The sequence below is a fragment of the Clinocottus analis genome, unplaced genomic scaffold (genome assembly GCF_023055335.1).
Source record: "Clinocottus analis isolate CAN_PGR_092001 unplaced genomic scaffold, fCliAna1.0.p SCAF_3, whole genome shotgun sequence".
Taxonomy (NCBI): domain Eukaryota; kingdom Metazoa; phylum Chordata; class Actinopteri; order Perciformes; family Cottidae; genus Clinocottus; species Clinocottus analis.
The window spans coordinates 12,239,961-12,300,908 of record NW_027176042.1 but is presented as its reverse complement, the minus strand read 5'-3'; the positions used below and the strand labels follow the sequence as shown (position 1 = coordinate 12,300,908).

General features: G+C 39.0%; 7 protein-coding genes across 16 annotated transcripts in view; 4 read left to right on the top strand and 3 right to left on the bottom strand.

Moving 5' to 3' along the window:
- Positions 1 to 524: 524 nt before the first annotated feature.
- Positions 525 to 12,552, bottom strand: b4galnt1b (beta-1,4-N-acetyl-galactosaminyl transferase 1b). 2 transcript variants are annotated; one of them, XM_068594694.1, is made up of 12 exons: positions 12,081 to 12,552; positions 10,503 to 10,604; positions 9,322 to 9,544; positions 9,052 to 9,228; positions 7,349 to 7,455; positions 6,882 to 6,919; positions 6,616 to 6,796; positions 5,488 to 5,580; positions 5,195 to 5,385; positions 4,968 to 5,108; positions 4,640 to 4,877; positions 530 to 2,641 (listed from the first exon to the last, which is right to left on the bottom strand). In XM_068594694.1, exons 3-12 carry the CDS (start codon positions 9,534 to 9,536, stop codon positions 2,424 to 2,426), a joined length of 1,599 nt encoding a protein of 532 aa, XP_068450795.1. In that variant the 5' UTR covers positions 9,537 to 9,544; positions 10,503 to 10,604; positions 12,081 to 12,552; the 3' UTR covers positions 530 to 2,423. The 2 variants fall into 2 exon arrangements, with proteins under 2 accessions (XP_068450794.1, XP_068450795.1); XM_068594693.1 differs by lacking the exons at positions 10,503 to 10,604; positions 12,081 to 12,552 and having other exon boundaries at positions 525 to 2,641; positions 5,195 to 5,382; positions 9,322 to 9,572.
- Positions 12,553 to 12,983: 431 nt separating this feature from the next.
- Positions 12,984 to 23,097, top strand: os9 (OS9 endoplasmic reticulum lectin). Of its 3 annotated transcripts, none has more exons than XM_068593638.1 (15): positions 12,984 to 13,238; positions 13,682 to 13,864; positions 15,377 to 15,440; positions 15,521 to 15,597; positions 16,199 to 16,297; positions 17,600 to 17,801; positions 18,089 to 18,244; positions 18,346 to 18,461; positions 18,810 to 18,870; positions 19,008 to 19,090; positions 19,203 to 19,406; positions 19,526 to 19,727; positions 20,146 to 20,313; positions 20,772 to 20,881; positions 22,846 to 23,097. In XM_068593638.1, the coding sequence occupies exons 1-15, from the start codon at positions 12,999 to 13,001 to the stop codon at positions 22,981 to 22,983; spliced, it is 2,103 nt and encodes a 700-aa protein (XP_068449739.1). In that variant the 5' UTR covers positions 12,984 to 12,998; the 3' UTR covers positions 22,984 to 23,097. The 3 variants fall into 3 exon arrangements, with proteins under 3 accessions (XP_068449739.1, XP_068449740.1, XP_068449738.1); XM_068593637.1 differs by having other exon boundaries at positions 13,050 to 13,238; positions 19,203 to 19,427; XM_068593639.1 differs by lacking the exon at positions 20,146 to 20,313 and having other exon boundaries at positions 13,049 to 13,238; positions 19,203 to 19,427.
- Positions 23,098 to 24,405: 1,308 nt separating this feature from the next.
- c1galt1lb (core 1 synthase, glycoprotein-N-acetylgalactosamine 3-beta-galactosyltransferase 1, like b) lies at positions 24,406 to 29,727 on the top strand. 4 transcript variants are annotated; one of them, XM_068593643.1, is made up of 5 exons: positions 24,406 to 24,989; positions 25,260 to 25,398; positions 27,114 to 27,778; positions 28,748 to 29,051; positions 29,282 to 29,727. In XM_068593643.1, the coding sequence occupies exons 1-5, from the start codon at positions 24,969 to 24,971 to the stop codon at positions 29,293 to 29,295; spliced, it is 1,143 nt and encodes a 380-aa protein (XP_068449744.1). In that variant the 5' UTR covers positions 24,406 to 24,968; the 3' UTR covers positions 29,296 to 29,727. The 4 variants fall into 4 exon arrangements, with proteins under 4 accessions (XP_068449744.1, XP_068449742.1, XP_068449743.1 ...); XM_068593641.1 differs by having other exon boundaries at positions 25,138 to 25,398; XM_068593642.1 differs by having other exon boundaries at positions 25,135 to 25,398; positions 28,748 to 29,024.
- Positions 29,728 to 36,708: 6,981 nt separating this feature from the next.
- apof (apolipoprotein F) lies at positions 36,709 to 39,438 on the top strand. Of its 2 annotated transcripts, none has more exons than XM_068594683.1 (2): positions 36,709 to 36,800; positions 37,403 to 39,438. In XM_068594683.1, exon 2 carries the CDS (start codon positions 37,437 to 37,439, stop codon positions 38,748 to 38,750), a length of 1,314 nt encoding a protein of 437 aa, XP_068450784.1. In that variant the 5' UTR covers positions 36,709 to 36,800; positions 37,403 to 37,436; the 3' UTR covers positions 38,751 to 39,438. The 2 variants fall into 2 exon arrangements, with proteins under 2 accessions (XP_068450784.1, XP_068450785.1); XM_068594684.1 differs by lacking the exon at positions 36,709 to 36,800 and adding an exon at positions 36,870 to 36,935.
- A 3,538-nt stretch (positions 39,439 to 42,976) lies between these two features.
- stat2 (signal transducer and activator of transcription 2) lies at positions 42,977 to 52,967 on the top strand. 2 transcript variants are annotated; one of them, XM_068593472.1, is made up of 24 exons: positions 42,979 to 43,247; positions 43,627 to 43,757; positions 43,887 to 44,031; positions 44,116 to 44,211; positions 44,583 to 44,675; positions 44,775 to 44,853; positions 45,006 to 45,085; positions 45,188 to 45,339; positions 45,841 to 45,999; positions 46,095 to 46,184; positions 46,822 to 46,881; positions 47,020 to 47,040; positions 47,153 to 47,246; positions 47,492 to 47,539; positions 47,659 to 47,742; positions 47,905 to 48,003; positions 48,697 to 48,832; positions 49,446 to 49,498; positions 49,989 to 50,074; positions 50,154 to 50,290; positions 50,373 to 50,561; positions 50,762 to 50,816; positions 51,027 to 51,118; positions 52,154 to 52,967. In XM_068593472.1, the coding sequence occupies exons 2-24, from the start codon at positions 43,627 to 43,629 to the stop codon at positions 52,369 to 52,371; spliced, it is 2,397 nt and encodes a 798-aa protein (XP_068449573.1). In that variant the 5' UTR covers positions 42,979 to 43,247; the 3' UTR covers positions 52,372 to 52,967. The 2 variants fall into 2 exon arrangements, with proteins under 2 accessions (XP_068449574.1, XP_068449573.1); XM_068593473.1 differs by lacking the exon at positions 51,027 to 51,118 and having other exon boundaries at positions 42,977 to 43,247; positions 52,154 to 52,336.
- Positions 52,968 to 55,167: 2,200 nt separating this feature from the next.
- gpr84 (G protein-coupled receptor 84) lies at positions 55,168 to 56,400 on the bottom strand. Its single transcript, XM_068595071.1, has one exon. The coding sequence runs from the start codon at positions 56,398 to 56,400 to the stop codon at positions 55,168 to 55,170; it is 1,233 nt and encodes a 410-aa protein (XP_068451172.1).
- Positions 56,401 to 59,490: 3,090 nt separating this feature from the next.
- LOC137796889 (zinc finger protein 385A-like) overlaps positions 59,491 to 60,948 on the bottom strand; it is a 29,541-nt gene continuing 28,083 nt past the window's right edge. For both annotated transcript variants that reach the window (XM_068595115.1, XM_068595114.1), the window contains one exon: positions 59,491 to 60,948. This exon is cut by the window's right edge and continues 481 nt beyond it. The gene's annotated coding sequence lies outside the window, so the exon portion shown is untranslated.

Sequence of the window (60,948 nt, the reverse complement as noted above, 5' to 3'; positions counted from 1 at the left end):
TTCAGCACTCCAGGTGAAAGATTTTGCTGCAACACACAATGCATGACAGGTTGATTGTGACTGTATGACACCTCATGTCCCAAAGGCTCACGTCTCATTTACACTATGCTGTAGTGCAGTTTGCAGTTGGAGTATCACACTATATATTTACTGCACATGCACACCTACCTGCCTTCTGTGCACTGCTCAACATGAATACTATGTAGTTCATGTAAATATGTTGTAAATTAACATTTTCTTAAAGTCTCACATCCTTTGAATACTTTTTATATTACACGTGCATCAAGGAGCTTCACGGTGACTCCGTGGTCACAGCTGTCACCTCACTGCAAATGTAACCTGCACTTGATTTAGTTGCCCTCATTCTTGGAGTCACACAATAATGACTGACATAGTGAACCAATATGAAAGATTATATGAAGCCAAGACTTAATGATGCAGCTGCCAACTATTGCATTTGACAATGAAAAAACAAAACAAAGTAACTTAATTAAATATATATCCCACAGTAGATGTGGAATATAAACTGAATCCTGTGAAAAAGTAACAGTCCAACATATGACCTTTGCTTAAATACATTTTTTTTAATAATAAATAATGATAATAAATAAATAAACTTTTAGAGCTTAAAAGTGATGCATTGAGACACACTTCACTCTAATGACTTAACATGTCCCTTCTCCCACCCTGGGCAATGAAAGAGAGGAGGTTCAACAGACATTTTAATGTCAAAATTTGAACTAAACAAAAGAAATGCTCATAATGCCGTGACCAGACGACTCACACCAGTGGTTTTTGGTTGAAACAGGCAAGTTAATTGCTGTTCTAACACAATGAAGATTACCGTTTCAATAGAAAAAAAGGGTGTTCAGCTCAGCTATCGATCTGTCAACCGTTACAAATCTTAATAATAGAGTTTGAAGTTTTTGAACACACAATTACACAAAACCTTTTATAATACTGTCACTGATGACGTTTCAAATTGACTCTTCTCCACAGAGCTCACATTTTGGTAAACATAAAGAACGCAGCATGACTGACAAGAACTTCACAGAAAGTGGTTAAAAAATATTCTTCTAGAGATAAAAAACAAAAATACATCAGCTGATAAATCTCTGGGATCTCTTTGCTAAGAAATAAACATGAACTAAATTTGACTTATTAGGAAACAAAAGACCCTAATGAGGATAAGCGGTTCAGATAATAGATGGATGGAAACGAAAGAGTGATACAAGGGCGCCATCTGAAGGCCATGGTGTAAAACAACAGCATCATCACATCCGGCATAAGTGTCTCAGTCATCGATGTACGACTCTCCACAGAGTCGTATAAAAGCAGGATCTTCCCTCCCCGGGGGTTCAGTATCTCATCTCGTCTCATTAATGACGTTATCTTAGTTTTCTTCTCGTGCTCTGACTACTCATTCTGTGTTTCAAGATGTTTATTCATCACCAAACTCTCTTTAATTCTGTCTCGGTGTACCTGTTTTTTTTCCTTTCTTATCTTATAATGGAGGAAAATTAAACATGCACTTTGGTTCATTCAACTTCTTGTTTTAGGCAGCATGTAAAGATTCAAATCACTTCCATTGTCATTCATCAGCCAGACAGCAGAAAACAAAAAAAAAAACAAGGCTGCTTTCAGATCAGATGACAACAGATTCTCCTCCACAGACGAGACAATTCACTCAATAGGGACATATGGGATTCTGGGTAAAGAGGATGGGAGGCAAACCATAACACAAAAAGATAAAACACGCAAAAGCCAGCAGCCAAACCTTTGGCACAACCAGCCAGGCACAGAACGCAGGTGGAGCAGTTCTGAATGCGTTCTTCGTGTGGCATTGGGGGATAGAGTACCTACGGCCTGCTCTGTGTCGACAGTCACTTTCTGGGAAGTATTTTCTTGTCCTTGTTCTCAGGCCCTCAGACGTCCCTAATGCTTCTCCAAGCTCAGTCTTTTGTTTGGGATAGTGCATGTTGTGGGAGGACACATGAACCTCTGCTCACATTAGCCTAGAATGACAACGAACTGACCCAGACTGGAAAGCTGCTACTTGTTGGGTTTCCCAAAGCTTGCTGTCTGTGCGAGAACAACTCGAGGATGTATAGCCAGATAAGGTTTAACAACAAAAGAAGTATTGAAGTAATCACGATGACGCTGTGATTTAACTGGGACTTTGTCTACAAGATGATATGTTTGTTACTACAGATAATTCGGGTTCTTTAATATCTGGCTATGAGGACTTTTTTGCACTGACAGTATAAACATGCTAAAACTCCGATGATAGCACGTTTTTTTCCCGCATCAATAAAAGGCAAACCAAAGTGTGTCTGAAGGCTTATCTGAAGGGACGCGGCGGAGGAGAACTTCTTTGGCAACTCAGAAGAGCAGAGGAACCCTCAAGAGAAAGAGGACAGGAGCTAATTATGAGTCAAACACTGAAATCGGTTCTTGAAGAACAGGAGGCCGTTTTTCGTGTGTGTGGCGTCAGAGGAGGCCGGCGGGTAACGGAACTTGGCGTAAGTCTTGTCGCTCTCTGATTGGCTGACCCAGGGAAGCCTGATTTTGGTCGCATGGTTGACAATGACATCGTCACAAGAGCCCACATGGAGAGATCCCAATCCATCGATGAAAAACTCTGCAAAGCAAACGTAAACTAAATGTTAATTGACTTGGTTGATTAACTTCTTCAAACTTACTCAGTGGGCCAGTCAATAAAGGTTTCTATGGAAGCCCATTTCCAAAACACACAAAAAAAGTCATAATTATAATTATGAGATAATAAATTCGAAATTATGAGATAGTAAGTGCACATGCGCTGCTTGCTCCGTCTTCTCACGTCTCTTCATCCCCTCCCTAGTCTAACCATGCAAACTATGCTAGTGTAACTTTGAATGTTTTAGCTCAACAAATAATAGCATTGCTTTTAATGTAGCTGTTGCTGTGTTTCTCAAAGTGGGCGACCGGTAAAACAGACTGCACATAGCGGAGTTTGAGGGACGTTAAGAGAACATTTAACGGTGTTGACTGTTGATGGCGGAGCCTGCGGCCCACAGTAGCATGTGTACTGTCCACGAATAAACCACACAATGAGCAAGATAACGTCTCGTAGCTTTCCTGACCAACGGTCGCTACAATATGCTACAATATGCTACAATATGCTAAATGACAAAGGACAACTCGGTGCACAGTTACAATATGTGTGTTACTTTACAACACACTGCATTAGCGTTAGTAGGACATCTCGGCTGTGATGACACCACACACACACACACACACACACACACACACGCACACACACACACAGACATATATATATATATATATATATATATATATATATATATATATATATATATATATATATATATATATATATATATATATATATACATATATCTTTGTAGCTGCACTGTTGCATTAAATGGAAATATTCATATTATCTTTTTGCAATTATATATATATATATATATATATATATATATATATATATATATATATATATATATAATTAGGATATAATTATATAAAATTACAAAAAGATAATATGAATATTTCTACTTGCTGCAACAGCGTAGCTATAAAGACATGAAGACAGGGGGAAATAGGAAGATCTTAACTAAAAGCAAAGAGGGGAGAAATTGGAATCTGGATGTTAGGGATTATAGATTATATTGAAATTGAATTACATTTAAGTTAAAAGCATGCATTTCATTTAACTATCGCAAAGCTGATTTTGCTACATGGCATATGCTGACAAGAACATTTTAGAGTCTAATTTCTTATGCAACAATTATGATATGATACTATCTTTATAATTAAAATGAGATATGAATCTTTGAAATAATTTACTTTTACAGTTTTTACAGTGATTATGCTGCTGAGTCTAATGGTTTTGCATCAGTGCCTTCTTCAGATACAAAGGGAAGCAAATACTGCAGACCATCCTTTTGAATGTGCCAAGTAAACATTAAGTAAATAATTAACTCTGAGTAAAAATGCAGTAGGTACCAACTGGACAGGCAACACATTGCATATAGTGGCATGTGTCAGTTTGCCTTTCTTTTGGTTTATTTGTTCATTTTTAATATTAATTTTCACATCCTATGAGATTAATACAATTATTATTTGTGACTTTGTGTAATTGTAAAAGCAACAAAACAGTTTTACAATCTCCTTTTTACTATTTCATTTAATCTGTAAAAGCTTTCAAACCTGAGAAGACAGTTTAAATACAAACCACAATTTCACAGCCTGTATAATTTTATTGTAGTATAAAGTACTGAAATATATATATATATATATATATATTTATATAAATATATATATATAAATATATATATATATATATATATATATATATATTTATATATATATATATATATATATATATATTTATTAAATACATGCTGTATAGGATTACATTGTGCAGTAGTGAGACACAGCTATTGCTTATTTTAACATCCCGCTTTGATGAATGTGTATTTACCACCAGGTTCTAAGAAAATGTTTTATATTTATTGTCATAAGATGCTTAAACATGCTATAAGTAGCTTTATACATTGTATGTATTAATTTAACTGTTCCCGTCTGAACCGTATGTTTCATAATAAAATAATAGTTCCAGTGCACTCACCCAGGTGAGCGACCCTGGCGAGGCGCGGGTCAAAGCCGACCTGCTGGACTTTGTCTGTGCGAGCCAGGAAGAAGTTAATGACTCCATCAGTCACGACGCAGTTGGGGAAGCCTTGGATGATGTGATGAAATCCTCTCCTCATATGTAAACAGTCGCCATCCTCCTCCCCTGACTCAATGGAGATGGTCTGTCTGTATGTGGCAGTGTAACCTGTGACTTCCCGCACTGCACCCCCCACCTAGACACACACACACAAACACACTGACGTCACAGACAGCAAGAACACCAGACTGTCACAATCGTTTAAAACAAACAGTTTGTCCCGCACCAGATCCAGGGTGGTTCTCTCTAAAACGTCCACCAGTTTCTCCAGCTTGGTGTTGGCTGTGAAGATAAAGTCGTCGTCCACCCACAGCACGTACTTCGTGGTCACCTGAGAGACGGCCAGGTTTCGTCCAGCAAACCAACCCTACCACACATCAAGCAGAGCTTTAACGCCGAAGAGCATCAACGTGAAATCAAAAGTCTTTGGTCGGAGCCGGGCACTTATCCTACCTTTCCAAAAGGCATGATGTAATGTTCGATGTAAGGCCCAGAAATGGTTTGGGGGTTTTCGCTGTCATCAGCTATCACGATGGTGACGGTAGGATAGTATCTCCTCACACTGTTGATAAGATCTTGAAGCTTATCATACCGCAGGAAAGTCTTCGTAGCTATGGTAACGAGGGCACTGACATTGTACTCTGCTGAGAAGGAAAAGATCAAACAACAGAGAAGAGTGAACTTTGGCATTAAATGACACTGAAACAAAGACATGCCATGATTGATTTGATGGTGTTGTGTTTTACCTCCTTTGGATCCTGTATTGTACAGTTTGGGTGTAATGCCGTGACGGATCTTGATACTGAAGCTGGCTTGATGCCCCTCTGTCTCAAACTGCACTAAAAGACACAACACAAGCTTCTTTTAATGCATTCAAGTAGTGTAATTAGATCCAACGAATCTTATTACGAGCTTATGATGGCTGCACAGGTGTTGATATGCCGTTTGGAATAAGCTATCTACTTTACATGAAGTACTACTACATGTACTGAATGTCAAATTCTTGTAAAATCCACACAAGATTAGTACTGAAGTTACCACCTGCCATATAAGGGTAACAGCTAGACAGATCATTCAGAGAGGTAAATATGCCCCTGGGTCATGGTTTGTACTCAGACTTTGTCAATCTTTACTCCTGCCTGTTTTGTCATTTCTATGTGCGGACCGAGAGCAGAGCTGAAGCCATTAAAAGGAAAGAAGACAAACAGATAACAGGCAATAAAGCACCACATATCACACTTGACAATCCAACAATGCAAAAAGGGAAGTAGACCTGTACATGGTTAATATTAAGCTGCAGTCAGCAGCTGGTTAGCTTTTCTTTATAAAAACACTAGGAACAGCTAGCCTAGATTTATCTAATACCTCCAAAAATAAAGTATTAAAACTTGTTTATCCCACATGAAAACTTAAATACAAAAGTGACAATTTCTTGGCAGGCGTCACGTCCTGGACTCTCTCCTGGTCGGCAAGACACTGCTCAGAGCCACAAAATACTCAGACACATAACTCCCTATAAAGGCACAAATTACAGTTTTTACACTGTTTCTTTAAGTATTATACAAACAAGATAGAATGTGTTTTTGTTCCTTTTAGCTTTAGATGTTTTGGTAGATGGCTTTTGTTAGCAGACCTAGCTGTTATAATGCTAAGCTGCAACTATATATTTACAATACAGACACGAAGGTGGTGTCACCTTCTCATCGCAGTCTTTGCTAGAAAGCATGTGTGCTTCCCAAAATGTCAAACTATTGCTTTAACTCTGTGCATGGAAGAAACTATGAAAATAGGTTTGTTACTAACTATATTTTTTTCCAGTTTAAAGATAAAAAAGGAATGTCGAGAGAGAAGTTGTTTTTAGTTTGAGGTCTCACCCGTGTCTGCTGTGCTAGGGTGGAACTGTGTGTTTGTGTAGGTGACAAACTGCAGCTGTCGGTTCAGATTTGGCAGCAGGCTGCTCGACATCGTCATGCGCATCTCGCTGTCGCCTTTGATTTTGACTCCGTCCACCTCTGCTGCCACGTTTAGCGTTCCCAGTGTTGCAGTGATGTGTATCTGCAGCGAGATGGAAGAAAATCGTGGTTTGTCAAAACACAGCAGACATCTCTAAACGTAAAGACAGACATAGTGAAATACTTACCAAGTAGTGGTCTCTGGGAACGTTGCGTAATGCCAACCCTGAAAGCATATGACGGCGAAATTTGTTTGTACAGCAGAAATAGAAATAAAGATTTGCTTTCTAAGGAGTGAGCATGCTAATAACTTTTCCTTCCGACAATCTGCAATTTATTTTAACATTTGTATTTGCATTTGCTATCAGTGTTTTCTGATTATTTGTGCTGAACACATATTTAAAAAGCTCATTGTGTCATGCAGATAAATACTAGATGATATCTAGAGTGCTTTTTGTACCCCAGACTGATACAGTTGAAGTCATAGCCAGCTTTAGGTTGGTTCAAGAAGAAGCTTGATCATTTATTAGCTGTACGTCTCAATTAAACTCTCTAGTCTAATACAGCAACACAAACCAGCTTTAACTGTTGAAAACCAATCTAATTTAAAAAGTAACTCTTATTGAAAGGTTTTCTGCTCTATCTGAAGTCTTACCTGGGATGATGATTGTTCTCAAAGGTCGTACCTCTACCCCTTGCGTTGGATACTGTAAGGGATTGTTAGCCTCGGCAATGATGAGAAGATCTGCAGTCGTCTGTGTCCTGAGAGGCGAAAACCCACATCAGGAAGATGCATTCACACTATATGAATACACACACATAGACAGGAATAGACTATATGGACACGTCAAGTTTTGCTCTTTGAAAACACAAACAGCAGATCAAGATTGATGTAAGACATTATAACCTTGTGATTTTGTTATCGGCCAAAAGAAATATTAAGGAGGGCAATAAACTATGAAGGAAATAAAAATGGAAAACTCTTTTGACATGGTTTTTTCTTCAAGATTTTCTTTTTCAGCCGAGAACTAAATCTTGAAGTCATAACAGTTTTCCATTTATATCTCCTTAATATTTTATTGTTGTTATGGATCAGTTAAAGATGGAATAATGAATCCTGAGTGACACCAAACTGAAAGGTGAAGAGGTTGATACGAGGTCATCGATAGCTTTCCCCATGGAAGAGAGAGAAACAGAAAGGATGTGATCTAAAGATGGATTTAATCAAATAAAGCCACAAATATGTGCTCATGAACTGGAAAACCAAAAATACCATTCCTTTCATTGGTTGGGAGGAATTACTGAAATAGCCAATTATGAACATTACATTTTTAAAGTGAACAACATAGATGAGGCATTTCTGAAAATGTGTGGTCCCCATGACTACAATATTGAACGAATAACTAGGCTGAAGCCGACAATGTTATAATGTAAGATGCTGTTATTGTGTTTGTATGGCTAGCAGAGTAGGTCATGGCATTATTATTATTATTATTATGATAATTGTCTGATTGCAATGTGATGAATGGTGTTGTGATGGTGGCACAAGCTTTGCTACTGTATGTAACTGATAGCAATGTGTTGGGTGACGTTACATTGTGACATGTGAATAATCATAACCATATAACTATAAGAGATGATATGATATTTACACAATAAGGTATATATTTAACGGGATCATCACATTTAAATGTTAAGTATAACAATGTAACGCACCTTATCTGTCATTTCTGTTGGATGTGTGAATAGCAGCTATATGTACACTTGCTCTTACTGTTATCATCATTTTCTCATCTGAAACCGTGTGTTTGCCTGTGTGTTCCTGTTTTCCGTTCCACCGGAACCCTGCTTTGTTCTTTACGAGTCCCGCTTTGTGTATTTTGAAAATCCTGCTTTTTTTTGGAGAATAAATTTACTTTTTGACAACGCATCTGCATTTGGGTCCTCACTCTCCGAGCCTCTGGTGACACTAAGCATGTAATGTATAGAAATATAGGTGAATAAATTTACTTTTTGACAACGCATCTGCATTTGGGTCCTCACTCTCCGAGCCTCTGGTGACACTAAGCATGTAATGTATAGAAATATAGGTTGCGCCAATTATTATTTGGATTAAAAAATATATATATATCTTCCTGTTTTATTAGTTGCATTAGTTTTCTTTTCTGTTTATGATTTATTGTATCTGTTTGACCTATATTGAAAAACAACAAAAAGTGAATTACTTGAAAATAAATTATGCTCCATGAAAATTGTATTCAATAAGTATGCTTCAAGTATTTTTTTTAAGCTGAAATACAGCTCATGCTTCATTAATTGTTTCAGCATAAATATGACAATGAATCATCATCTGCTTACCTCTCCTGGAAACTCTTGTACTCTTTGGCCCGTCTCCTCTTCATTTCCTCCAGATCAGAGGCTTCGAAGGCGGTGTGCAGCGGGTGAGCCGACACCCGCGGGAACAAGAATTGGGCGAAGGGCATGTTTACTCCTCCAGTCTCACCCTCACAAAGGCATCCGTTTCGTGCCAACAAGCTGGGCGAATCATTGGAGACACAAGCATGTGAGGAAACCAGGCTTTAGCTGAGCTTTGTGCTGAGGAGTTTAGAGATGGAAGAAATGAATTACCTTGCCACATTGTCCCTTAAGTGAAAGGGTATGTTTTCTAATCCGTGGTCTGGTTCTGGGAGCCTCTCCTCTAAATGCCTGTCTTCAATTGGCCCGGGTCGCTGCCAAACGTCCACGGTGGTGTATGCCCGAGTGGGCCACGAGTGGAGGAGAGCAAGTACCAGCACCACAGACACCAGGATGGCGAGCAACACCGTCTTCCTCAAGGACCGCATCCTGAAACCTGATGTAGACATATGTATGTTTATAGACTTACTGGTCGTTGTGATTATTCCCCGTCCACACTTTAAAGTTTAGATCAAGCTAATATATGAAGCTTCGGCAGTCTGAGTTAGCCAGAACAAGGGGATATCTTCCAAAGTTACTCAATTTAGTTTTTGATGAGTTTAAAGTACTCCCACTGTTTTTTGTTTTTTTTTAATTTTGTATGTCTATCTTCCTTTCTTGAAAAGCTTATTGTGCTGCATTTACTTGTATGAACGGTTCTATACAATTTAAGTTTATTATTATCACTATTTTCTGTGTTACTATCTCTCTACAGTGGCTCAGCACATAAGCACCGCCTGTCTGGCGAAACAGAAAGAGAAAAGACTGTGGCTTTTGTCCCTCCTCATGAATATGAAAGACAGACTTCAAAAAATCTGTTCAGGCTCCAGAGCTGCTGGGCATTCTTAAGATGCCTATGGTCATATCTGTGGCAGAGCCACTTAGTAGTGCAAAGGACATGGGTGTGGAAGCATTTATTAAGCAAAAACGGTACTCTAGATAATTGATTTTTCTATCTTCTTGAGTGTAGCCAAAAGGTGTCCAACATTTCAGCAAACTCACACAGCCATTATAACTTGAATTTTGTCAAAACATAAAGATGTTAAAGATTTGTATTTCACAAATGATATACAAATTAAAATGTTTATCACTTATTTTTGTTGTTTGTAGTAACTCAAACAGAAACGTCGTATAGACAGAGTGCACAGAGCAATTTTGATCGTGAATGGAAGAGGTATTATGCTGAATCCTTCTGAATGTCCATTGTCATCCTCTCCATGTCACAGCAAAACAAAGAAGTATTCATTGAGCGGTCGTAATAAAGGCGTCCCTTATGCATAGAGCATTCCTTAACTTTTATTCTGTCCAGCCCTGTACGTTTTTAATTTTTAATTTTTAAAGTAAGAAGAGTTTACCCAACGTCCTCTATCCGGTCAGTGAAAGGACGTCCTTTGTGGGCACCTGCATCTCCAGAAACCATGTAGTCAGTCACAGAAATGAGTTAAGACCTTCCCCATCTGGAAATGAAAAGAAGTAAGTTACTTCTTTTCATGATTATGAAATAAAGGATAAAAAAGCATTACAACATCACATACTACCTCCCAAATAAGTAAAAATCATATGCAAAACTGCTCAAAGTACTTGCATCATTACATCAAAACACTGCCTTGTGTCCACATGGTGCTTCATGAGCCGCTTGTTGGTCTTACGGCACCCAGGAGAAATCCTGCAGGGCTTGGGGGGTACCGAATTTAGCTTTTTTGTAGTAAGAGAAAATAATCAATGTGTGCCTGGGCACAGCTCTCAGAGGAAATACTTCTTCATAGTTGTCCAAGCCCTTCCTGTATACACCATTTGACAAAAACTCACAAATTGCACTTCCTCCAAGTGTAGATTCAAAAAAGAATGACATTTGGTACTTTAGGCGGCACATGGAATATGGTCCTGTCTGTATACGATAAAATGAGATATGATTTATCTTCAAATCAGATGAGAACAGATATTGAGGACACAACAAAATAGGTCTCACAACTGTACAGTGAATACAGGATAGTATTCACTTCACAACTAGGCATTCAAGTTCAGAATTATGTTGCTTGTCTAATTAAACTCTCTGCCACTTGACTAATATATTTCAGCACAAATTGTTGTCAAATGAGGACATAATACGATCATATGCCTAGGTACAGACTAAGCTCAGCTAAAGATATATCCTGATGTAAAACAAAACAAAGAATATGAAGACTAGGAAGCATATAAAGGAATCATTAAAATAATATCAACAATCTTTCTTTACATTAATTGTATTACCCAGTGCTATATAGCCATGGTGAAACCATCCTTAGACATAATCGAGAGAGAGAACAGATGATCTGAAGTAATGTGGAAATGTCCACGGGCCTTTCGGAATGAAACTGTTTTAGTTGCTTGTGTTTTTAATAAACTAAAATCAAGCCTATGAGAAGGTGAACATGCTAGTTACATGGACAGAGCTCTGTGGGTCCCTCCGAAATTGCGCGTGACAGATGGCTAATTCAGATTCTGAATATTAAATCACAGCAATTTTATTCAGCATCAACAACTTGTCCGTGCTGCTTGAATCCCTGAAACATACGACATGTCACAGTAACGTAATCGCCTGTCCAGCGAGCATAACTTGCTACAGATGAAACAGCCGACCTCCCAGAGAGGCCTATATTAGCCTCTTTTTCGTGAAGAAGGGAGGAAAAAATTCATACACTCACTCACATCTTGATTCGATTAGGCCTACGTGACTTACATGCTGAATCACATATCCTAAACGAGGTTAAAATGCATTCAAGCATTTTATCGACACTAGTGTGGCTCCGATGGTTCTCGCCTGCCTTTTCTTCACGTTTTGCCTGGTCGAGAAACCGTCAAAGGCGGAGATACAGAGAAATAAATATCGTGCAAGAAACAGATCGATAGGCCTTAATAATATTGCAGCCAAATCAGAAGAAAAGGGACCTCACCTCAGTTCAAAGACGCGCTGTGTAGGCAGTTTCACCTAAATGGTATTAAATGTGGAGAAAAAAATGGAGAGGCAATGAAACAAACAGGCGACCGCACATAACGGCACTGCAGGCTGTGGACGGACGCTCCCCTTGCAGCAGCAGCCACAGCAGCACGCCGCACCTCAACACACACTCAGCGGTCAATCAGCGGCAACCGAGAGCTCCGACATGCGACGGCCAAATATAACATACGGAATACATGAACAATACCACGGTTACGGAGAAATGCCTGCATGCTATTTTTGCAAATATGTTTGCAAATATGTTCCAGCAACTGGATCTGCTTATGAATATGAATCTCCAATAATGTGTGTAGGTGGTGGTGGGCGGAGGGTGCGGTGGTATGTATTTGTGTGTGCGTGTGTGTGCGCGTGTGTGTGCGTGCGTGTGGAGATGGGTGGGTGCGGGGTCTTTGCATATGTTTTTTGTAGGCCTATTACGTGATTTCAATCGCCTGCCTGCTGCCTCCATACTGGCTATGATATGCAAATTCACAATTGGAGATTACATTTCAGTGCACCAATGTGTGGTTAAAAAAATAGTTATAGTTATAAAATATGGACTTGTATGAATATCAGAAAACACGTGGTGTTATCAAATATGAAAATATTTTCCGCATGACTGTAATTAGGCCAAATTGGCTTGAGTCATAGACTGGACGATAAATGGCTTAAGCCCATTTGATACTCATGCCGACACTAACGTCAGTTTATGATATGGAACGAGAAACGTTGACAGCCAACATGTGCGTTGTTTAATAAATGTGTTGTTTTTTTACCCCACAAAGCCATAGGCACCGCCCATTCAATTGTGACAGTGTTGTAAACTATTTTACCCCAGAACTGTAAAACCGTTGACAGGCACAAAAATAAGCCAATGACAGAGCCGCGCTTCTCCGTCGACCAATCCGCAGCCACCATGTCAGGAGTTCTATGTTTTGTTGCTGTCATGAGCAGAGAGTCAATCATGGATGCTTCTGTGGTGCGGTGGATAAAGATATGTTACGTTTTCATGTTGACATGTCCTCTCTGTGTCCCGGCCTTCTTGAATTTAGAAGAGCTGAATGAGATGAAGTATGGGATTCAGATTCTTCCCGACCCCGTAATGTTGGGCCAGGTGAGTGCGGGCGGTTGGGGAAGCTAACAGTTAGCTAGCTAGCTAGAAAGTAATGTTAGGCTAACGCCGCCTTTAGCTGACGTGACAAACCTGCATTCAGTGTTACTCACGCGGGTAACGAACAACTTCTTTGTTATCTAGTTGAGAATCCTAAATTAAAATGTGCAATTTTCTTGCAAGTTTGACGAGGAAGAGTTAATAATGAAGTTATTTCTATGTCAGCTACGCAGCAACCATCGTTGACAGCTGTCACAACACAATCTCAGCTTCCTCACTTCCACTTAGTTAGTTAAGTTAGTTGCAACTTCATTAGATTATAATTCCCTAACCACGAAGACTGCCACAAAACCAGATAACCTTATCTAATAAGCTCAAGTGACGTTACTGCGCTAATATATAGTATTCAAGGTTCTGCAGCTGGCATAACAGTGTTTCTCTTTTAGACCAAGACAGAGGAGGTGATGATCGTGTCCAGTAAGTACAAGCAGGTTTACGAGTGTCGACTTCCAGCCCAGGCCGTCAAGTTTCATCAGGACCCTGCCTCTGAGCCCGACTCACAAGGCTACACTGGGCCTGACATCCCTGACCTACTCACTCCAATGCACAATGCCCAGTGTCTAGTAAAGGTTAGTTCTCAACTGTATTTGTGGGATTGAAACAGTAAAATGCTTATGCCGTTCATTAAAGCAAATGGCTTCAAATGCATGTATGACTACAAAAAGAAACACCAGAAAGCATTCAATCTGATCACTCAACCCTTATTTGAGGACGTGAATGTTTTATGTGACTGTAACTGTAAATAGAAAGCTAGTTTATGGGTTTTAGTTAACTTTTCAGCGTGATAAACAGGGCTATTGAGGAAATTCATCACATGGTACAGGCGCAGAAAAAAACATCCAGAAATAAAAGGTCACATTTCTTTTAATTAAGTCTACCCACTTTTACAAAAAACTACTGAGGCAATGTCAATCAATAAATCACTTATTAACAAGCACATGGCCGTGTCGGTAGAATTAAATTTTAGTACAAAATAGTGGATAAGCCCAGTGTCAGAACACATCCACATACAACCACAATATGCCCACCTGGAAATGGGTCACATTTTATGAAAAAACAAACCTTGTACCATGTACAAAAAATATATCTAATTGTAAATAGGCTGACATCAGATAAACTGTGCCTGATTACAACCTTTGGTCAACTTTGCAGTGTGCATAAAAACACACAAAATACAGAGACAGATAAAGCACATGTAATGTGAGCCAACACAGTCGTATTATTCAAGTGTATGGCAAAACATTAATGTTTCATTAGTTCTTGTAGTTTCAGATTTAATATTAACAAACATGAGTTTGGGTGGTCTCTTTGTGTTTTGATGTGTGTACACTACAGCAATTTCTTGCAAATCGATCTACAAATGACACAATCTGGAGAGAAAAAATCTAAACAAGTTTTTTCCAGAAAAGCCCCAATCCTGTTACTCAAGTAACTCAGTCACCTGAGTCCTCAGTCACTGAGCTGCACCTTAAGAAGATGTTAAAACAGGAAGTGGTTGCTTACCATATTTTTCACAAATAATGATATATTCAAAATATACAACATAAATGTCCAGCTACATAAGTAGGTACAGTACCAACGTAAACTGAATCCACGTCCTGTCAGCATAAATTATGAAAGTGACACACTATTTGTGCCATTATACAACAAACACCCCAATAACTTAGGAAGAAAAGGGAGATTTTGTAACCATATTTAACTCTGTGTGTGTGTGTTTTATTTTAATTGACTGCAAGTGTGTCTTTTTTTTCCAATAGTTTTGCAAATTGATATTTCCTTTTTGACACATCCATGGTAATCTCTTCCTGGCTCATGCAAACATTTTCAGTCAATGGCCATCAACCAAAATGGACTTAACTCGCAATACAACGAGTTGAAAAGTCTGATTGAAGCCATCCTCCTGGGGTGAAATTAACCAGTTAAAAAACATAACACTATGTATACAAGTTATTTGAGTGTGTGGGGTTCTAATGGGGATGATCAATGATATTGTTGATAAGCAAGTAGCCTAAATTACAGGAAAATGTGTATAAACAGAATTCAAATGTTTATTCAAATGTTGCTGTCTGTGTTTCCGACAGACTAAGGACTGGTGGACTTATGAGTTCTGCCATGGTCAACATATCAGACAGTACCATCTTGAAGGTAAAGGCTTGCCTCTGTGTTTTTAATTTATGTTTTTACTGACAATCTCTTGATGGCATATCTTGTTCTTCTCTCCTTAGACACAGAAATCAAAGGGGACATTCTCTTCCTAGGCTATTATGAATCTGAATTTGACTGGGGAAATGAAACCGCCAAGGTAAAGTTGCCTCCTTGTTGTGGTTGCAGTTTTCTTTTCTATCATTCTTGATGATTACTGGTATACATTAAAGAAAGTAAAGTATACATGATTGAATGATTGAACTGAACCCTTGTACTTGTATGGGTAATTTGCAGTTAAATGCATTATGTGTTCATTTTACATTTTCACATTATTGGAGGGATAACCTCTTGTCTAATTTTGGCTGTAGAGCCAAAATTATGGGAATTGTGTCTCTTCATTTTCCAACAAAATACATTAGCATTATTTATAGTGTGCACACATTGCTAAGCTCTACTTTCTTGCACATTATCGCCATCTTTATATAAATAAAAGTTGGCATACCTACATTTACAAAGTATTATCCTGTAAACTTAACTTAAATTTTTTTGGCAATGATGTTACAGCTTCTGATGCCACAATTTCTGATTGGACATTACTTAGATCTTTAGACATGGTGAAAGCCCAATTTGGTCGATCACTAGTTTGAGCCAGTAATTAATAAGAACTTGGATTTGAAAACTTTTGGATGATGCACAAAGTTTTCAAGAATATTCCAAATCAGTTTATTAAAAAATATTTTTTCCTGTTTACTTCTCAGGCCTCCAAACAGCACCGGCTGAAGCGCTATCACAGTCAGACCTATGTAAATGGATCAAAGTGTGACCTAAATGGAAATTTCAGAGAAACTGAAGTCCGGGTGAGACATTTGAATACAGTTTTAATCTCTGTTTTACTACCAAACGGTTATAAACTCACGAAAGAAGTCATCTCTAGAGGGCGATATACACTCTTGCAACTACAACTGCAGCTGGCCACGCAGTTGCATCGACGGACTCGTTTTGATTTATAGTTCCCGTGCCTTTTTCATACGCCAGAACAGTAGGTGGCCCAACGACCGTTTAGAGTCGAACCTGCACACCGACATTCACCGATATCTCCCTCCAAGAATTTACCGCCATCTGTGTGTCTCTATACTCCGTCAAAGACGGGTTATACAAATGCTCATATTTGCGGACCTCTTCAGCCAAACGTTATTCAACGGAAAAGTTGTGGAGCCTGAAAATGTAAAGATTTCTAGTCAACTGTCGCATAGGCTCTCATGTTAACTGACTCCAAATTCAGCAAGCCGTACCAATTTTCTAACCCGCTCACATGTTCCACAAATTTCACACAATGTGTTCATCAAAGGGTCCTAAATCCTGTGTAAAATATTTAAGATTTGGAGTTATGTTTTCTGCCTGGGAAGCGGGGTGTGAGATGTGCGGCCAGTCAAACTGTCTGCACTTGTGTAACCGAGGAGTTACTTAGCAAATACCATCACCACGGCAACCTTTGATTCCTGACATAATAGTAGCCAAAATGTCCGCTTAATGATCTTCAACATGCTCCCAGCCCACGTCAGAATGTAGTTCAATATTTGTTTGTTCAAATAATTTAGCCGTGGAAGCAAACAGACTTCACACATTTTGACAGAGGAGCCTTCAAGTGAGAGGATCATGAATCATCTCCCACGTAAGCACTGTTGTCAACTGCCCCAAAACCTTTTTGAGGACAGCAAGCTTTATCAGAGTTCTGGCCTACTAGACAAACACAGCTGACTGTGCTGAGGTAGTGAGTGCAGTTGAACACGCAGACAGGAACAAACACTCAGAACTATTTCCCTTTCATCCAACGTACTTGTGGAATGACATTCCCACGGACATCAAACCGTCTGAATCAGTCTCTCGGTTTTCAACAATTCTTACGACTTTACTTTCCTCTTACACATTTAAGCCAGCTATGCAGTATAGTGTCACATTTTAAGCTAAAATATTCCACATCATTTTTACTTATTAAACCCATTTCCACTTTTTTTTTTTTTTACAATTCCTGCTACTTTACCTTCTTCTTACACATTTAGCCAGCAATACAGGGGAGCATTAGCATTACAGTATCCAGCATCTACACCTCAATTTCTTCAGGAACTGTTTTTCTAATTTTAATTGCTTATTATTTACAGTTTCTGTGTGAAGAAGGCTCAAGTGACTACATTGCCCGAGTGGATGAGCCCCAGTCGTGCCGCTACGTGCTGACAGTTCACACCAGTCGTACCTGTCAGCATCCGTTCCTGCAACCGCCATCCACTGCCAAGCCACAAAGTATTGTGTGCCAGCCAGCACTAAGTGCACAACAGTACATGGATTACGTCAAGGCTCAAGTCTGTAAGTTAACTACAATGAACATCATTTGAAGAGAGTCCTGTTTCATAATTGAATGTTATGTGCTGTAGAAGCAGGAGACTGGAGGATGACACAATGTGGGAAAGGATTATTTGAAAGTGGGATGGTGATATCTGATAAGAAGATAAAGCTCTAAAATGTACAATTTATTTGACATTTGTTGTTGAATAGGTGTTTTATATATGAAATCTTCAGGATTAATTTGAAATGCGTCATATGATTGTTGTTTCTTACCGCCTTCCTCTTCTTCCTCCTTGGCCTATTCCCAGCGGACACAAAGCGTAAAGTAGAGCAGATCTCAGAAGAGCTGAGGAGTCTTGATGAGATGTTAGCTGGTAACAAAGGGGCAGATGGGGCAGTGGAAGTAACAGCAGAAGAGACATCACCTGCACCCAGTGATGACCTGAGCCACTTAGATGCAAAAGGTGCGTGTTAAAAAAAATTGTCAATCCATGAAATAGAAAGATCCACTTTTTATGTCCATCAAACTGGATGTAAACTTATGTGTGCCTTTATTTTAAAACAGATACTGCTGAGGTCTCTGAGGATGTTGGGTCTGAGGAGGTAGAAGATTCTGACTTCTGGGAGGGAGTTACAAAGCCAGGCAATTCAAAAACAACTGCTTCCCAACAGGAGAATGAGGTATAGATATACGTCTTGGTATCTGTTTTTACTTTTAATGAATGATGCTTTTAATATGTAAATACGCCATGTCAAATTGCTGATTATCTTCTGTGGAGAAGCTTTGTTTTTCACAGATTCTCTTAATCTTTGTGCTGTTAATAACAACCAGACAAAATTGACACATTGTTATTAATCTTTTTCCAAACTTCATTGTTGTGCATATTCACCAAACATGTGTTCAAGTGGCAATATATTTATATTTATAGTTTTAACTGTTGAGGTGGTTCTTCTCTAGCAAGATCCTAACTGCTAGAGGATGTATGTTGACCTTCACAACTCTAACGTGATTTTCTTTTCTACCCGCAGGCAGCAGATGATGACTATAACCCACTTACAGACAATGAAGTCATGGATGATGGTGATGAAGGTATCACAATTTGTTGCCCCTCAGCTTCTCTATCACACACACACACACACACACACACACACACGCACACACACACACTTTTTTGTGTGTGTTGTTCATTGTTAAGACGTTTCTTTCTTCACATTATTGTCTTTCAGTTGAAAAATTTAACTTTAAAATAATCACTGACCCAGCAGACCTGATGAAATTTGTCCAACATCTCAAAGAGAGTAACAGGAAGGTCAGTACTTGCCAAGATTACAAGGATACTTTTTCATACACCTGTTGGAATATATTTCTTATCTCTGCAGTATATAGGCATTCTAATTCAATGCTGCCTTGTTTTTTTTTAGAAAGCACAAAACCAGGTCAAAAGTCGAAGAGAGAAACCAACAGGCGACAGGGTAACGGAGACGCTTAACGAAGAAGAGAAAGATGAAGATGAACGCCTACTGCAGGAGTTCGAGGATGAGATGGTCGACCTCTCCGTGAACTCTGATAAGATTGAAGAGATAAAGGAGGAAATGCAGAAGGAGTTTGACAACATTATAAATGAGGTTTCAGACGAGAGACAATGTGTAATTTCAACATGAAGATTGATGTATTCAAATGTTATTCGACCAAAATGGAATAATCTGAGGATGTTTTGATGTGATTGTCTTCTCTTATATTCTAGGCTCAGCAGGAATTGGAGACAGAAGGCCTCAAAGGGGAGTTTGATCGCACTCAAGCAACACAGGCACTGGAGACGACGCTGGACAAGCTACTTGATCATTTGGAGGAGAAAGATGTCCAAGACCCAGAGCAGCAAACAGCAGGAGTTCAGAGAGCCAGTGACCCCACCAGGGGCAGTCCCAGCCTGGCCCCAAAGCAGCCAGGTAAACGGGCACCCTGCCCCTGTCACATTCATAACTGTTAACTCTGTGTCCATCTCCATCATTTTCACATTTCATTCATATGTGGAGTAGACCTCTGTTGTGACCTCTTTCATCCATGATAGACTCCAAGGAGTTATCTACAGAGAATTTATGTTTTCCGGTTTATATTTTTTATTCTATTGGTTAGTTAGTAGTCTTTTCTCTGCTGCCATTTCTGTATCTGTGGGTGATTTTTTTTTGGTAATCAAAATTGAAATCATTCACAGTATTATGAATCGATGACAGTGCAGAAATCTAATGCTTGTAAGTCTTTTGGAATACAGAATCTTGGTTCTCACCGCCTCCATCCTGTGGCCCTGCTGATAGGTATTTTGAGGTGAACTGTGTTGTTTGTCCCTCTTTTGTCTCGTCATCCCAGACCAAGCAGCTGATGACCATGTTAAGATCAAAATTACTAAGTATAAGACGGGCAGCAGCCCTGATGGGGAGGTCAAAGTTCAGGAGATGGGCGAAGGAGACCCCCAGTGGCAGCACATAAAGGACGTGGTTAAAGAACAGCTAGAGAGAGCAGGACTGAAGGCAGAAGGTATGATGGGAGAGGGCCTGAAACACTCATGGCCTTTTCTCTCTTCTATATATTATCTTGAACATAACTGTTCTTCTCTTCTCATCTTTGTCAAAAAAACATTCTACTCTAAGATTTAGGTTTTACCCAGGTTAAGCGGTTTAAAGGATGCTCAACATTCTATTAGTAAGGTGTCAATTAAACACATACTGTATGCTAAGATGGAGAAACAGATTAGATTTTAGACCATTGACCCATTACGTAATACGTTGAAGACGAATCAAAGAATATCTCTGACAGCAGCAAGCTGAAGCTTATCTTGAATGGAAGTAAAAGGTGTGTCCATGTGCGTCCTTTCTTTTTCACTCACAGTTGTGTTTATCATGCTTCATTATGATTATTTGTTCTGAGCCACTTGGAAGTACATGAGTTTAATTAGCCTAATTAACTGCCTTTTTCCCTGTTCTCTTTTTTTGTAGGTAAAATTGAGGTGAAGATCTTGACACGAAAAAATGCAGAGGATACAGGTGATCAGTGGCTGACTGAAGAAGATACAAAGTCCTTCAGAGAGCTCCTCATAAATCTCCTGGTAATTTGAGAAGTAACTTTTCATTGGGATCACTCTGGGTGTGACTTATGCACACAATACTGTGGTTACCAGCAGCTTGTATGCTGTAAAGTTAGCTTAATACTGAATTCAATCCAGCCCTTATTTACTTTACTTCATTTACTTTTGAATCCCTCTTAGTTATTACTGTCGTAACGATTCTTCCTCGGGTGCACACACACTGCCTGGCCAAAAAAAAAAGTCGCTGCAGCAAATAGGTACGAGCCCCCTATTGGATAATTACTGCATGGCGGATTATTGTCAGCTGGCAACAAGTTAACCCTAACTGGTGCAATGAGTTGCTTCTTATTTCTTAAACAACTATGTGGAAAGACACGTCCCGTGGTCGTGGAAAAGATATAAGTCTGTTTGTGGAGGATCAAATCATTGGCATGCATCAAGCAGAGAAAACATCTAAGGAGATTGCAGAAAATACTAAATTGGGTTAAGAACTGTGTAACGCATTATTAAAAACTGGAAGGATAGTGGGGACCCATCGTCCTCGAGGAAGAAATGTGGCCGGAAAAAACATGGTTAACATGGTTAGTCAGGGCTATGTTTAATAGTGAAAGTAAGAGCATTTCCACACGCATTTCCACATTTCGACCTCAAATTGTGAAAGAGTGGTTCATGGAGCATGAGACATCATTTTCGTACGTGGAGTCCAGACCTTAACCCCATTGAGAATCTTTGGGATGTGCTGGAGAAGGCTTTGTGCAGCAGTCAGACTCTACCATCATCAATACAAGATCTTGGTGAGAAACGAATGCAACACTTGATGGAAATAAATCTTGTGACATTGCAGAAGCTTATCGAAACAATGCCACAGCGAATGCGCGCCGTAACCAAAGCTAACGGCGGTCCAACGAAATCTTAGTGCGTGTGATCGTTTTTTTGGTGGCGACATTTTTTTGGGCCAGGCAGTGTATGTTAAGGCATCAAGTTAATACTCTTCCTTCGTGGTTTTTTTTGGCCAGGCAGTGTAAAAGATCATGTATACAAACATTACATTATTGACAATCCACAGTATCAACAAAAAAGAAGAACATCCAAATCTGTGTCTCGTACATTCTTCATGACATCTCCGACAATACAGAATAAAATCAAAGGATTGATAAAGATATAATGAAATATGTATAAAAATAATATATAACCTCACAATACTACTAGTGTACAGTGAACCATAACCTAAATTAGCATCACAAATATAATCAAGCGTAGAGATTATCATATGTCCGCAAAACTTTTTCCTTTCTTAATATTTGCTGTCATTGATTATTTTTTTAAACTGATGCGACTGATAATCTGAGCTAAATGTAGTGATAGTTTATTCCAGTTCATTGGTTTAAGTAAAGCTGAAGCGTTCCATGAAGATGTGTTTGGTGTCATAATGTTTACCATTGGTGGGTGTTAGTTGTGGTTATAAGGAAGTAGGTTTTATTCACGCACAAACAGTTCCTTTATGTATTCTCTCTTTCACTATCCACGACAGCCTACTCATTTTGACAACTACTTTAATAATGTGAGTTGAGCATGAAAGTATTACCTCAAGTTTTGTTAAAACATTTTTATGTTTTATTAAAATAACAAAAGAATGTTGCTTAAAGTTTATTTGCATATTGAACTAAATTTTGAGTGGCTATTTCACACAGACAATAATGCCATTCAATTAGTGTGATTATTTTTGTTTTTTCTTTCTCACTGAAACCCACTCTACCACCGACAAGTACACTTCATTTCAACCTTTGCCACACTGTTGAGAAATAATGTGTGTTTTGTCATTGACATTCAGCATATCAAAACAAGGACTTTTACACATATAATAAGCTTTTTATTTAGTGACAAACAAGTTTTTAATTTGACTTTAATTTTCCACAAGTTAGATAAAAATTCAATCATAACGGTAGTTGTTTTTAATCGCATCATTTTTTTCCTCCAACTTACAGACTGGAGGCACAGAAGAGGTTTACAAAGAACAAAAGAGGCAGCAGGAGTTGGAGAACAACTATAGGTTTGTGTGGGGAGAGTCTCAGGAGGAGTCCCAGTCATCCAGCACCTCTGACTCAGACGACATGGACACATGAGCTCATTCAGTGCACCTGTTGTGATGGTGAACTCCTGTGGAGGGAGCCTCAAATATTCAAATGCGATTAAACTTGGTGGATAACATGTACTCACCTCTTTGCACATCCAGAAAATGTCTGTGTGTCTTGAATAAGCAATATGTGTCTGGAGTAGGCACCAGTTATATGTTGCACGATGTCCCCGCAACATCTCAGCTGTACTGTGCAGTTGAAGGAAGTTATGCATTTTTCCCTTTTTGATGGGATTCAGTTTTGAAAAAGGGTACTTTTTCTTTTTTTTTTTTTTACTTCAACTGACTTTTTGCTTCTAGTTCTGAAGTTGTCAGCAGCACACTGTTGCATTTGTGTTATATGTTGTTATTGACAAAGACGTCCTTACATCTAAAAGACAACTGGGGGGATTGTGCATGCCTCATAAACTAAAGGAGTGTTTAAACAGGTTGTTCAATGTACTGTTTACTCAAAAGTATGATTGTGTTTGAATATGAAAAGCAAAGGACAAATACTGTTGAGAGGTCGAGGGTTGCCATTTTAGTTTCCACTTTGAAACTTTCTGTTGCTGCATTTGGTTATTAGATTAAACACTACTGTATGTTACAGAAGTGTTTGAACACATGCTGTGGCACTTTATATCTTTGGAAAAAGTTTGTGTAAACCCTGATAGTTAAAATTGTTTCACAGAAAATGTCTGTTTATTTTGGGTTGTCCTACTGTTAAATGAATCCAAAAGAAAAACACTTAAAGATGTTTAGCAAGATACATCTTTTAAGTTTGTACGTTAATTTCCGACAGTAATTTAACTTACCCTGATTTAGCAAAGGAAGAGAAAAAAATGCTACGATGTAAATCAGATTCAATTTACCCAAATAATGAATCCACACACGACTTTTCTAAGGATTCTTCAGAGGTGTATTTAAGGGCTGAATTTGTATAATTTGTGAATAATTGTGACTACTTGGAACTCAACGTGTACATAATTGTGTTTTTGAATTGATTTTCATGTATATTAGCACAAATTAAGTTAGACTCGAGTTACCTGAGGAAATGTGGTCGCTTTAGGCATTTGTTTCCAAAGAAGCCAGTGTCAAGAGGCTCAAGATCAGATAAGGAATCAGGAAGGAAAACAAGTGTGTCGGTGCGTTTCTTATTTGGTCAAACTAGACTTGTCTTCTCAAAGAATTGTGATTGTTCTTGCATTGTTATACACCCTTCATGGTCTTATCTGATCTCGGGCCTGTATCGCAATGCGATGAAAACCCCAAAGTTAACGGGACCTGGTTATGAGATACCTTTTATCTAGGAGAAATAAAAACAATGCAGTATGTGGAAGAAATAATAATAAAAAACGTTTGCTAAGTAATATTGCACCTGTATATTTTTTTGCGCCTGCGCTTTTCTTTTGAAATAACCCGATGTGACCGGAAAAAGCTGTTTCTTCTGAACGGGAAACGGCTCCCACATAAGTTAGAGAGTAGTTAAAGCAGCTTTTTTGAAACAATTTCGCATCGGTGTTTTTGTGAATGTTTTTGAGGCATTGTTTTCCATCAAACTACTGGGTTTCGTCCCGCCAACAGTGAAAACTCGTCCGGTTCGGTCGGTCAGCTGAGTAACTGTAAAGTGTCCGTTAGTTCACGTTATGTTGACACGACAGGAAGCACCGCGGACATAGCACCGAAGTTAACGGCGTCGAGCTCGTCAACGGACACCGACAAGGCCAGGAGACGACCCATAACCGCGATTATAAGTGTTTTTTTTGTGTCTTTCTCTGCCGAATATATTGTTTAGCTGGTGTTTATGTGAACATTAGCTCGCTCGCGCAGATTCGTCACGGTAACCGTTAGCCACATCTTGGTGTGGCTAGCTGAGCGACGGTATCGTCCACTGAAACCGCTACGTCGTGTTTGAAAACGGGCTCAGCTTTCTCTTTTACGGAGTGTAGGGTTACGTGTCCTGTTATCATGGAGTAGCGGGTCAACCCAGCTGCTATGGTGGACGCGACACTGCTGGTGAGTCTCATCAAACCCCACCTTAAACACGCAATGACACTGTCTGTGCCCATTCGCTCACAGCGAGGAGTCTTGGAAGTGTCCAGCTCGAGAACTGTCGTGGTGAAACGCGTGTCTATGTTGTCTCTTTCACGGTCTTATGCAGCAGCTGCCGAGTTGAACAACTGACGGAGAGACAGCGGGTCCAGTATGAAGGCCCTCGGAGCCAGGTTCTCCTTCTGCGCGGGTTTCGTGGTGGGGAACTTCACGCTGTACGTGTTTCTGCGGCAGGTGTGCTTTGAGAGGACGCTGTCGGCGCAGCAGGCCAGCAGCTTCGATCAACTTCATGACCACCAGCTTGAGGAAGAGAGGACAATATGGAAGAAGGACAGGTCTGCTCTTTTCAACCTGAAGCACCCTCATCACACAGGTACGCCATATATAAGTTTGTGTGTGTGTGTGTGTGTGTGTGTGTGTGTGTATGAAATGTGTCGAAAAATAATTATCATCACCTTCAAATTATCCTTCAAAACGTGTATTGAAGTTCAGTGTAGTTGTTCTTTAAACCCAACTCTTTATGCAACTATAACTTTAACTATATTGGAGCCATTATTTTTTTCCTAGAGTATTGTGTAAAGACATAAGTTGGCCCTAAAGCTGAAAAATAGAAGTCTGATATTTGGAATTCATCAAATCTCATGTTAAATCATACCTTTACTTATGTGGTTGAAAATTGTTTTGATGCTTGAAAGATTTTGCCTTAGAACCGTAGTGTACTTTTTATATGTTTATTCTCAGATAGTGCTGTTTGTTCTGTGTAAAAGGTGCATGTGTAAATACTGCCCTTTTTCATAGTTGACATCCGCATACGGTTCCAAATTGACCGACGCCTAAAAAAGGATATTAGTTTCGAGGCCTTTGTCTGTCTTCCAAGACATCGGAGCTGGCTGATGTGTGGGTGGGAGTGCAGGTGCATGGTTGCTGGCGTCTGTGGGAAGGTACTTGTGTTCCGAGGCAAAGAGACTTTTGGTCGCCGGGGGTGAAAGACGGCTGTGGTGGAAGCCCTTATTCTTAGGTTGGTCTCAACCTGATGGTAGGTAGAGAAGCTGCTGAAGCAGTGTGTGTTGTGCTTCACTCAACCCTGACAGCTGTGATTCCTCTCTGAATTTTTTACTGTTACTAATTACTTAGTTTCACTTGAGGTGGGACAGGAATGTCTCTCCCAAATCACACACACACACACACACACACACACACACACACACACACACACACACACACACACACACACACACACACAAATTAATACAATTCTATGAAAGTCTCATCTGCACAGGTAACTATGAAAAATAGTCAATGGCCAAAACATACCCATTCAACTATACTATTTGTAAGTGAAGCTAACTTTTACAGGAGGAAATCACTTTTACACAGAGTGAATGTATCTTTTCTCATGGTGGTGTACTTTCCACACTTGATTTAAAAGTACATTAGTCCTTTGAATTATGTACAATGTGCTACACAGCAAGTTATATTGTTGTGTAAACATATCCTTAAAACAACAGTTTATTAAAGTTTCTCGCCGACAAGAACATTTTACAATAATATATTGACGTAAATCATCATAATGTTGTAATTTACTTTTAGCAAGTTAGTAGTTATGTTTAATCGCTAACAACTAAAAGTTAACGTTAACTGGCGTTCCTCTTGCTGATTTCAACAGAGTTGTTGTTCACAATGTAGCCTTAGCAGAGACTGCTATCGGAGTAATTTGTTTGCAAAAGCCCAATCACTTGTTTTTTCTGGTTAACCTGATTATTGATTGGGTACAGACACTTGATCACTAAAAAATACCCTGTGTGTACTCTGGTTGGAAATGAAAGTGGACTGGATCCAGTTTGACCAAATTTTTATGTTTGATGATTGTTTCACGGATTTGGTTTGGATCTATAGTTGTACCTCTGATGTTAATTGTCTGATACCTATTAGTTAATCTTAACCCCCATTTTATGATTGGCTTATTTTCTATTGAATGTTGTCTTTTCCCCTCCAAGAGTAAATTATATTAGCTTGGATATTGTCACAGTTTATTAGGGCGTGATAACATTCTAAAATGTTACATTCATGTTTGTATCTCCTTACTAGATGAGGATAGCAGCCTGGCCGATGAACTATACAAAAAGGTGCGCATTCTTTGCTGGGTGATGACTGGACCCAACAACCTGGAGAAGAAGGCTCGGCATGTGAAGTCTACTTGGAGTCGCCACTGCAATATTGTGGTCTTCATGAGCTCCGTGGATGACCCAGACTTCCCCACAGTGGGCTTAGGTACAAAGGAGGGTAGAGACCAGCTCTACTGGAAAACGATCCGGGCCTTCCATTATGCCTACGAGCATCACAGCAACGAGGCAGATTGGTTCCTTAAAGCAGATGACGACACCTATGTAATTGTAGACAACCTGCGTTGGGTTCTTTCAAACCACACGCCGGATGAGCCGATTTACTTTGGCCGAAGATTCAAACCCTACACCAAGCAGGGCTACATGAGCGGTGGTGCAGGCTATGTATTGAGCAAAGAGGCTCTACGACGATTTGTTGAAGGATTCAAAAGCAAAGTTTGCACTCACACTACCTCTGTAGAGGACCTGGCAATGGGACAATGCATGGAGAAAGTTGGAGTGCTGGCTGGGGACTCCAGAGACACAATGCACAGGGAGACATTTCACCCATTTGTCCCTGAGCAACACCTCACTGCCAAGTTTCCCAAGAGCTTCTGGTATTGGAGCTACTGCTACTACCCAATCTCAGAGGTAATTGGAGCAAACATTCTGTTCTTTCTCTTTATTTTTGACATGGTATTACACTGGTATGACGTAAATTCAGCACTGCCGTTTGAAAAGGCACTGTGTTATTTTTGATAGCTTAAGATGGACAACTATATGGTTACTATATATAAATGGATGCACCGATATATATTTTTTTCTTCTGATCTAAAAGATTTAATATTGAGTATCAGCCGATACCTTGTTCTGAATAGATACGTCTATTTTCCGAGGTAATACAGCTGCATAGTGCGCACTTCAAGTAGGCTACATTAAAGTAGCTCTGCATTGCGTTAAGAAAGACAACCCTGGCTCACCCAATCTGTTTCTTAATGTTTGTGATTATCATTTTGAACAAAATAGTATTCTTATTGGCCGCTGTGAAAGCGTTCTCCAGTGTTTTTGTTACTTTAGTGCAGCTTTATCCCAAGTTCCTTGAATTAACTGTACATGTTTTTTGCAAATCACATTAACAACGTACTCTTATTGGCTTTATGCTTGCAGCGCTTTTGTTGCACTTGCAGGTGAGTGTGGTTGTCTGTCAGTCTGCGGCGAATGACTAGATGACCGCAAAATACTCACTGAGTTAAAAAGAAACAGGGTTACATGAACTAGGTAAATACCATGAATAAACAGTCTCATGCTACGTTTTGCTGTTATTTGTTGTGTGTGGTGTTTCGCCGCAGCCTGCAAGGCTACGCCCTTGCGCTTACACACAAAGCTCAGCAGAATAGAGGAGAGATGAACAGCAAAGAGTTGAAGCGGCTGCACACGTTACGTTGATGTGCATAAAAACTTCGCGAGTAAAAAAAACACCTGTTTGAAATTTGATGAAAACAAAGTATTTGATCAGATTTGTGGTTAAACCTGTAAAGCCACAGTAAGAATGAAAGCTTAACCATTCTTAATGTGGCCTTTTGTCTCTGTTGTGTAACCGCATACTCTCTTTTTCCTCAGGGACCAAACTGCTGCTCGGATGTGTCCGTGTCATTCCATTATGTAGACGCTTCACACATGTATTTATTAGAGTACTACACATATCACCTGCGTGCCTTTGGCTACAGATATCGTTACCAGCCCCCTACCCCGCTAGGGTACAATATTGAGCAGTCAAGTTCCCTGGATGCTGCAGATGAAAAAAAAGAGCTGACTTCTCAGAAGAAGGGGCAAGGAGAGGGGGATGATCCCTCCAGGACTGACAAGAGACAGGATGAAGATCTCCCTCCTGCTGCTGGTAAGGACCTTCCTGCTGCTCCAGCAGGTAAATAACAGTTTGACTGTGTGAGTGTGCAAAGGAAACTGCTTATTCATTCTGATAATCTTCAGTCCAAATTTTACAAAAGTAGAAGTCCACTTTGATTTGAAATGTCCCCCACACACAAGTGTGTTTCTGAAGGATTGCTGCTAATGTGAATTGCGACTGTACGACTGGTCTTAAGGCTAGAAGGTGATTTATGACTTGCCCTCATTCTTCTGTTTTCGGTTTTACAGCTGAACATCTCTAGAAGTTGGGAATGGCTTTCTTCTTCACTCAATTGTTGTTTAACAAGAGCACATTTTTAATCAGTCAATATAAACACAGTATGTTCCAGAGCCAGTTAAATTAGATACGTCAAATATTGTATCTTTCTTTTGACTATTATAAATCCACCAACACATCTTGAGCTTGTGGTTTGCTGGAGTGGTTTGACTTAATTTCTATGTCTTGTTAGCCAATATATGTTGGTCAGAAAGAGCAGCAGTCTGCTAAAAATTTTAAAATGAAATTTTAAATCAAAGTGCCTCACCTTGTACATTAATCAAACATCTATTTGTCCACAGGCATTTCTTTTGAGCATAGTGTAATTAACTAGTTTCCATGTCAAAATGTTCTGCATTCAAAACTTGTCAGGCTGCATTCAGAAGTATTTTCATGATAAAGGCAGGTACACACACAATCTGTTGAGGACTTGATCTTTTTTTAATTGATTGTACGCTGCAGTAGCTCAAAAGAAAAAAAAGTCTTATATTTAACTCAAATAGTTTTTATTACAAGTTGTACTTCCACTGCAACTAACTAATATGATTTTGTTCAGAACTGATTTATCTTCCAATTAATTCCGAATACATTTCTCGACTAACTTATTTTTTGGTCTATAAAAATGTCAGGAAAAATGTACGATTGCCCGTTAAGATTTCCTGAAGTCTTAGTGTTTTATGACCAACAATGAAAAACAGAAAACATTAGGAATTTATTACTTAGTATAAATTACTTATTCTGAAGCCATTTAAGAAACTGGACCTACCTAAAATGTGAATGATTGAAAAAAGATGTAAACAATTAATGATTACCAAAATAGTTGCCCGTAAATTGTACGTGGATTTCCCAAGCTATGAATCGACTAATCATTTTAGCTACATAAATGTTATTGTGAAAGTGAAGGTTTTTTCAGCTGTGATCTTGCAGCCTAATCAAGTGTTATTGGGCTCGAAGAAGTCAAACCCGTCATGCCAATACTTCTCCCAAAGCTAGTCTTAATACTTAAACTAATCTCAAGTCTTAAAGCCGCCACCCCAATAACATATAAAGTTAATTTTTAGCAAGAAACCCTTGTTTGGATGCATTTATATTTCTCTATGACTAATAGACATACATATATTGATGTGAACCTGATGCTTTTAATGAAAAATTAAAAGTCAAAATGACCAGCCAAAGATTTCCATGAGGACTGATAATGGACACACACTTGTTTTGGTGATATTGGCATCAATCCAGGTCATTTTTAATTGTTTAATTATGTTATTGTATGTTCAGTGCATACTTTCAGGATGTTTGTGCTCCACCCTTGAGTTATAGTGATTTGAAATACAATGGTTAGATGCACCTTCAGCAAGATGAGAAAGTAGTTAATCAAATATAATTATTTCATTAAAATGAACTGCAGACTTCTCTAACTTATATCTCCCTGTGCTTCCTGAACTCTCCAATGGACATGCACACTTTACATTTCCCTTCATCTCTTCCGAGTGGGCTCGTCAGCTTGTGCCTTGTCAATTTGAGATTGTATGATTCATCAGCTGCACACATGACTTTGCACTGTGACATTACCATGATGAGAGTAATGCTTTCAGATGGAGTATAATTTTATTAAATCCTTCCAATGTAATGAGTGTAACCTTTAGGAAAGCCAGCGGATGACTTGTTCATGTCAGCGTTTTTTTCAAAGAGCAAGAATTTTTCTCTCGTTTTTTGTTTCTACAGTGTTGTGTAATGCATACATTCTGGATGGATCAGACCTTTTGGGTTTTTAGTTTGTACATTGTGCATATTTAAAAGTATTCATAATCGTTCCTTTATTACTTTGTAATCAATCAAATAATTGGTTTTGTGGGTGATGTAATAATTACCAAATACAGAAACTGGCTTCAGGAATCGGACAGGATTTAGTGGTGATTCAGACAGAACAGATTTGTTGTTTGAGTAAAAACTGAGTGCACTTTTGAGCTGTTAATAATTACTGTTTTTCTTTTTAACCACTTAAACCTCTTGTTTCAAGGTTAAAAATGTGAGGTAATGCCTTTTCTTTTTACATGTTTACACTCTCTCTTTCCTTCTGTACACGAGCACAGAGCATGTTCAGTTTGTTTTCTTTTTATTAAAATGGAAAGAAATCTAGTTTAAACCAAATCAGCATGTTTTCCACAATTGCTTCTTTTAAAATTTGATTTGAATTTGTACAGCATTTCAGTAGCAAAGGACTTTGGTGCAGAATGTTCTGCTGGCCCAACACATCTGGTTTATGATGCCAGTAATACATCCAGTCCTTGACAATCTACTGCAACTTTCATATTGTACATAAGGGAAAGGTGTACAGTACTGTATTTATATTTGAACTGTATTCATGTTGGTATTGATGTCTAAATTGAGTCAATACACGCAAGTGTTTTAATGAGTTTTGTGTGACCACGTGATCAGTGTGCAGGATCGTTTAGTACTTTAATCACTATAAATAAATGCATATTTTACTGTACATTTGTTTTTGTTTTTGACCCTTGTTTACATGGTAACAGTCAGAACAGTTTCCATTGATGGTAGAAAAGCATTCATGCATTATTAATGTAGCTTTTTCACCTCCCTGTGGTTTAGTTACTTTGATACATCGTCCTCTTACATTAACCGTTAGGATTCATCAGCGTGTGAGAGACTGCAGGTTTCACAGTCTGTGGTGAGCTGGAGGAGGCGTGGCATCCCATTACGGGACGCGTTGAAACCTAAGACAAGTACACAAGGTTGGTAAAAGATTCAGTGATAATATTTTAGTTTTGTTACTTAATTTTAGGGAGGATGCAGGGTTCCTACCTCTGCCTGCCATAATTGATGAATTGGCCTCTCTTAGTTAAATACTCCTTGACACACGGACACGCCATTCCTGTTTATACAAAGAAAAAAAACATTCTAATAATTATACGTTCAAGTAAAGTTTAATAACCACATTAGTAGTTGCAACTGGATTAAGTTTCATTGACATTTTGTATATATATGGGTGGTTGAATTGATGGATTTAAAAAATAATCAAAATATTTGTGACATGTTGATTTAAAAAGAATTATGAGCCTATATTGTGATACTTTTTTATCTTGTACTATCTGCTTCAAATGTCCAAGTGTTGGGGCTATTGTCTACAATCTAAATCAAAAATATGCTAATTTTTGGTGGAAAAGTAGATTTATAATACTGGGAGTAATACTTGTATTTTTATTTTTGGTATTGATTAACAAACTATCCGTGAAATATCTGTATAGTTGTCCTACAAATACACTAAATATAAAAAAGTATAGTAAATCAATAGATATTTTATGACTTGTCATGTCACTCACCTGTTAGCCGCCCCCACATATCGGCAAAGATGTGATCAGTGTGCCCTACACAACAAAATGAACAGAACATGTAATATACAACACCATAATATGTTAAGGCATAAAGTTCATACTCTTCCTTGGTGTTTCTGTGACATGCAATACAAGTTAGCGTTTAGATGACAGAAGCTCCAGTGTCGGCGTAAGACTGAATTAATAAAACTCACGCCTTGGTTGAGCAACACTTCTCCTTCCCATTAGACCCACAAAACTGTCATAGTCGATGTCTCTAGATCTCTTCAACTCTGCATCTTCTCTAACGCAGCACTCTGGCTTAGCCTGAAAGACACAACCATCATTTATCCTGTAGGAAATGATTGGGTGTTTCATTGTCCCACTGTAGAAATGGATCAGCCCATAACTCACTCAATCAAAGAATACATGAAGCATTGGCTTTATACATAGAGCATATCAAAGAATATTTAAAGAACATTAACAACCATACATTTCAGAACATAATTAACTCAAAGCATGAGTATCATCAAAACTATAAAAAGTTTCATATGAGAAATCGATAAAGAAACCAAATAAAAACAGGTTTAGACCATGTGACCAAAGTTTGTTAAGCAGCTGAATGTTCTGATGTGTGGAACAAGGATGGGATGTCTCTTAGTCCGCATCCTGCGCACATACATGCATCCTCAAGATAATACAAGAAGAAGGGTCCCTTTATGGCACCTCTGGCAAACTTCTTTGATCCTAGAAATGCATTTTTGGACGTCCTTAAAGGAGTGCTCAGATCGATTTCCAGGTAACCCCAGGGAGACAAGGAGGCACAAAATCGAGGAATGATAAAGACCCTAAATGTAGGTAGTCTTACCGCTGTCAGTGATTGGTAATTGTTTTCCCTACATCCGGACCTCCCAGGCAATATGAAAAAGATGACTAAAGCGGCCAGTGAAGCACGAGTGCGGCAGCAGTTTGAAGTTCTCTGCATCATTCTGAAACCAATCAGATAAGCGTGAATAGTTTATCCAAATTCAGATTAAATGGACAACTATGATTGTAAAAATAACTGAATGACGAATACAAAACTAGTTGGGTTTAACAGTTTCTTAAACCAAACTTTAAGATGCAATATCAGAGATTAGGAGCATTTCACATGTCTGATTGTCTCAACATGTCGACGGCAAGCTGGCGGCTCATAGCTAACGGTGCTTAACAGCGCTGTCGGTCAGGACGAGCCATTGAGGAACGCTCAAATGCACTAACGTGCCATAGAAACCTGCGGTCTTCAGTTCTGATGAATACAGACATGAAGACTCTCTTCTTACTCTCTGCTTTAATTGACATTACCAAACCTGCAATCAATCAATTTACTCACTCACCCAATAAGTCATGCAAGTTATTTGACAAATCAGAAAAAAAGGCTACGACAGAATGTCTACTCTTGGTGAAGATTGACCTCATAACGTCATAAAGCTCCTTTATCACAATCTATTTCAAATGAATGAAAACAACATCTCTCACCTTCCGTGTGATCCGACCAACAGTTTGCTCGGTATCAAAGGAACTCTATGCCGCCTGAAGATGCTCTGCTCAGCAGCTTCTTATCTCAACTGTTATAGTCCTTGAGTTAATTTGTAATCCAATTGGAGCTCCACCCACCACCCAAACTCCCCTTTCACCCTTACACACACACACACACAAACCTTTTCTCATTAGTCTTGTCAAATAATTGAAAGGCTACGGGACAAACCTTGAACGTGTGTGTGTGTGCGTGTGTGTGTGTGTGTGTCCCAGGAGAAATTGAGCATATTATGTGCCTGTGTAAGTAGACTGGACTTGGAAACAGCGTACGCCCTGTCAGCGGATATTGTTGTTCCGTCTGCACCGTCAATAACTGTAAGCAGAGAGCCAAATAACTCCCACACTCTCTGAACCAATGAAAGGGCAAACGGAAGCCTTCTGGCTGACCCTTTCCTTCCACAGACAAACACGCAAAGTTTCATCACTTCCAACTGAAATTAGTACGGTTATATTTGAACAAAAATCATTCTGTCCAATAAAACAACTACTCATCCTAAAACATACTGTCTTTATGACAGCATTTAAATGTCCTTTTTTTAGATTTCTGAATTCTGATGCCCTTAAAGCTTTGACTTTTATTAGGAAACTTCGTGACTGAAGTGTTCAAAAAAGCAGCCTGAAAAAGTCAACTTAAACTAAACTCTTCATAGCACTGCCTTAATCCTGGTTTCTTGACTTTGTTGTTCTGTTAAACTCATCTTATTTGTTCCATTTAAAAAAAAATGCGTTGCAGTAAATATCTTATTGAAGTGCAAGATAAAACACAGTGGGCCTAAAAAACTTTACTCAAACTTGACATCCTGTCAAGAAGAAAGAAAAGGTCACATATGGGTTTGTATTTTACTACAGTACATTATGTGTATGGGTTGATACATTAACAAGTGTCAAACAATACTTATTCCTATTCTGACACAGTTTTTAAAGTAACTTTTGTTTCACATTTCAATTATTTCTAGATTCTCGAAACACTCTTTAGGTTGCATAATAAAAATGTGCCCAAATGGCTTACACATTAATACTCAACTAATGTGTAAACCATCATACTTTATCAATCACACCTGAAAATTAGTTGCTTTTTCAGATTGGTAACTTGGTGAAAACCCAGAGGGCTTTACATCCAGGCTCCCTGAATAAAAGCAGTAAGGACACAACTTCAACCAACAACTCCACCTTTAGGTTTGGCGCTTTGGCTTCAGTATAATGTTGTTCATAATGTAAACTTTTTTTCCTCTGAGTGGCTGAGGTCAGTTGAGGATTAGGCCTCCATTTCCCGAGAGATCACAACCTTTCTTCTCCAGCAGGGGACAATGGAGGAGCAGCATATCTCCCTCGACAAAACCAAAAGAGAAAGATAGATTTCCTTTCCTCCCTTTCTCATTTTGGAAGAACCAAATAAAGGAAAAGAGGAAAATGAATAAAAGGAGACAGAAGTGAACAAATAACTGAAAGTAACTTTCAAAGACTTTATTCCAATAGGTTTCTGATATTATCTCATATGAAATTATAATCATATTTTTAATGAGGCAATAAAAAGCAGACTTGATAGCAAGCAGTGGTCTTGTTACACATCTGGCAGTTATGGTTTAATTGTTTAAAAAAGCTGTGAAGTTTTATTGAGATTTTTTTATTTACTCTTTTAATTGATTTGGTCTCCACTAACTCCTTGGAGATATGTGTCTCTTAAGCTGGAAGATGTTCACCAGCTAGTTTATCACCTTGTCTGTTGTTTGGTTCTGATGCTGCAACCTGAAACAAGCAGGGTAACAAATGAAAGCTGTGACTTTGGCTCCAAATTTGCCTCTTTTGAGCTAATTTAAAAACCCATTGGATTATCTGAAAAATGTCTGGTCACAAATCTGAAAACAGGGTTGTTTTTCCGATCTCATGTGATTTTTTTTTTTCTTCTTTTTTTTACGTAAGATGCAAGGTTTTCATTGTACAGCGACAGCCTGCTCCAGGGCAAAGTCATGCTATTCTGGGTGCTCTGATTGCGAAAGAGATGGACTTTCACCAACAGCTTCTACGGTGTGAGTGAATGAGGCTTCAGAGAATAAAAGATATCCTTTTATTTCATTCAGGAAAGTCTGTGATGTGTTAAGATGTAGCAACAATACATTAAGTGGCGATGGAAATGAGTTTAGTCTTCACCTTAGATAGCCCCTCTTTTTCCTCACTTGCTCACGGCCTGAGAGGAAATTTCTTTCACATATTTGGGTCGAAAACAAAACTTAGCGCCTGAGAGAGAGAGAGCAGCGGGACGGGGGAGGATTGAGAGGATAGCGGGGCAGACAAACAAAACTGCTTAAGAACACATGGACTTTCCCCGTGTGAATCAATATTCAAGCCCTGATCTCCCCGTGGAGTAATGAGGCCAAAGAGAAGCAGCAGCTGAAAGACAGATGAGACAGAGGGAGGGCTGTGGGATGTCTCCTGTAAAGGAGAAGACTCTCATTGGAGGCAAAGAGAAAGAAGACTGCTATGCATGTTTTGATGGGAAAAAGGGGAACGAAAGCATCCTCCTACACACTGAAGCCATCTTGGTCGCACTGCTGCATTCTGGACTCCACGTCTGATTGTTATTAAGGTAGGTGCTGAACATGTAGCTGCCACAGGATTTTAAAAAAGCAATTCAATTATGAAGTTGCGAGTGGAACAACATTTCTATTTTTAGTTCTAAAAGGGAAAGAGGACAAGCTCAGTGTAAAGGTCCTACATTGAGGTGTGTAGCTCTTTCTTGCACATTTTAAATATATAGTTTTTTAGTTTGTAATGTAGACAAGTGTAATTCACTGCTGCTCTCCTTTATTGAGAGGGCTTTTTGTTTCTATTTTAAAATATAATATTTAACAATATAGACCAATAGTTAATTGTGCTACTAGAAACATTTGAGATGTTTAGTTTTTGTTGTCTAGTTTGAGGAGATGTGTTAACTTGTGTAAACTTAAAATAACATGATTAAAAGAAAAGAAACATTACAGAATAAGAGGCATGAGTCGTTTATTAGGTTCTTAATGTCTGCAGTGAAACAGGTGGAGACACAAAAATGGAAAGCCAAAATTAACCATGAATCATTGTAGGGGAGTAAAAGACCTACTCAATTGTAGGATCAACAGGATGTGATACAAGGACTTGTTTATGTTGTTGGGTTGTTTTTCTTATTCTTTTCTCATGCGTTTAATGTTCTAGCTTTGGGGGGAAAGAAAGCTCAAACCAGACAGGAATGATGTCCTCCAAATTGAAGTGGCTGATTGTGATCCAGCTCCTGCTGAATGAACAGGCTTTGTGCAGAATCCCACCTCCTCTGCCTCTGAGAAACACTCCGCTTCCAGGAGCTGACGTCTACGAAGCAGGAGAGGAAACATCCAAACAGGATCACCCATCTCTCCTGGGACCCAAACTTCAGCTCGGTATCCCATCCTCTGTAAACCCTGATTCTGCACAAATAGAGGAGAGAGTTCGCTCTGCCAAAAATATAATATCAGTCCTCAGGGTGAAGCTTCCTGATCAGATTCAAGATCACCTGCACATTCAGGGGAACGTCAGCTGTAAGGAGCTGCTAGCTGCCAGCACCGTGGACGACCCATCGTCCTCCATGTTCCCCCAGGAGCTCCTGGGTCTCTCTTTAGTGCCAGTGTTGGTGGTGGCAGGCTGCCAACAGGAAGCACATACCCTGGTGCTCAAGCTGTACGACCTGCTGGGAGTGGCAGACACGGAGGAGCTCCTGATGGAGGTGGAGGGTCTGATAGACAGCAGGGTGAGCAAGTCTGTATCCACTCCTACACCTGCATCATCACCTTCAGGGAGAAATCAAACAAGGCACCACATGGAGGCTGTGATGTTTAACATCCAGCAGCTGACCACAGTGGGAGACATTTCCACCAAGCATGAAGGATATTGTGAGGGTTGGACCAAGGTGAGTGGAACCACACTGGCAGGAACAGCTATGGACGGAGCCACAGGGGATCTAGAGGAGGCTGTGAGCGCCTGTGAGAGACTGGGAGTCCTGTGTGCTGGTGTGACCAGCGGTGGAACACTCAAACCTGGGATGTACCAGGGAGTGTTGAGGAAAGGCAGCCGCGTCTTACCCTCTGAATCCCCAGAGTCTGAATGTTGGATCCGTCAGTGCAGGGCAGAGGGGGATGTTCTGACCGTCGCTGCTTCGGGCCGCCGGCTGAGGCGAAGCCCCCAGAGGAGCTGCATCAACAAACGCGAGGAGCGCGTGTACAATGTGGTGGAGTGGATACCTGCTGTGAGTACCCTCTACAACCTCGGCACAGCTGTGTATTATGCCTCAGTCAACTGCTCCGAGACCGCCAAGGAGAGAGCCATCCTCAGCGCTGTGGACCTCGGCACAGACGCTCTCATGGTGGCCACAGGGGGGACTGCCGGGGTGGCAGGCTACGCCCTGGGTGCAGGGGTGAAGACCGGTGTGAAAGCAGGCGTCAGGTATCTGCTCAACTCCATGAAGCAGCAGGAGGACGACGTGCTGGTGAACCAGGTCAACTGGGAAGATGGCATCATCACTGTTCAGTAGACTGAAGGATCAAAACATCAGCCTGTGAAGCTTCAGCAATAAATATCTTCATATTTAGTTTATAGATTCAATAACAAAAGACAGTAACACGGGATCAATGTTTGTTAACTGACACAGTTGAGTAAAGTTACATGATCTAGATTATTTGAAAAACACATTTTTGTATTTCTCAGTGGATTATCCAAATCAAATTTTAAAATGGGGGAAAAGCTTTTTATTTGTGACTGCACAAACTTCATTTTACACAGTTTGACACAATAATTATTCTATCTTGAAGATTTTTGTCATGAAAAATGTACTTAGTAAAAAGGTATACACAACTACGCATTAATTGCAACTAAAAGTAACCTTTTTTTGCTTGTAGAAAAATAGCTAATTTTATGTATAATTGGTTAAATAGTTGAACAATGTATTTTAAGCATCAACTTCTGAAAAAACAGTCTCAGGAAATTAAACCTCTAATCCCTCAAGACTTTAATCCGGTGTCTTTTCTTCCGGTCATTGTCCTTCATCACTCGTTATTTTCTTTCCTTCCATGAAAACGTTTTGTCGGGTCAAAGTCATATTCTCACCTCTGGTGTAATTGCAGGGACAAGAGACTGAAAACTAAGTTTTGTAGTTTTATACGGTTTTTTTCTTTCCTTAAAAGTACATGAATTGTTTATTAAAGCTACGGTATATGTGTGCATACAGTTATTCAGTGTGGTTATTGTGCACTCATATCATTTGTATTGCAGAGCTACCAACCCTCACGGTTTCGTCGTGTGACATGCTTTTTCATGTTTTCACAAGCTCACACGTCACACAACAAATATCTCACCGCAAAAAAAACATTCTGAGGCGCGTTCGTTCCTTTTTTAAACTCCCCGACGATAGATGGCGCTAAGGAGCGCGTCTGTAAGCCTATTTGCTTCATAGACACCCTATTTACCCCAAACAGACAGTCACGGGAGAAACTCAGGAGGAGCAGAGGGACTGAAGTATCGTGGTTTTCAAGTGTCACGCATTGAACGTGACTGAACGTGAACTCTCGTGTTGGTTTAAGTCACGCCCTTCCGCCACACAGCTGTTCGGCGGCGCGTATTTCGTGTCCCCCTGACCTCCTTCCTCGACTGCAAGGTTTTTGGAGAAGTTGGCAGCTCTGGTATTGTAACAAGGCACAGTTCCAGTTTGGCTGCTTTGGTTTTGTGATCCTTGTTCCTTCTGCTCACTGTCACACTGAGAAGACATACTAGGAGACTTAAAAACAAACAGAGACATCGGTAATGGTATGACTATTTCGACAAATAGTCATAACAACTATTAGTCATAACTATTTAGACTATAGACAATATTCTGCAGTGAATATTGTCTGTGAATGTCTATTTGATGACAATTTGAACCCAGCTGGCTCATATCTATGTTGAATTTGCATGCTCTCTCTGTTTCTATGTGGTTCTTCTCTCACAGTCCAAAAAGAGGATAGTTAACTCAGGAGGAAAGTGAACTCAATGTGTTTGATTGCGTGCGCATGTTTTTGTGTGTTTGTTTTTGCGTTTGTGCAGCCTTCTTCTTTTTCCAATTCACATGAGGAACACCACCCTGAACCAAATAATTCCATATGGGTTCTTATGTTATTTAGTATCTAAGGAAAATTACATGTTTGTAAACAGTGAACTTTGCTCTTTGTACACATATTTACCGGACATATATTTCTACAGTCCTGAATCTAAGCTTGATGAATACGATGTCAGTAGCCTCCAATTGAATATTAAGTCGGCAGTGAACATGTAGTGGTTCTTGGAATGTAGTAGAACGAGATCAGGAACACACTTGCTGTGCTGTTTAATCAGAGTACAGAACAAACAACTTCCTGGTAGTTGTTAGGAATTTTATTAAAGGAGTTTCATATTTATTAAATAATGCTAAATATTATGTAATTTTATATAGAAGGAAGATAACCTCAATTTAACCTTTTAAAACTGTATCCTTATGTATCCACAGCAGATCCCAATGTTTGTTTTTGATAGAATCAAGATCGGACCTCCGGGATCTGGGTGAGGTGCACTGTACAACAAACTAAAGGAGATTTATAGCTGCTATAAGGACTCTGTTATCACAACCTCTGCATTACTTGTGAAAATGTGTATATTTTAACAACCTGACAAGAAGTTTACATTATACAAATTACACTTTGTTGAATAACAGTATGATAATGTGTAAGCTGAATATCCTTTAACTGCCTTGAACAGCATCCCGTCATGCACATATTCATGTATACGATATCAGACAGCAGGTCTAGGTAGGAAATGCCTGGGCTGTGGATTTGAAACCTACGCCTGCAATCTGAGTCCATCCACCCACCTGACCAATCACAATGCATATTAGTGGTCACGCTGGACGCTGGGTCACTGACCAATCCTACACGTTCACACCATATTGCTGGCTTGGTACGTAAAAGAACATGTCCAGCTTGTCAAACTAAAGATCTGATTTGTTGAAGTCCATGACAATCAACTAAGACATCCACTCCCTGTGTGGTTGACCCTGCAAAAGCCTTCTTAAACTGCTTTGCAGGCTCAAGGCTGCAGGCAGAGGAAGACAGGAGCTGTACAATGAGAAAATAAGCTAATAGGGAAACATAATTATAATACATGTAGTGTATTTGTGAAAGATAATTACATTATAAACAGCTATAACTTTTAATTATTAAAATACAAAATATATATATTTTTAAAAATTATAAAATAGCTTTAACATGGTGATTCTGTTTAGGCCTGCAGTGAAGGCTTTGCAGGCCCGTATGGCCTGCCACTGCAATATACACCCCAAAATAATAATCCTGGAAAGTAATTATTTGTAAGTGTTTATAAAAAAAAGAGAAGAAATTAGAAGTTACCTGATATCTATTGTAAAGACACAAATTAATACAAAATGTTAATATTCACACACATCTTGACAAATGGCTACAAGTGATAGATTATATTCATACCCAGGTAGCCAATATGACGTGGCCCAGACCCGACTTGAGTCTGGCACGACTCAAATTTAAACTTAAAAAATTCTAATTTTTGAAGTTGGAATTCATAATTAAATTTTTTGCTTTCTTCGTTTATTGTAATTTTACATACAAATACCAATGTTACCAATTTAAACACAAAACATGACTAGGTACAGTTTGTTCAGGAATGGAGCACAATAGGCACTAACAGGAACTGTACAGGCCCACAAGTTGTGGTGGGATCCAAATAAAGTAGGAGGTGAACATCTCTTCACCACGTTCTCTCAGAAGGAAAGTGAGCAATAGTTTTGCTATGGAGTTTGTTTTTGGAATTGGTCAGACAGCTGGAAAGCCAGCCTCGAAGGGAGGTTGAGGCCTCCCTCTTCCTGTGTGATAATGATGAACCTTCAATGACAAAGAAATGGTCTGTAGAAGTTTGATAAGTGCAGCTGGCATGCTAAGGATAACATAAGATATGAAATGACATTGGACAAAAGCATGGGAGCCCTTAAGCTACAGTTTGTGTGTGTTATATTTCCTTGTGTAACAGAGCTTCCAAGTGAGTTAAATTGTAACTTAATACTGTTTTTTATTCATAACTAATCAGAGACTCTAGAACTACCAAAGTAAAGGTTTTGAGTCGGCTATACTGCCAGGTGTTTATATTTCCACCTGTCCACAAGGTCTGTCACATAACATATATTCAGATGTACAGATTGTCAACAAATCTTCCAAAAGCTTGGCTTCCCTTGTTGATTCTGAGGTATATAAATAATGTATATAGGTAAAGAAACCTTTAAAGTGAAATTAAGAAGTGGAGGGTATTTATTTCTCAAACACATAAGGGCATATAACTGAGTACGAGTTTAAGTGGCTGCAATGGTTATATATTAGGCTACACACTAAATCATACAATTATATTCCAGTCATGTTCAATGATCTTTCAGATTTTTAAAGGAAGGGCACTTCGGGCACAGCATTCTGTACTCCGCCCGTGAGTGCGTCACACGCTCTGTGCATCACTTTCACAACATCATTTCTCGGGAAATCTTTTATCCATGACCGTAAGTTTCTATTTTGCTGCCCTCGTCCCTCGCAACAGATTGACGTGATAATGTACCAATAGCAAGCGCTGATCTGTGAGCGGCTTGACCAATGAGCTGTCAGCGCTGCGCTCACGAGGAAACTGTTTGACATATTCCGGGCATTTCGGCTCTAACGTGCATCAACGGCAGTTGTTTTAGAGCCAAAATGGTGCCCATGGTTCGTTTAAGGAGAACAATTTGGGAGGAATAAGCAGATATCCAATGAAACAGAGAGCTAAGTAAAAACATATCAAGGAAATGAAACACTGACTGCTCGGCAGTTGTTTTGTTTTATTGACGTCGAGCACCGACTGCAACTCACGTTAGCGAAAGAAACAAGTGATAGCGATGCACCTGTCTCAAATGACTAGTTAGCAGACGTTAGTTACAAAGACATTTCCAAGTGGACTCTGACTGACAACAAAAAGTGAGGTAAGCAAACGTGTCGTTACTAATGGGCCCTGTTTACGCCGCTAACTGACAGTTCGTCCACAACAAGCTAACGTAATATAATAAAAAACATCGACACTCAAGAAAACAATACAAAGTAAAATAAATCAATACATTAGCGTTATATTCGGTCTGAACCTCCAATGGCTTGTTTAAAAAGATAATAACTCCATTTATAGACAAGTAACATGTTTACAGTCATAAAACGTTAGTTATCAGTCACAGGATTTTCACATAACGCCTTCAACTTTTGATGACAGACTTGTTTGAACTTGCCACTTTTAAATGCAATGGCGCTATCTTTTAATGCACACGCATTTAACGCGGTCGCTGTTTGTGTGCATGTTATTGTTTCTTTAAGATGGCTCAGTGGGAGAGACTGACGGACCTGCCTGCTCCGTACGCACAGCAGCTGCATGAGCTCTATGACAAGGATTTTCTGCCTATGGATGTGAGGCACTACCTGTCAGCCTGGATAGAAAAGCAGGAGTGGTAAGGCAGCACTCTCATCTCTTTTGCCCCTCATATCATTCAACGCATATTTTGCTATTCAAAGATTACAGTAAATTACTCTGTTTGTAAATCTCATGCTATTTGCATCTTGTTCTTTTTGTTCTTTAGGCAACGAGCAGCACAGGACCATGCTTTGGCGATGGCGCTGTTCCAGGTCCTGCTGGAGAATCTGGATATACAACACAGCCGCTTTGTCCAGGAGCAGTCTTTCTTGATGCAGCACAACATTAAACGCTATAAACAGAACTTTCAGGTTTGTCTACAAGGTGGCATTACTGGAATCTTTTCCATAATGATGTCTTTGACCCAGATATCCACCTGACCTCTCCCTTTGCAGACATACCAAGAGGACCCGTGTGCCTTGGCAAACACAATCCTATGGTTTTTGGAAAAAGAGAAGCAAATCCTGCAAAATGCTGATTTGGTTAAGCAGGTTAGGGCAACATTTCATCAATGCATTGTGACAGAAAAGATGGGACACACCCTGATGCTTATACAACATTTAAATGAACTGTATATACACTTGTAAAAACTGCACAAGTTGTCATGTTTTGGCTGTTGTTTTCCAGCCACCAAATGTGGATTTGCTGTGTGTACTAGATATGTTCAAGGTGTCCAATGAAAATTTCCATTACAAATATTGTTTGTATTCAGTTCTAAAAAAAACTATTGCCAGTTAATTAAAAAGTGTCACATGTACGGAAAACCGACTTTAGGACTCTGTCTGGTTTTCCACCAAGCAGTGATATTTGTATTAACTGCCACTTTCACTCACATCTCATCCTGCTCCTTTACTTTTCTCAGGTTGAGTTCTTGCATGTAGCACAAGAAGCCATGGAGACAAGGAGCCAGCAGGACTTTGAATATAAAATGGCTGGCCTTCGGAATGAAGTGCAGGTACAAATTATGTTGCTTTAAACCATTGTGTTGTGCTTTGTAATTGAAAGATATCCCAGTTTATTCATTATTTTTGTTCTGTGGACTTTTGGGATATAGTGCATGGAACATACAATGTTTTGTCTGGAGGAGCAGCAAGACGAGTTTGATTTTAAATATCAAACTTATAAAATGGAAGGTAAGCAGATTTGAACATTTCTGTTAAAATTTCCATGCTGTGAAAATGTTCTCTTAGGATGAGTAATAAAGTGCCTGAATCACAGCTATATGTTCTCTTTTGTTTTTGTCTTGTATGGAAACTGTGATCCTGCTGTGGAAATGTTTATGCAGCTGTGGTAGATGAGGTGATGAAGAAGGAACAAAATAAAGTTTTTCAGTTACTTATCAACAGACTGGATGGATGTAGAAAGGTAAAATCTTCTTATTTAACATATAATCTCTTCTTAGTCCAATTCTTTTCCTAATTCAAAAATAACAATAATATTTTTTGTGTTACACAATTATCTTTTAAGAGCACACTGTCGGACCTCAATAAGCTCCTCGACAGGACTGATGACCTTGTCGATATATTGGTGAAAAAGGAGCTGGTGGAGTGGCAGAGGAGGCAGCAGAAGGCCTGCATTGGTGCTCCAGACAATGTTTTTCTGGATCAGCTAGAGAAGGGGTATGTTCATCTAAACCTGCTTCACATCAGTTTTAATCTTTAAGGTTTACTGTAACAACTTGATCAATTATCCTTTTGTAAATTAAGTGCAAGGCTGAAGACATAATGACTGGTGGATTTTGTGACTTTCCCAATCCCACCACTACTATCATCACATTCGTTGTAGGGCTCTTCTTACTTAAGAAATTCCTTGTCGATGAACACTCAGTAAGATTTTTTCGCCTAATCAATTACTTGATTTACCTAAGCGATCTGTAAAACTGAGTTCCTCTATAAAGAATCAAACAAAAACACCAGTTTAAAACCTCTGTTAACCAGAGATGTGCTCACAAGTTTCTTGGAAATATGTTAATTAGCATGACTAAGACCAAAAGGATCGACTAATCAACGAGGCGGGGGCAGCTGTAATTCATGGTCTGTGTCTATTTGTCTGTGTTTTGTTTTTTTCTTCTTCCTTTTCTGAAAACTCATCACTGTTGCTCTTTTCCTCTTGGATTGTAGGTTCACCTGTGTGGCAGTGTGTCTGTTCCAGGTGCGGGAGTTTCTTGGTAAGCTGGAGGAGCTGGTAGGAAAATTGACCTATGAAAACGACCCGGTGAAGGCCCAAAAACCCACAATGCAGAAGAGAGCAGATGCTCTTCTTAAAGACTTACTCAAGAGGTCTCTCTTTTAAGGCACACGTTCATACACTGTCTTGCTCCCGTGTGATTTACTTGTTACATTTCTTGACATTATTGTCGGACTGTTTCTTGAAGTTCCTTTGTGGTGGAGACTCAGCCCTCCATGCCTCAGGGGAAAGGACCGCTGGTGCTGCGCACAAACGTCCAGTTCTCCGTCAAGACCAGGTTAGTGTACCACTTCAGGCAATCACTACATTGCTATGTTTTCATTTAAATTGACTTTTAGTAAATGTTTGACTTATTTATACCAATGCCTGTATTGTGGTAATCTGTATCAGTTTTCATAACTACATATGCAGTTATTAGTATGCTAGTTGTGCATGTTGGACAACTGACATGAAGCAACTCTTTGCAAAAACGCGATCGACCTGTTCCAAAACAAAGGGTTGCAGTGGAGCTAAACGCACCTAAACTCAGTTAACTGGCTGTAGTGGGGTTTAATTCAACCCGATGACCATGAGACCAATTATTGTGTAATGCTTTTCCCCAAAGCCTTCTGTTATCCTTTTCCAAAATGTGACTTTGATCTCTTAAACTTATTTTGTTGACTCTTTTGTAAAGATGAAAGGGGTCTTATTTCTTTATATAATGAGGTGAAACGTCAAACAAAGAAAGCTCGTCCCAAAACAGGAGTGAATCTGGGTTCAGCTTCAACCCACTAGCGAACACCCTAACTTTGTCAGGGGGCATGTGCTTTTGGTGTTCTTGAGCCAAGAAAGAGAGTTAAAAAAAAACCTGTCAAATCCTACTCATTCAGCCTTTTAATATTTCTAAAATCTTACGTCTGATTTAATAATTCCAGGCTTCTTGTTAAGTTCCCTGAGCAGAACCACTCTATGAAAGTGAACGTGACCATGGACAGGTGAGGTTCCTCCTTTAGTTTGAGTTACTTTCACCACACACACAGAGCAAACCTGTAACTTTAACTTCTGAAATAAAATGTGGATGTTTTGTTTCCCTCTTGTGGTCACTGCTCTGTCTTTCTCACTTTTTAAATTAGGGAGGGTCCTCAGATCAAAGGGTGAGTATTTGTTTTGCATAACTTTAGCTTTCATACTAAGTGGCATTTCAAGGAGAACTGTTTTAAACTTTTGCATTTGATGTGAATTTGTTTTTACCTCTTATGTCTGCAGATATCGGCGTTTTAATGTCCTTGGAACCAAAAGCAAGGCTTTGAACATGGCAGAGAGCCAGAATGGAGGCATGGTAGCAGACTTCAGGCATCTTGTGAGTGATAATGATTTAAGAATAAATATTAAATGACAATGAATAAAACTCTTATCAACAACAGCCTTTTAATAGTTGCAACATCTGAAGGATAAATACTTAACTGTGACATTTCAAGTGCACACAAAAGCAGTCTCCAGAAGCTAAACTGTAGTGATTAAGACAAACAATTTAAATGTCAATGTCTTTAATTACGGGTGGAAATGTTTTTGTTTGATTTATTTTGTACTCTTATTTGTCTGTAGACTCTGAAGGAGCAGAAGTCTGGAGGTGGAGGCAAAGGCGTCAGTGATGTGAGTAGACATTAGCGACCTGAATATATCTTTGTTTACAGTTTAACTCAAGTCACAATTCAAGCAGATGAGAACAACCAAATAATGATGTGTTTGTGGGTGTTTTTTGGTGTGGACAGATTTCGCTCAGTGTTACAGAGGAGCTGCACGTCATCTATTTTGACACTGTCTTTGAGATGAAAGGCGTGTCAGTTGAGTTGCAGGTGGAGTTTCTCGTGCTTCCTTACTTGTCATACGGCCGGCTTTATGAAAATAATAACAATTACCTTCATGTGCCCTGTCTACAAATTAAGTATTATGTCCTTGTTTTTATTGTCTTGATTATCCAAATATCACCTAAATAAAAGTAATCGTTTCCAACTTAGGCCTTGTCACTCCCGGTGGTCATCATCTCTAACTCCAGCCAGCAGCAGAGTGCCTGGGCATCTATCCTCTGGTTCAACATGCTCAGTGTGGACACAAAGGTGAGAGATCCCTGAAAGACTAACATACACTTTGGAAGGAAAATGTTTTATATCTTATGCTTAATGTTATGTCTTGTGCTTAGCAAAACTGTGACGTCATGTGCAGCACAGATATTATGACAAGTAGTGGGTAAATATGAAACCGGAAAAGGACCAGGTGGGAGACAGTCTTCAAAGCAGCTACTTACTTTAAGAAAACCGGCGTTAATTGGTGTACGTGATGAAAGTCTGTAGGCACTAGTGACGAGAAATATAAGATATGGGGATAAACAAAGGGGTTGGACGTTGGGCCGCACCTAAACCAAATGTTGCGTTATAAATACATATCTGTTTGTTCGTTTAACAGTGGTAGCGAGTTGTGGTAGGTGTCGTCGTCGCTGATACTGGACCCAACTCGGTAGATTTGTGATCTGTGTGTTACAAATAAATCAACGTGAATTGAACTCTGATCCGACCTCTCTTGTGGTGTCTGGGTGTTCGATTACGGAGGTCCCGTTTGTGAGTTCCTGTGACGCCTCACCAGCAGTCAGATATTTACTAAGTTTATACAGCATCAGGTTTTAAGAAGATTAATCATCATGGAGTTAGAAGAATAAACAGCCACAACAGCACCATGTAGCATGTTGCAGTGTGATCAGAAGGCATCTGATATTTATTGTGTATGTATTTGTTAATGTACGTCTGTTTCTCTAGGATGTCATGTTCTTCGCCAACTCTCCTGCAGCCACTTGGCTGCAGTTTGGAGAAATGTTGAGCTGGCAGTTTCTCTCTGCCACTAAACGTGGTCTGAATGAGGATCAGCTCGAAATGATCGCACACAGACTCTTTGGTAAATGCCGCTTCGATATTCTGCTTCAGTTGCTTGCCTTTGCATGTTTTGATGTTGTTCTATCTAAAAATTAGAACTGACTTTGTTAGTCAAACATATTGCTGTCTTGACCTTTTTGGATCCCATGTGGAAGGATGGACATTATTTGACCAAAAGAATACCTGCATCAGTTTGTCTGTGTTATATATTGTATCTATCTAGTTTCTCATAAAAATAGAGCTGATCATATATATTGTGTCTCTGACCATGTGGGATAAATTGGTACTCTTTTCTCATTTACCCCAGATGAAACAAAAGGATGGCCAAAACTTAAAAAAAAAGGTTTTATTTCATCATTTAGCAAAAACTAAATGTGAAAGAAGACTTATTAGTGTCAATTTAAAAAGCTTGAACGTGGTATTGCAACTTCATCTTATATACAGCTGTTTATTTTATATACATTATTAGAATAATAATGACACCTAGCAGGACCTATTGATTTGTGTTTGATTATGATAAAAATGCTTGCCCACTATAATTCACTGTCTTTCATGGCTTGTATGCATGTGTTATTTTTTATGATGTAAGTGAGTGAGAGTTGTATAATGCTTTTATTCATTTTCCATCCCTCCAGGGAAGCAGCAGAAATATGACACCTGCAAAGTGGCTTGGTCAAAATTTAGCAAGGTAAGAATACTGCATTTTTCAGCAGGGTTTAAGGGATTAACATTAACCCTAATCACTCGACTCATAATATCTCAACTTTGGTGATCGACAGAGTTTTTCTCTGTTGCCACAATCAGGTCAAAATGTTATTTTTTTGGTTTATGACCATATACCTAAAAAACGAATGAGATACCCATCATGTATTTTTTGTTTCATGCTTATATGTATGTAACCTATTCAACAAGTAAACTAAGGTGGCGAACAGGATAAACATTACCTGCTAAACCTCAACATGTTAACAAGGGGACCATGTTAGCTGATAGTCTCTTCCATATCCACCACTATCATGTTTTACATTTCATTTAATGTGACTCATTAGTTGAGCACCTCAACTTTTATCCATTGTACAATTTTGTTCCTTTACAATGAGCATGCATGATGGTAGATGTTTATTGTTGATAAATATACTGTAAGCGTGAATTAGTGACCTTTTCCACACCCTTTGTTCCAGGAAAATACACCTGACACTTTCTGGGTGTGGTTTGACGGCATCTTGGTGATGGTGAAAACATTCCTTGAAGACCTGTGGAGGGATGGGTAGGTTTTAGTCCAATCAGGGTGTAACGAGACGGATAAGTTTATTGTTTTATGTAAGACTTTTGTTTTTGCACTGTAGCCTCATCATGGGGTTTGTGAGCAAAGGCAAAGAAAAGTCCCTCCTGAAGAAGAAACAGAGAGGAACGTTCTTGTTGCGCTTCAGTGAAAGTGTCATTGGGGGAATCACCTTTTCCTGGGTGGAAATCACCATAACTGGTGAGATATTTTGGATTTCCAAATGATCCTAAAATATTGTTTCAAATTGTTCTATAGTAGTTGTATGGTATGTCTTTTGTAGGTGAGCCTGAAGTGAAGACAGTCCAGCCCTTCACCAAGGTCGACCTCTGTCAGATTCCCTTCCATGAAATCATCCGGAATTACCAGATCTTAGAAGCGGAAAATATCCCAGAAAATCCTCTTCTCTACCTATATCCCAACATTCCTAAAGATGAGGCTTTCGGAAAATACTACTCTGACAAGACTGGAAGTAAGGGCAACACATTTTTTGCTTATACTTTTTACTTAAATATTTTTGGAAAGCAAATCTGTCCAAAACACACCTCATATTCCGCTTGTTTTGGTTAATGCTATGTGAATGGTGTTCTGCCTTGCAGTATTACAATTACAATTGTATTGATGGTGTTGGGGATGAATATAACACATTTATTTCTCAACTCTTTCTTTCAGGTGACAGTCCTTACATAAAGTACATCAAAACCAAGCTGATGTTTGTTTCAAAGGAGTAAGTGTATTATTATTTTCCAGACTGGTTTAAAGCATCTTGCTTTTTATAATAATACTTAACCGTCCTTTATATACTAAATGTGCTTTTTATACAGAGACAACAACTACAAACCAAAAATGCACTTGCTTCATCTGAGAAGTAGTGTCCCATCCCCTTTTTTTGTCATGAGCAACTGGTTGTAATGACTGTTTGTTATTGGTCATGTAGGAACACACTGGAGGCTAGGTCACCCAAGTCCTCTGACATGGCACATGGCGAAGGCTTGGAACCAATGAATGCCCTGTGTGGAGAGGCAGCTGGTGAGTCATGGCTCTCCTTGCTGCCCCATCCAGCTGAAAACCTCACGAAAACAAATCACTCTCCGTTCGTCACAGAGCTCAGGGTTTGCTCTCTTTATTTTGACCCTGCGCTTTGGGAAGATGCTGTCTGGCTAGATGTCAAGCGACAGCTATGAAACTGATCTAACTTACACGGTGTGGGGCTGTGGGCTGCTTCAACAGCATGCATATGTACAGTAGTCTGCTCTACTGAACATATTATCTAACAATGATTGATTTGAACGAAACTGATGATAACACTTTTATTTAGTTGTTCATAGCTTTTTGATTTTACCTTCTGATGCTTGAATTCTTTAACACTTTGCATGGTGTATGTGTTAACATGGATGGAAAAATATTGCGATAATAAAAACAGCACATAGCCATAGGTTGGACAATATCTGTTGAATAGTATTGCTTGATTATGAAATGAAAAATTATATGGTTGTACTATTTTGTTTGATTAAAATACATATTATCACTAGGAGTAATTGTGGCAGCAATAGCATTTAATATGACAGTCTTCAAGCTACAGATCTATGTACCATTTTGGTGAAAGCAACATTTTGGGAAGTTTGAGAGCTACACTTTTTTAAATGGTAAAATCCACCGAATTGCTGATTGCCAGTCTTCCAGCTAAGCTTTCCAGCTGTTTGCTGTTGGCTTATATTTAATGGATGGATATGCGATCGGTATCCATATTCTCATTTAACTCTATGACAGAAAGTGAGTAAGTATAAATGCGTAACTATTCTTTTATGAATTACAAAAGGCAATAAGTACTTTTAATTGAGATATTTAAACAGTTAAACAGACTGAGTGTATCGGATATTGTGAGAGAACCTGAATCATTTGATGAGCATTTCATAAGAATTTAGTGCGGAATTAAATCCTACAGCATAAATCTGTACTTTTCTCCTGTTGGTGGGTTGCATAGCACATCACGTTTTTGTGAAAGCAGTACCATAAACGGCAGTAGAAACATGATCTTTCTCTTGTCCCTTTCTCTGCTCTCAGAACAAAACGGGAGTCCTCCCTCACCTCTGGAGATATACCACCCTGACCCCATGCTGTCTGGCTCCTTTGGAGCCACAGACGATGAGTTACTGAGGCTTATCAACAACCCCAACATCTTTGATGATGACATCTTGCAAGATGAGCCAGGGCTGCCTGATTTAAATCTTACAGGATTTAACTGCCTGCCCCCACAATCCTGTGGAAGCATTTTCCAATAAGCCTCCGTTGTCTTTATTTAACCAAACCACTGTATCGTTCATCGTCCGCTTTACTTTTAGCTTCTGACATTCCAAATCTACTGTGAACATAATAGTTTGCAACTTTGATCTGAAATATTTTATGGCCCTTCTGTTAATTACAGTTTTTACTTTTTCAATCAGCATTTGATTGCCTTTGTGCACTTTAAAATTATTATAACGTTATAATTCCCATTTATCATGTTTTATTATTATTATTAATCATGAGACTATTTAAAGAGACACAAAAGAGAGATAATTGAATTAGCTGGACTAATATCCACTCCTTTAGTGTCCTAGGCACCTGAATTAGACACTGCAACTATCATGCAGCTGTTACTTTAAGATAAAACATCTAAGAAATTATAGAAAAAAAAGAGCATGTAAGCAGAGTACAATGTGCAGACTGCACATCATTTATTGTTTCAATGTTGGTTGTAAGTTCCTTTGTCGTTGCTTTATTGTTTCCACCTGCAGCTTGTGATACATTGTTCTGACACATAGCACTTCCTCCCTTGTTAAGTTATATGCTTTTATATTACCTGCTCATTCAAATCCAAATTAAACTGTCTCACCAATAAAAGGGAAATTATTGATTTCATGTGTTATTGATAACTAAAATGTTGTAAATCAACTTAGTGGTAGTAATAGCTTTTATATCATGATCACATTGTTTTGTTGTTAATTCAACCGTAATACCAAACTTGTATACAGAAAAGGTATTCATTGTTTAATTAAAACCAAAATATGCAGCTCTACTGAGATCGTAGGTTGTCTCATAACTCTTAATGATCAGGCAGCCGAAGGGTTTCAAGGCGCCAAACATGAGCCACAACAAACTGGTTCCAGTCAACCAGGGTCCACAGAGGCTTTACTGACACTGTAGCATCAGTCATGCATGATCCGAGCGATATAAGATGTAACATATAAAGGCATGTTAACGTGCTAATTACTAATAAGCATGTTAACATGCTTATTAGTCATAATTATTTTGTCATGAACTCAACTGGGTGGTAAGTGTAAATTAAATATTGACTTATCTGGCATTTTCAAGTCAATGGGTCACAAAAGTAATTTATCCTATAGTTATACCATTCCATATTCCATTTAGAAATGAATCCTAAATACATTGTGATATTTCACTCGGGACTCAAGTTTTGGACTGCCAGCACAGCTAGCATAAAGTTAAAAATACAACCTAGTTGCTAACGTGACACACACTCAGTACCTCAAAGCCATGTAAAATAAATGACTTGGGGTTCTGCTCGCTTGCAACAAGAGGTAACTTAATAGCATTACTGAGTACAGATTAAGCTTAACCAACCAGCCAATAACTGATAGTTTACCACAAGTTCCAGCTGACACATTAGTTAGGTAGCAAAAACTGACAACTTAACATTATAGACAAATTGTACCGTTTAAAGTTGTTTCTGGCCACCTGGCAATGGAAGTTTAGCAAACATTGTTTAGTCTTCACAAACTCCTGAGAAATGTATCCAAGATTCTTTATCGTGCTGGTTGTCCGCGTTTCATCGTCAGCTGATGTCTCTACTGACGTTACACAGTGCTGTTATTAAGGTTAACATGATGGTTTGCTGGGACTTGGTTGGTTTAAGAGATAAAAGTAGCGTCATACAGGGTTTGCTGCTGGATTGTGTTGTGTCATTGTTGTGTTTCTATTTTTCAAGCCACCAACAATTTATTTTTCTATGTGTGAAGCAAGCGTTACGACCTTGAGGTTCTCCAGTGTTAGTCTGTAAAGATAAATCACAGCTTGTGAGGGTGTAGTGTGGACAGGCTTTGATTGCTATTTGTCTTTGTTGGTCTCGTCACTTATGTCTTGACATAACTTAAACATGTACAAGCACACACTCCACCCACATGTCATACGAGAGAGGTGATCACATAAGCAAACATCTTGTACTAACTTTATGCTTGTATTATCAGCATGTGTCGGTCGGCCCCTGCCTATCTCGTCATACAAGTGTGGTTTTGCCAGCTATTTGTCTCTGAACATGTAACAGGAATGTGGGTGTGGCAGATTACAGGATGCAGAGTGCCTGGTCCTGGAGCACCTCGGCCCCATTGGAAAAAAGCCCTCCTCCAGTGTTTGGTCTCTCTCCGGCTCGCATAGACTGCCGGCTTCTGCCCGGTTATGTCTTGGTTTGGTCTTCCTTTGTTTTTGCTGACAACACTGAGGATACTGACTGACACACTTCACAATGGTAGTCTTTTCTTTATCATAAATACCTTTAATTTACCATCATCCACTTTCATTTCCAATATTTGTCATTGCCTCAGAGCCGGGTTGTGACAGGCATACATACATAATACATGGTTTTAAGTTCCAGAATTACTTTCAAGGCATGTTATGTTACAAAAGAATATCCTATGCTGATTTTGTAACATAATTGGTTTCTCATATGATGTAATATACACTTAGTGGTGATGCTTGGATAAGTTAACATTCTGAATGCAACTGTGGGGAAAATGAATTACAAAATATGATTTATAGCATACATTAACTAGAGAAAAAACATTGTACATTATAAAAACAAACAAAGAATATAATAAAACATGGGGGTTGTGATATACTCGAGCCACATATCACCAATATTTGAGCTATTGAGTCAGTATCCAACTGATATCCAGTCATTAGTGGTGAATCTTGCAACATAAATGTAACAAATAAAAGTAATCTACAAGTTGATGGCAGTGGAATGTAAGTTGCACTATGTCTGCATTATTATAAGAGAATACTATTTAGGTACCAGGAGTTTAGGATCTCAGAGATGAGCACCAGGTCCAGAGGCAGGTAAATGGTGCAACAGCCCTGTTGAGCAACACACCATAGGCCTGTCGAAACTGCCGGTTCATGACAGCATAGAGCACAGGGTTGATACAGCTGTTCAGCCAGGAGAGGTTTGCACAAAACATGTGCAGTACTTGTGGGGCGCGGTTATGTCTGTCGGCTATGTTGAGCAACATGAAGGGGACGAAACAAAATACAAAAAACAGAAAAACCATAAAGCACATACGTGTTACAGCCTTAAATTCATCATCATCACCCCCTGAAATTCTTGAGCGGGAGGAGGGTGCTGCAGTGGAGGGAGTGGGGGTGTATACAGGTGATGCCTGGATGATATAAGGGGGAGAATTGATTGCTGATGAATTTAGGGCCACGGCAGACCTCTGGACAGATTCTGAAGTTATCTCATCCGTATGTTTGCTTATCTCCTCCTGGCTGCTCATCTCATAGCTACATGTCTTTACCATACCACTCTCGACACTACTATCATCAGTCCTTTGTTCTAAAGAAGATGGTTTCTTTCTGGAGGATCGGCGGCTTGGCCTGTAGCGGAGCAGAGCTTGTGCGGCAATCCGGACACGTTTGTAGATGAGGAAGTAGAAAACACCAACACAGCCCAAACCAACAACAAAGTAGAAAAAAAGAAGGATGGTGCTGTAGGGACGACCCCTGGTGCGATGAAAGCTGCATGTGCACACCTTTGGCACGAATACATAAACTTGCCACAGTGGGGCAAAGCTGGCCAGGCCCAGTACCCATGTTAAGATCAGAAGGGAAATAAGACCACGGTCAGAGAAGACACGGTCAAACACAGCCCTTTTTGTGACCAGCAGATATCGGCTCACTGCCACCAGACAGAGGTTTATAATGGAGACAGAGTTGGAGACGAAGAGGAGCAGGCCAAAGATACTGCACCAGAGCTGTCCACTGCGCCATCTGAGGTGTAGATAGGAGTCAACTGATATGGGCTGCAATATGGTGCAGTACAGGAGATCAGCGACAGCCAGGTTGACGATGAGCACATTGAAGCGAGTCCTCAGACGTGGGTCCGAGGCGAAAGCCAGAATGGTCATCAAGTTGCCCACCGTACCGGTGACGGTCACCGCACACCCCCACAGCACAGCAAAGTACCGGTAACGGACGACGGAAGGACTGTAGCAGGAGAAGAGGTCTTCTGTTTGGTTTGTGTGGTTCATCATCATTCTGTCAACTAGGATTCAGAATGAAGGTTAGCTTCTTTGTAATTTGCTGCCAGAAAGTTGAACTCACATAGAAACCCAACCCCCCCTCTTTGTGGTATCAATAGTGCCACAGGTGAAAAGGGAAGTTCAAGATGTTCTAGATAGTTCACCACTTCCTTTTGAACAAAGACTTCTATCTGACGGTTTTATTATGTTTTTGTGAGCCGGTTTAAGTATAAGATCATTTTCAAGTTTTTTTTCCTGCAATTTTAAGCTAATTGATTGTAATGTCATTTACAACTGAAATACATTGTCTGCCAACCACAAATAAATCCTAATTAGTAATTATTAGGCATTATATGTATATGCTGAATTCCCCATATTATGACTCAAATAATAAAACAAACAAAAATAAAGCTAGTAATGTTAAACAAAAATTATTATACATTGCTAACAAATACAGTAAAAACATCCAAGGGGTTTAAGACAAATGTATGTTTTTATATTACATGTAAGGCAAATACAATTCCATATTTTAAAACAAAACAATTGATAATTTCTCACCCTAAAAGTCTTTTTAGTGATCTTGTGCGCTGACTGTCTGTCGTCCTGCTGATGTTACATTTTATGTGAAGCCTCTTGCTCAAGTTCCTCCACAATGAAATGGTAATATTACCAATGGGGTTTTCCAGTTCATGTTTAAATTAGGCAAGCGAGTTCTTGTGTAGTTCCAAAAACTTGTTTCTAATGAAATAACTAAATGTTGAAAAAAATGTATTGTATTAGGGATTTTTTTTGTTTTTATATATATATATTTACTCAAACTACTCAACAATGCTTGTGACGGAAACAAATATCACACAGGCCTAGTGTATAGGCTGATTACGTTATTCTTTTAATTCCTTGTGTTTTCAGTCACTGTAAGGGACAAGGGACTGTGAGCATAATGTATTTCCTATCGCAGAAATGTGCATGCGATGCAAATATCTGCTGCAAATATACAGTTATTGTGAACATACAGTACTTTATCCATCTGTGCTGTTGGAAACGCCCCATTAAGACACAGACCTTTCTGCTTTCTGGTGGCAGGCGCAGTTGACTAAACCTGACTCAGAATTTTAATTAAATATTTTCCACCAAAATATATATAGAGAGAAATACAGTCATATTATGGCACATGGTCATTGTGGGTGATTAGGGTAATAATCTAGCCATTCATTAGGTAAATCATTTAAGTGATGACAATTATAACTTAACTAAAGTTAAATTGAAGATAATATAGTACAATGTTCATGGTTTTTCTTAAATTATTCTTTTCAAATTAGTTGTATTTCCCTGGGCAAACATGGATAGTGCTCCACAGGAAATTACTTCTTTACTGCAGCTGTGATGATGAATAAGAGATGAATATATGAAACTAAAAGCTTGAAGACACTACAATTCTACTGCTGCACCTGGACTTCCTGTTTCTGTCACATGGGTAAAAAATAGACCGTCTGCACCATTGAAAGTGTGAATTTTTTTTGACAAATGCAGAACAAATACTACAGTTGGCAGTGACTCATTTCATTTCCACAAAATCTAAAATGTTGAGGCGGATGTTGTCAGTCGAATTAAGAGATGAGACGAGAGTTTAAACTGGTCAACACACTGTTTGCTGTGGGTTATATTGTACCATTACACATCTACACCCACTCATACCACGTAGTCAACGTGTCATTCCCACCACCAAGTGGCAGTAAAGCACCTGCTGCAGTTTCTCAAACTGCACATGAAAAAGAAGTAGAGACCCTCGCCCGGACCCGTCTTGAAACAAGGACCCTGCTTCGTTTACCATGCTTTGCGGGTCGGACTTTTTTGCTCCTTCCTCATCATTTATATCTGTACAACCAATAAGTTTATAATTACATTATTTCTTAAAGCATTACATTGTAAAAGTTTTTTAGAGCAAAGTTATTCTTAGAGTTTTGATTGGGTGCACCCACCACAGACTCGCAAAATCCTATGGGAAACACATAATGTAATACGTTTATGAATGAGTTTTAGAGTGAAAGACGCTAAGACGCTAAAATGCAGGAAATGGCACTTTCAGATGTTTATTTAATGAAACATTTCTTGTCATACCTGCCATAGTCTAGCACTCGTCTTGCACCCAGACCTTCAACTTGGACTCCATGGTTATGATCAGAGATTATCTCTTCTCATTTCTACAACCAAAAAAACAGATGAAACGTACAATAAACAAAGTTCAAGATGAATTTGACTCATAGCATTATTGTTTTTGTTTTTAAAATTACTGTACATTTGCGATAATATTGTTATCATGAATTATTTTTGGAGCCGATAATCATGGTAAATTTGATATTGTGGAAAAAAAAGCCCTAGTTCACGATGTCTGAAATTGTTTTTTTAATGTATTTGTTGTGAATAATTCACTAAACTACAAACATTTATGTGACATTATGACGTTGAACTTGATCCAGTACTATATAGTAAATATTTTATAGCTTCTACTTCCACGTGCACTTTCAATATTAGTGCAGACAGTTTAAGTTTGAATCAATAATTGGAGAACTATTTACCTGTTACTCTGAATAATCTTGGCCTAAATACATTTTTTATGGCGAAAGAAAAAAATCAAAACATATAGCCTCACATGAACATATAAAAACATTGTAACATTGCAAGTCATCGATCGGTGAATCAGTGCTTGCTTTCCTGCAATGTGCCTGCCTAAACCAAACATTCAGCTCTTGTGTTATGTTTAAGTAAACACATAGAAATACAAGTGTTTCTCACCTTGACATTTTCTGTGATTTCTGTGATCTCATCTCTTAATTATCAGGTTTCTTTTTGCATGTTTTTTATTTAGTTTCTTCTATAAGCTGTGTATTTGTATCTCAGTGTTTGTTTGCACACTGCACTAAACTATAAAAACTGAAATCAACGTCTGGTCACAAATAGTTTGATGTTTGTGAGTAACATTACTTTAGAAGGAGAAATAAACATTACTCACGTTATCACATGACTAAACTACTGCATTTGTGATTTATTGTTGTTTCATTACACTTTGCAAAAAAGAAGAAAAGAAATCAACATTGCTTACAACCATAAACTCAGTTTAATGATGTTATTAATAATTTTGTTTTAAGTTAACAATTAGGAAGCCCCAACATGTACCTTTTCTCATTTAAATACACTACATGTACAGTAATGTTTCAATACACTTCTCCTTGATAACAATTCATACATTTGTAGACATTTTGTTTTTATTGCAGTTAACAAGAAAAGTTAGCAGGAGTGCTTAAAGTATTGCTACAGTTTCCGTTTCCTAAAGCGCCTCCCCTAATGTTTCACAAGCCATCATGACAGTTTTACAGAGAAAGTTCGGGGTCATGTGGGGTCAGAGTACAGGAGGCAGAGCAGACAAACTAAACATTTTTTATCTCACTACGAGCCTATACTACCATTTTGTGTTGTTTTTCTGCATACAACTAGTCATCTGTGTATATGTGGTCCTTCTCTTTCTGTAACATATTGCTGGTGTCTCACGTCCCTCAGTTCTTCACACACCTTGTATGGGATCGCGATGTCTGTCAAATTAAATGTGCATATAATGTGAAGACCTGCTACTAAAGTTATAAATCAATCTTTTTTCCTGCTGTGCTCACAGTGTTGAAGCTATTTCATGAAGACAAGGAAACCTTTCTGTGAGGTGCAAGTGAAAATGATAGTCCTCATGTATTTGAACCATTTACATGTTGACTTTTCGCAACAGACTTTTATGTGCTTTGTGGGACTTAACGCACAGTATTGTCAGTGGACGTTCAGGGAGATCATCATAGTAACTATTTCATTGGAAAGGTATGGTTGCTCCTTCTCATCTTATTCTTATTTTTTCCAAACTAACTGTATTTTACACAAACTGTTAGAATAAACACTGATAGCTGCATAGTGCACCAGTTGCAATTACTTTTTCACAGCAAGTCAACTTTTATCAAACAATAAATGTGGTTGTACACATCAGAGCAGTTTTAAGACATAATTCCTTCCCTTTTGCTGATCCTCTTTGACTTCCTTTTTTCTGTCCAACAGAGGTAAAAATAGGCCATTTAGGCTGACTGTGAAAATATAGACAGTACAATACATAAAAATGTTTACCAGTAACTGCAGAAATGGTACGGAAAATGTTGGTACCCTTTCTCTTTATAGTCCACAAAAACTAAACTTTACAGTGGTGTAAGCCACTATACTGTGACAGCTACTTTATGGTATCAGCTAACATCAGAAGCCACTACTATATCTAACCCAGCGGGCGTGTTTTTGATTACATTGAGGCTTTGGATATGTAATGAACCCTTACAGAGGTGAACACTTAAAACATGAGAGAGGTAGGGTTTTGAGTCAGATACAGTGGATCATTATGTTTGATAAGGATGATTAGTGAGTTGCAGATTGGATGATGCTCAAAGAAGTCCATGCTTAATAGAAACTTGTTTTTAAGTTCCTCTTCAAACTACCAGCACAGTCTACTCAATGAATGGCAGATAGTTGAGTGATAAAGGGAAA

What these genes read in the sequence shown, in the direction of transcription:
- b4galnt1b (XM_068594693.1), bottom strand. Translation starts at nt 9,557, where the DNA reads ATGTCTACATCAGGTTTCAGGATGCGGTCCTTGAGGAAGACGGTGTTG. An exon ending in GAGAACAATCATCATCCCAG is followed by an intron (nt 6,920 to 7,348) that starts GTAAGACTTCAG and finishes ATATGCTTTCAG; the next exon opens with GGTTGGCATTACGCAACGTT. An exon ending in TTCCCAGAGACCACTACTTG is followed by an intron (nt 6,797 to 6,881) that starts GTAAGTATTTCA and finishes ATCTCGCTGCAG; the next exon opens with ATACACATCACTGCAACACT.
- os9 (XM_068593638.1), top strand. Translation starts at nt 12,999, where the DNA reads ATGACAGAGCCGCGCTTCTCCGTCGACCAATCCGCAGCCACCATGTCA. An exon ending in CTTCCCAACAGGAGAATGAG is followed by an intron (nt 18,462 to 18,809) that starts GTATAGATATAC and finishes TTCTACCCGCAG; the next exon opens with GCAGCAGATGATGACTATAA. An exon ending in AGCTCCTCATAAATCTCCTG is followed by an intron (nt 20,882 to 22,845) that starts GTAATTTGAGAA and finishes TCCAACTTACAG; the next exon opens with ACTGGAGGCACAGAAGAGGT.
- c1galt1lb (XM_068593641.1), top strand. Translation starts at nt 25,179, where the DNA reads ATGAAGGCCCTCGGAGCCAGGTTCTCCTTCTGCGCGGGTTTCGTGGTG. An exon ending in GAAGCACCCTCATCACACAG is followed by an intron (nt 25,399 to 27,113) that starts GTACGCCATATA and finishes TCTCCTTACTAG; the next exon opens with ATGAGGATAGCAGCCTGGCC. An exon ending in GCTACTACCCAATCTCAGAG is followed by an intron (nt 27,779 to 28,747) that starts GTAATTGGAGCA and finishes CTTTTTCCTCAG; the next exon opens with GGACCAAACTGCTGCTCGGA.
- apof (XM_068594683.1), top strand. Translation starts at nt 37,437, where the DNA reads ATGATGTCCTCCAAATTGAAGTGGCTGATTGTGATCCAGCTCCTGCTG.
- stat2 (XM_068593472.1), top strand. Translation starts at nt 43,627, where the DNA reads ATGGCTCAGTGGGAGAGACTGACGGACCTGCCTGCTCCGTACGCACAG. An exon ending in GAAGACCTGTGGAGGGATGG is followed by an intron (nt 50,075 to 50,153) that starts GTAGGTTTTAGT and finishes TTTGCACTGTAG; the next exon opens with CCTCATCATGGGGTTTGTGA. An exon ending in CTACTCTGACAAGACTGGAA is followed by an intron (nt 50,562 to 50,761) that starts GTAAGGGCAACA and finishes TCTTTCTTTCAG; the next exon opens with GTGACAGTCCTTACATAAAG.
- gpr84 (XM_068595071.1), bottom strand. Translation starts at nt 56,400, where the DNA reads ATGATGATGAACCACACAAACCAAACAGAAGACCTCTTCTCCTGCTAC.